General features: G+C 45.4%; 3 protein-coding genes across 3 annotated transcripts; 1 reads left to right on the top strand and 2 right to left on the bottom strand.

The window, feature by feature from the left end:
• The first annotated feature begins 38,963 nt into the window (after positions 1-38,963).
• On the top strand, positions 38,964-40,980 carry LOC123120764 (GDSL esterase/lipase At2g04570). The gene is made up of 2 exons (XM_044540756.1): positions 38,964-40,143; positions 40,549-40,980. The coding sequence occupies exons 1-2, from the start codon at positions 39,261-39,263 to the stop codon at positions 40,740-40,742; spliced, it is 1,077 nt and encodes a 358-aa protein (XP_044396691.1). The 5' UTR covers positions 38,964-39,260; the 3' UTR covers positions 40,743-40,980.
• Positions 40,981-42,189: 1,209 nt separating this feature from the next.
• LOC123120765 (uncharacterized) lies at positions 42,190-44,153 on the bottom strand. Its single transcript, XM_044540757.1, has 2 exons — positions 43,676-44,153; positions 42,190-42,582 (listed from the first exon to the last, which is right to left on the bottom strand). The coding sequence occupies exons 1-2, from the start codon at positions 43,841-43,843 to the stop codon at positions 42,451-42,453; spliced, it is 300 nt and encodes a 99-aa protein (XP_044396692.1). The 5' UTR covers positions 43,844-44,153; the 3' UTR covers positions 42,190-42,450.
• Positions 44,154-46,394: 2,241 nt separating this feature from the next.
• On the bottom strand, positions 46,395-56,418 carry LOC123120767 (tropinone reductase-like 3). Its single transcript, XM_044540758.1, has 6 exons — positions 56,157-56,418; positions 55,954-56,070; positions 54,494-54,628; positions 54,278-54,403; positions 52,793-52,894; positions 46,395-46,862 (listed from the first exon to the last, which is right to left on the bottom strand). The coding sequence occupies exons 1-6, from the start codon at positions 56,286-56,288 to the stop codon at positions 46,713-46,715; spliced, it is 762 nt and encodes a 253-aa protein (XP_044396693.1). The 5' UTR covers positions 56,289-56,418; the 3' UTR covers positions 46,395-46,712.
• Positions 56,419-72,089: the final 15,671 nt, after the last annotated feature.

Consider the following 72,089-nt stretch of genomic DNA (forward strand, 5'->3'; position numbering starts at 1 on the left):
TGATTTTTAACAATTATTTTCGTGAACAGAAAGTTTCTGGAAATTTCTGGAAGAGCAAATAACTGTCATCCAAGAAGATCCTATAGGTTTAACTTGGCACAAACACTAATTAAAACACAAAAACACATCTAACCAGAGGCTAGAACAAATATTTATTCCTAAACAGAAGCAAAAACCAAAAAACTAAAAATAAAATTGGGTTGCCTCCCAATAAGCGCTATCGTTTAACGCCCCTAGCTAGGCATAAAAGCAAGGATAGATCTAGGTATTGTCATCTTTGGTAGGCAATTCTTCAATGAGGCATCTACCACCCTTAGGAATTTCTTTCTTTTTATTGATTATCAAACTTTTAGGCACGAGATCGAAAAGTTCATTTGCAATAAATGGTTCCTTAGTGATAGCAAAAAGATTGGGATGAATACTTATAGATTTGAGATCCGCAGTTTCCTTACTAGAGGATTCACCCTTATTTTTAGGAAAATACATAAGCTTGGCAATTTTAGTAGGAGGACTTGGAGTATTCTTAATGGAAGAAAAAGTGGTTCCCAAGTTGGTAATGATATCCTCAAGTTTATCGATCCTAGTGGAATCCTGATTTATTTTCTCATTAACTATGGGTTCCTTTTCTTTAATATTTTTCAAGGTGACTCATACTTTAGATCCATATTGAGTGATTCGGTTGTGGATCTTTTTATCCAAATTTTCAATTAACTCTACGGTAGCAACCTTATTTTCAATAATTTCAAGTCTTTACATTACATGCTCCAAAGTTAACATAGTTCCATTAACCAAAAGGTGCGGTGAGCCAAACAAATCTATCATAGCATTATAAGAATCAAAAGTATGGCTACTCAAGAAATTCCCTCCGGTAATGGTATCAAGGATATATCTATACCAAGGATTAGCGCCTACATAAAAATTGTGGAGAAGAACGGAAGTAGATGGCTTCCTGGCAGATCTATTTTGAGCATTGCAAATTCTATACCAAGCGTCTTTTAGATTTTCTCCCTCCCTTTGTTTAAAATTGAGAACTTCATTTTCGGGAGACAACGGAGAAGATAAAGGAGCCATGACGGCAAGGCAAGCAAACGGAAAAGAGGCAAACGGAAAAGAGAGGGAGAATAAAACGGCAAGGGTGAAGTGGGGGAGAGGAAAACGAGAGGCAAATGGCAAATAATGTAATGCGGGAGATAAGGGTTTGTGATGGGTACTTGGTATGTTGACTTTTGCGTAGACCTCCCCGGCAACGGCGCCAGAAATCCTTCTTGCTACCTCTTGAGCACTGCGTTGGTTTTCTCTTGAAGAGGAAAGGGTGATGCAGCAAAGTAGCGTAAGTATTTCCCTCGGTTTTTGAGAACCAAGGTATCAATCCAGTAGGAGGCTACGCGCGAGTCCCTCGCACCTACACAAAACAAATAAATACTCGCAACCAACGCGATAAGGGGTTGTCAATCCCTTCACGGTCACTTACGAGAGTGAGATCTGATAGATATGATAGGATAATATTTTTGGTATTTTTGTGATAAAGATGCAAAGTAAAATAAAAGCAAAGTAAAAGCAAAGAAAATAACTAAGTATTGGAAGATTAATATGATGAAGATAGACCCAGGGGCCATAGATTTCACTAGTGGCTTCTCTCAAGAGCATAAGTATTTTACGGTGGGTGAACGAATTACTGTTGAGCAATTGACAGAATTGAGCATAGTTATGAGAATATCTAGGTATGATCATGTATATAGGCATCACGTCCAAAACAACTAGACCGACTCCTGCCTGCATCTACTACTATTACTCCACTCATCGACCGCTATCCAGCATGCATCTAGAGTATTAAGTTCATAAGAACAGAGTAACGCCTTAAGCAAGATGACAAGATGTAGAGGGATAAATTCATGCAATATGATAAAAAAAACCATCTTGTTATCCTCGATGGCAACAATACAATACGTGCCTTGTTGCCCCTACTGTCACTGGGAAAGGACACCGCAAGATTGAACCCAAAGCTAAGAACTTCTCCCATTGCAAGAAAGATCAATCTAGTAGGCCAAACCAAACTGATAATTCGAAGAGACTTGCAAAGATAACCAATCATACATAAAAGAATTCAGAGAAGATTCAAATATTGTTCATAGATAATCTTGATCATAAACCCACAATTCATCGGTCTCAACAAACACACCGCAAAAAGAAGATTACATCGAATAGATCTCCACGAGAGAGGGGGAGAACATTGTATTGAGATCCAAAAAGAGAGAAGAAGCCATCTAGCTACTAACTATGGACCCGAAGGTCTGAAGTAAACTACTCACACTTCATCGGAGAGGCTATGGTGTTGATGTAGAAGCCCTCTGTGATGGATGCCCTCTCCGGCGGAGCTCCGGAACAGGCCCCAAGATGGGATCTCGTGGGTACAGAAGGTTGCGGCGGTGGAATTAGGTTTTTGGCTCCGTATCTGATCGTTTGGGGGTATGTAGGTATATATAGGAGGAAGGAGTACGTCGGTGGAGCAACAGGGGCCCCATGAGGGTGGAGGGTGCGCCCTGGGGGGTAGGCGTGCCCCCCTACCTCCTGGCCTCCTCCTTTGTTTCTTGACGTAGGGTCCAAGTCTCCTGGATCATAATCTTCCTCAAAATCACGTTCCCGAAGGTTTCATTCCGTTTGGACTCCGTTTGATATTCCTTTTATGCGAAACTCTGAAATAGGCAAAAAACGGCAATTCTGGGCTGGGCCTCCGGTTAATAGGTTAGTCCCAAAAATAATATAAAAGTGAATAATAAAGCCCAATAATGTCCAAAATAGTAGATAAAATAGCATGGAGCAATCAAAAATTATAGATACGTTGGAGACGTATCAGGTTCTTCTCCAAATTCCGAGTACTTGTCGAGTAGTGTCCGGCTTCCCATAAATGTTGCACTCCTTGGCTTCTGCGCCTAATAATGGCTATCTTCCATGTGTCGAGCGAATGCGAGAAGTCGGGGCATTTTTACACTTGCCACCCTAACCATGTGAGTAAATCGTCTATTTGAAGAGCCGGGGATCCTCAGATCCAGATCACACCATCCTCCCACAGCGAGTATCCATCGGAGCGCGCCCGGAAAAATCCATTCCATCATGGCCGGGCATCGCAGCTCCTCCTCTCGCTCCCGTAGCCCTAAGCCAGGCAATTGGAAGAAGTGTTCCATCCCCCACAGCCAATTAGTAGAGTTACAGACCCAGGGGTTTCTCCCTCCTGCGTATATGGTCCCCGTCCGAGCCGGACTGACCACTTACAATGGCGGGGAGCAGGCAGAGAGCTTTCCCAACCCATCTATGGGGGAGCGGGTATGCCTTGTCCCTTACTTATTAAGGAGGCTTGGATTTCCAATCCATCCGTTCCTCCGCGGGCTCCTGGAGTTCTATGGCCTCCAGCTGCATAATTTTACTCCCGCCTCCATATTACACATCGCCGGCTACGTCGCCCTTTGCGAGCTATTTTTGGGCTGCGAAGCTCATTTTGAGCTATGGCAGAGGCTATTCTGCCTCGTGCCCCGTACACAGGAGGGGTCAATATATCAAGTGGGCGGAGCCGAAATATGGCGCATCGCCGGGACCGGATATCTGTCCGGTACCCCAAGAAGACATCCGAAGACTGGCCTTCGGAGTGGTTTTATATGGAGGAAGACCCTCTTCCGGACCCTATTTGGGTGGGCCTTCTTGAGTTCGATAATGCCCCTTTGAAGAAACGCCGCAGCTGGCGCCCTCGAAGCCCCCAGGAGGAAGATAACACGGAGGTCCTGTACCTGATGGGCCGGATAAAAACGCTGGCCAAATCAGGATTGACAATAATCGAGGTTATGTCAATATGTATAATGCGGGGGGTGCATCCACTTCAATATCGGGGACAACCTATGTGGCACTTTAATGGATAAGACGATGCTACCCGCTGCGGTCGTAAAGGTCTGGACTCTGTTGCTGTTCTAGCGAAAATACTGTCCGATTTATATAAAGGAGAGGAGGAGGAGTTCATCCGCATTAAGCCACGGGATGGATTCTCAATGTACAACCCCCCAAACTGGGTGAGCTGCTACTTTTTACTCCAGACCTTCCCGCATTCTTCGTCATAAGTATTTACCTTGCTATTTCATAGCAGGAACTGCGAAAAGCTGTGAGGGAGGTCCACAGCCCGTCTCCACAACCAGAGGACCCTGATCGGGCCCTCGACCCCGGACTCGAAGAAGATCTGGACACATTTGTGGAGCTCATCGACAGGACATTCTATCAATTGAGCTGCCATCATAGCCGATTGTCCCGGACTGCTCCCTGCATCGCACGTAAGTAAAATCAGAGTCCCAACTTCCAAGAAGGATCCCCTTTTTTGCACTTCACCTACCGCACACATATGGTGTCTTACTGGGAAGGCCCTCAGGACGCCATGCCGAACCCGTAGTGACTCACCAACAAGGGGCACCGAAACCGGGTAGGCTTAAAAGGAAGGCGGTCAGGACAGAGATGCCGGAGCAGAGGTATGAAAAAATACCCTGCTCTGTGGTTGTCGTCTTTAAAATATAATAACGTCCATGGTTCCTGGCAGAAAAAACGCTCGCCGGACCGTATCCGGAGAGCCTGCCGGTCATGCCTCCACCAGCCGGGCTCCAGAGCCGGACTCAGATACAAATGATAACATGGGGACAATGCTGGATGTTCCTCCTACAGAGGATGCGGATAGGCTGTCCGCTACAAATCCCGAAGTGGAGAGTGCCATGAATCACAGGCGCCGTCGGGCCATACTCCGCGACCCTGGTTTCTCTGAAGAGGCATTCGATGCCTTCAACTCAGGAGACACGTACATCCGAGCTGCTCAAAATGGTCTTGCCAGAGCCACGGACCAGTACGTAAAAGATATACGGGTAAGAAAATCTGATAATTATGTATATCAGTAGCCCCTGAGACTTGAAACAGTTGGCACAACTGATTTAAGGATCATTATTTGCATAGGTTCTTACAGAGAAGAATACACAGTTGTCTCAAGAGCTGGAGGAGTGCAAAGCCCAGCTGCGGGTCGTAGTTGCTGCAATGAAGGAGTCCGAGAAGGCCCCATCTGGTAAAACTTGTTTCTATCGAAAAGAATGACATGTACCAGTTAGTATGCGGCATGTATGCAAATCTAACAATAGATTATGCAAATGATCCCGGAGTGAATCCGGAGGTCGTGCAAGGGGATGACCAACATGCTCAACGATAGTTAAAGGCTGGCCAGCGCGTGCTTAAGCAGGTTCAGCGGGAGAAAAAGGATCTCCAAGATGCCAATACCCGGCTGAGTGTTGAACAGAAAGATGTTCGGGCCCAGCTTGCTGACTCCGTAAAGGAGAATAAGAGGCTTAGACGTGGCATTTTTAGTAAGTGCTTGAACGAACTTTTATAGAGTTCGTCGAAGAAACCGGCTAACAGAGTTATATCTGTAGGTGTAACGACCCGAACCTGATAAGATTCGATGTCTCTGTGCTTATAGTGCTAGTCCCTGGATCGACTCGCTAGCACACATAGTACACATGAATATCAAATAACAAGTGCATCATTTACTATAACGTATGATCTAGAATTGATAATGTATTACAAACTGAGTAGCACATAGCTAACTTTATTCAATAATAACAGCGGAAAGATAGCATAATAAACGATGAATCCCATCAATGCCCACAGGCGAAAATGCTGAGTGAAGACTCGCGACCCTACTTTATCTCACTGATCACCTGAATATCCTGCAACATGATAAGTTGCAGCCACAAAGGGTCAATACATTGAATGTATTGGCAAATTACACATAATGATAAAACAAACCTACATCTACCTGCAAAGTATGACAAATAAAACACTCAAGTTGGTTTCGCGTAAAACTACCTTCACCTACCTCCACGACATAGGCAAGGTGCAAACAACACACATGATAAACATCTTGAAGATCTCAAGTGCGCTCAGTCCTGGCGCATTCTCTAGGGACAATAGAGCGCTCAGCCAGTGACGCATTCACGTGAGAAAAAGCCCCGACAACTCAAGTGCGCTCAGTCATGGCGCATTCTCTAGGGACAATAGAGCGCTCAGCCATTGACGCATTCACCTGAGAAAAAGTCCCGAGCCTACAGCTATAAAGACTCACCACTTCCATGCACCACTCGGCACATACCCACGTCTACCATAGCAAGTTGATCACACCAACACATAATACAATCAATACCAAAACATGACAACATGGCCAGGCCAAACATATATCATAGCATAAAACCACACTTGCATAGCAGGATATAGGATAAGCAAAATCAAAGTGCAAACTTGCCTTGAACGGTGTTGAAGTACTCTAACGCTTAATTCTGATCCGCTTCACACTCCGAACAATCTATACGATTAACGAAGGCACCGATAAATAAACCATACTCACATAAATCATAATAAAGCCAACAACAAATAATTCAAATAAAAACTTAATTAACAGAACATATCCGTAGGTATATATTATGTACATGCCAGTAGGATCACAATGCAAAAAGAATCAACTGATTTGGATCAACGGTTTAAAAGATATGGCCTCTGAAAGTTTGAATTCAAATTTGAACTGTTCAAAAATGTGAAATTTTGGTCCTGCAATATTCTCCTGGTCACTAAGAGTACACAGGAAAAAGAATCGGTGAATTTTGAGTTATGGATCTCAAGATAAATCTAAATGAAGATTTGATATGGAATCTGCAAAGAAAAATATGCCATAAAAGCATTCTGGGAAGAACTGCCGCGACTGCTGTGGACGTCGCCACGTGGTGCGTTTCTATTGGCTTGGATGTGTTCGCAACGAGGTCTAAATGGTAGATGGCCACTAATTAGTGCTTGTCGGTTTAACAAATAAAAACACAGCCTGGATCTAATCTGTGCGGTCCATCCTAGATCGAACAGACGCGGGGAAACTCACCGGAAAACAGAGGAAGTGGGCGCCGGACTTGGAGCAGAAGACGTGCGGCGGCTCGGAGTTCAACGCCGGCGACGGCTATGAAGGTTCTCCGGCGAAGAAGGGGTGGCTTACGGGTGCACACTGCGTCGGGGGTGATCTTGGCGACGTCGGTGGTGACTGGGAGACCCTCGGGTGGCGATGACGAGTGGCTGGAGTCACGCTGGCGGCGAGAGCTTCGGGCCAAGGTTGGCTTGCTCAATCGTGAGCGTTCCTGCGCGAACTAGGAGTCAGGGAGATGGAGGAAACCAAGTCAAAGAGAACAGAGTGGAAGGGAGGTTCATGGACCCTCTGTAGCCAGCGGAAACGACGACGGCGGAGGTCAGCAGCGGTGGAACTCCGGCGAGATCCAGCGGTGAGTTCTAGGGCACGGGAGGACTCCGTTTTTGCGAAAAACGTTAGAGGAGGATTCGAGCAGAATTTATAGGGGTCGGGTGTGGTAGAAAAATCAACAGCAGATGTGAATCGACGAGGATTGGAGTCGGGATTGGTCTCCAGGAAGAACACGTATGGAGCAAGGTGATGGCAGATGGGCCCTGTCCATCATCGGAAGAGAGAAGTGGAAGAGGGGAAAAACATGATAGAGGGGGAAGATGCGGGATGGGCTGTGGTTGAGCGGGGAAATGGGCCGGCCTGCTTGCTGGGCTGCTGCTGCGTTGATGCTTAGCGCGCGCGGGGGCGAGGAAAAAGAAGTTCGGCTCCACAGTGCCCGATTTCTATTTTTTTAAACAACTATTACTACAGGAAGTAAAACATAGCTCAATAAAATCCTAATAAAAAATACCAGAACACATAGTAAAACATTATTACTATTATATAAAACAGTGAACATTTTTACAACACAAATTAAATTTTGGAAAATTATTTATGCAAAACAAGCACATAAAGAGCATTATAAGAACAACTATAAAATAATTTTGAGTTTCTACAGAGACAAAACAATTTATGTAGACTCCAGAGTATATTCTTAGCATTTCCAAATAAAATTAATAGGGGAGAAGTCATATTATCTCCACTCCAAATATATTGCCTTGAGTTGGAAAACACTTTAAATAATCAGAAAATTTAAATAAGCATAGAAATCATGATGAAAATAATGATCCTATTAACATTCCAAATTTTAAAAACTTGGGATGTTATAGTAGGTATGCTGACGGGTCGTCCCGCAGAGGAGATGCCCGGGTCTGCAGGTGATCTTCTGCCCGAGCTCTCACAACTGCACGAACAAGTTCGGCAGGTGATGCAGGGCATTGCCCAGGCCTTGTGGCCATCCGCCTCCCTGCCAGGAGGCATGGGGGAGCTCGTAGAGATGCGCCAAGGATCACGGCGGCGCTTCCGATTCTGGAAGATATCTGCCTGCTGACAAGGTGCGAGGGAAGCCTGGGCCATGGTGAAGACTCGATATACCAAGGTTGACCCGAACCAAATGGCCGAAGTCGGACCTGTGGGGTCTGACAGGAAAGAGGTCCCCGTCAGTTTGGTGTATGACCAGGTGAAATTAGCCGCAAGGTATTCCCAACAGGATTGTAGGCTAGACAGCCTGTTGGATGGTATAGAAGCAGAATTTAGTCAGTCTAAGTGACTTTGTACTTCAATTGACATATATTGTCCCTAGCCGTATTGTAAATCATTTGTCATGGCGGACCTTTTCGTTTCGACCTCCGGACCTGTCGGGGATATATCCCGCGGTATGACCCGGCCGGAATTGGCGACTCACTGGTGACCCACCCGGAGCTTGGCGATTCACAGATAACCTGCCCGATCTTGGCGACTCATTAGTAACCCGGCGGGCGGGTCAGATGGACAACAAGGCTCAAAGCCCAGAAGGCCGGCTCATGTTATGATGGGCCGGATTAAGAGGAAAGGGATGACGAATATTTCCTTTACAAGGAAACAAGACCCGGATTTGTAATTAACTTGTAAGAAAAGATAGACTAGTCCTAGTCCTACTAGGACTCCACATGTAACCCGCCCCTCTAACTTATATAAGGAGGGGCAGGGCACCCCAAAGAGGGACAAGCAACAAGAAACAATCTCTAAGGCTAGACACAAAGAGCCGGCTTACCGGCGACTCTCTCATGAGCATAATGAGACCTAGCCTCAAACAGCATGTAGGGCTATTACCGGATGATGTTTCCCGGGGCCCGAAGCTGTCTAAACCCTTGTCTTGTGCGTTGAACCGCCCTGCGTCTCTCATCCCAATCAACCCCTCTCAAGCTACCACATAGATGCGCTGGCCTCGCGACTAAGTCCTGACACTAAGGACATCTGCCGTGACAATTCCACGATAGTTGGCACCCACCGTGGGGCCTGCGCACAGTGGTGATGAGTTCTTGGAGGGATCTCTACTAGGGCTCGAGAACTTTGCAATTTTCGGGATGGAGAAAGACTCAAAAGAATCGGCATCGCTGTAATCTGTCCATGTTTTACAATCAGTTATGACCTACCGGATCAATTAAGAATCTACGACAACCCTAAATCTCTTCAATGGAGATCGAAGAAAGAGTTTGTTTGTGCCACCCCGGATGGTCTCAGCAGTCTTGGTTCAATATGTGTTGACCATCAAAAGCGTGTTAGCAATCTACAGGTGATTCTACCCGCATGCATTTACCAGAGAAAGTAGCCAATGGGGAGACAAACATGTGACCTGGAGCTGCTGACCTCGTCGCGCAAGTCGAAAAGCAGGTGTTTTGATTAGTTGTTACGGTTTCGGTCTGATCTAATTTGCGCAAGTCGAAGGGAGGGAGAACGTGGATTGGTCAAACTGACCACGACCCGGAGGTCTTGGTCGCACGCAGTCGGATTCGGTCGCGGCCGTGCTAAATCGCCCGCCTTCAAACCTACGCCTCGACAGGCCTCGTTCCACGCGCTATCTCAGGTCGCCATCATCTCTGCTTTGAAATCGCTACGTCAAGTCGCCTTTTGACCAGTGCGATTTACTCCCAAGGATAATTTATGGCAGTGCATGCCAAATCCATCAAGTTGTCACTGCTACTACATCTTAGGCGTGAGGGCAAAGGAATAAAGAAACAAGCATCATTGCATGTTACGAGTCCCTAGGCCTACCACTCCTCTGCTGCACCGTAAGCCGGCCTGGGCCTTGATATCGTCGATGCTGTACTTTAAACCGCTATTGCGCTGACTCACCTTGTGCTTCCGTCGACTCTGCACCGAGCGGTCTGCTACCATCATCGACCCGCGGGTACCATCGCAGTCCGGGAATAGTACACCACTACAGGGTAAATTAGTGATGCCAATTCAGAATTCACTACTAAAACAATTTCGTCCGTGGAGTGCTAGTACTTGCAACCATGACCCCACGTGAAAGTTCAATCGAAGGGAAAGTGAGGCCTGCTCACACATATCCTGGATGGGATTAATAGTATTCTTTTGACTTGGGCTCCACAATTGGGCCTCCGAGCCGCGACTGCTGGCTTCGGCCCTGCCGTATCCGCCGTTACACTTCTGAGCCTACCTGCGCAAAACCTGCCGCGGTCGTGCTGAGCTGCCAAGAGCCGTCACCCCCGTGGCCTCATCGCTCACCTCGTCCATGATACGCCTCCGCGCGCACTGCAGGACCTCGCTACGAGTCGCCTTGGCCGTCGAGTGGTCTCCGCTGTGGCAGAGTCGCCGTGGCCTCGCGCGCCGTTAAGCCGCCGCTGGAGAGCCGTCTCTGAGCCGCGGCCGCCTGGGTCGTCTGCAGCCAAAGCTGGCCACGACCCGTGGCTGGTCTGGGCCCCGCCTCCTGTCCGAGTCGCCGCATTGCCAGCCGTCTCCGCCTCCGAGTCGCCGCATTGCCAGCCGTCTCCGCCTCCGAGTCGCCACCTGACGCCATCTCTGGGTCGCCCTCGAGTGCCTTGTTTCCTCGTCGAGCGCCGCCATAGCACACCTCCAACGACCCGCCAGTGCGCCTCGCCCCTATACTGTGGCCTCGAGCCGCCCCGCGCCCGCGCAGGCTCTGCTCCGTGGCCGCCTCTTCTGCCCCGGGCTGCCTCTGGAGCGACCATCTCCGGCCCTGCAGGCTCTAGCCGCTCTTTCTGCCGGAGCAGGAGCCCTGCTTCCCCTGTGCTTGCTCTGGCTGGAAAGAAGGAAAAGAAGGAAAATTCAAGGGCGGTTTAAAAAAAAGAAGGGGTTAGCATGACCCGGAGGATCTCTCCTGAGCCCCTCGGTGCCCGGTTTAAGCCACCGCCTCTGTCGTTGTTGCTGCAGCTTTACGGCTGAAGGTTTTTCGACAATAAGATCAGGTGATATCCATCTAAGTCTATTTTGTCATATATTTTTTCATCAAAAAACAATTACTCTGGCCTGTAATATTTTTACGCAGGGCGACTATTAAAAGAAAAAGGGGTGGTGTTATACCACGGATGCACGTTCGGCTGTGTCCCGCGGCTTCACGGACAGGCGTGTCGCGGTCCGGTTTACATCAACGCGCCGGCCGACTCGCCCGTCCGCACCGCCTTACAGCGCCGCGGACGACTTGCCCGTCCGCCCTCGCGGCCGGTTCACGCGTCCGCACCGGCTTACAACGCGGAGGACAACTTGCTCGTCCGCACCGGCTCACAAACGCCGTGGCCGGTTTATCTGTCTGCTCCCGCAGCCGGTTCACCCGTGAACGATTCCAGTTTCACCTAGTGATCATCAACTTCATGGCGGGTTATTTTCGGCCTAAACACATCAGGTGATATCCATCTAAAATATATTTTTAGTACATATTATTTTTGTCAAAGGATAGTTTATCTTTGCCTTGGTCTGCAATATTGCTTATACAGGGCAATTATTTATGACAAAAAGTGATATTATACTGCGGAGATGGAGGCACGCCAACATCTTTTGGCACAGGTGGTCTTCGTTATTCAACGGACCCTCGCACCGGCTTACAACGCCGTGGCCGTCTCTCGCGACCGCGCCGGCTTACCACGCCGTGGCCGTCTCTCGCGACCACGCCAGCTTACAACAAGGAGGACAACTCACCCGTCCGCACCGGTTTACAACGCCACGGCCGACTCATCTGTCTGTGCCGCCTCTGATGTTACGATCGTCTTTACCGTCCGTCTCTCGCGGCCTGATCTACATCAACACACCAGGCCGCACTTGGCTGGATGAGTTGTTTATTGATTATGAGCAAGTCACTACTTGGGAAGCCCGGTTTTCTTCCAACAAACTGGAGGCAAATTATCATATATTATCAGCCGTCGTCTGCACTGGATGGTTCAATGGGCAGGTGCACGAGTCGCCGTCACTACAGTTTGGTTAAACTTCAAACAGCCAGTTGGAAGGAACCATTGGCCGAGTTGCTGACACGGCTCATACGGGATCATTTATAACCCGCCGCAGTCACCTTAACCTTCTGTGGATACACATCGTGTTATCAACACCAATGATATACAAGTTATGCCGGTTTATATCACGGTTAAATATGGAGAATCTCAAGCCAACTCCTCGAGTCATCTTGAGACTCGGGGGCTACAGTGACATGACTCGGGAACCCCGGGTCGTTGGAGGGAATGATAACCCGGTTCCGGAGGCTGCTACCATATTGATGAAACTTTAAAGGCCGTCAGAAAATTGCCGGGTCAAATAAAGATTCCGGTTTAAAATCCGGTTCAAGAGATATCTTTCTCCCGCAAAGTTTTGAAGCTCTCAAATCCGGTTCAATCGTCCGGGTCACGGTAAATTTGTATCTTATAAAGCTTTGAATCTCTTAATATCTGGTTTACAAATTTCCGGTTCAAAAAGAGGTTATCTCTCGCAAAGTTCGAGTTCTCAGTAAAAATTAAAGGGACCAAAGAGAGTCTGTTACAAAGCACAACTCAAATATAGGTACCCTGCTTTAATGACCATTGGGAGCTGATCGTATTTGAATTTAGCTTAACCCTTTTGGTGTGACCCTGATCGTATTCGAATCAGAGTCGTTAAATATTCTCATGATCACCAGGGGGCTTCCTGTTCAAACATAGGTCGTATTCGAACCAAAGAGAACATAGCTGTCGATACCCTTTTGATCGGCACACTGCCGAGCTCATTGGGGAGTTTCTTGGTCATATTTGAACCATAGCTCAACCCCCTTTGGGAACCGACGTGGATCGTATTCGAATCAGCGTCGTTAAACAACTCTCAAGGTCATTTGGGGGCTTCCTGTTCAAACATAGGTCGTATTCGAACCAAAGAGAACATAGCTGTCGGTACCCTCTTGATCGGCAACGCCAAAGCCACTGGGGGCTATATGATCGTATTCGAATCTTAGCTTAACCCCTTTGGGAGGTTTTCTGATCGTATTCGAATCAGAAGCCTCAAAATTTTGAAGTCTCTTTTTGCAAATAATTTTTGGATTTTATTTGAAGCTCTTTTTCATATCTGAAGTGTATATGAGTGGTTGCTATTTAACCCGGCTTGATTTTCGATGATAAATCGCCAGCTTATGACAATCATCATCTATGTGGAAGCATTGGCTTCTAAGGATCGGGTTATCACCCTTACTGCACAGGTCATGTAAACCGGCAGTACAAATTCAATATCACAGTGGTTATATGTGAGATATTATGACCCGCCCTGCGGTAAACCGCCAAGGGATCTTGTGATCTATTTGTGTGCAGGATAAGACTACATTTGGGTGGCTACCCGCCCTGGCTTTTAACGTTAAGTCACCAGGGCATATGTTGTTTGAACTCTGTGCAGGATTTACAGGGCTATAACTTACATAAATGATTAAGTTCAAGCCCATCATCAAAGATTGAAATTGGTGTCTCAAAAGGGTTATCAATTCTTGGTTTTCTCAAAGGCTATAAGCCGCCGGGTTGTAAAAATTCCGGCTTACAATGGAGGCGTAATAAATCGCCATCAGCCAAGAGCCGCCGGGTATTTAAACTCCGGATTTACTTGTCAACAGATAAAGTATTTGGAATCTTTAAATAGCCAAACTTGGCTGGATTTTCATTATGATTTGAATGATTGAGGTTTTCAAACCGGGTTAGTCAGATCTTTAATAGCCAACATGGCTGGATTTTTATTATGGTTATCAGAAACTAATATTATGATTGAGGTTTTCAAAGTCGCTTCAGTGCAATGGCTATTATTTTATCAATGGATATGATTTATTCTACAATGGAAGGAATAGTCCCGAGTCGCTGCAGGCTTACAACCCGGCACTTGGGGGCTACATTATTCAAATTGAGATTACATCAAATGTGCAAGTCCCATGTCACTGCCAGCATGCACCATGGCACTTGGGGGCTAATGCAAGATTACTTTTTATTGGCCTTGTTGAAGACCCGACTCATCATATTATGATAAACCGGCCCTTGGGGGCTACCAATTGCTGCTGTCAACAATTCAAGGTACATAAGTCTTAATCCATTATATTGAAGGATCCACTGTTTAGTTGGTAAAGCACAAAGCTCTTAACCTTGTGGACGTGGGTTCAAGCCCCATGGTGAGGGTTACATCATATGATTATTTTCAATGAAAAGTCCCAGCTCAGTATTATCTTACTAAGCCGGCCCTTGGGGGCTACACATTGTTGTTCAAATTGACATGATCATATTTATAAAGTCCCTGCTCATTATTGCATAATGACTCGGCCCTTGGGGGCTACACTGGTTGAAGTTTTTGAGAATCAGGCAATTACAAGTCCCAGGTTGCTGCAAGCATGACAACCCGGCACTTGGGGGCTACATAATATGGAATATTCAGTTTTTACTAGTGATTGGGATGAACAACATGGATTTCTTCAAAGTGGCAGTATTCATATTGAAGCAAGTCTTAAGCCATCGCTTTGTTCTGCTCAAGACTTGGGGGCTACAGGTATTATATTATTATCAAAGAAATATCTTCAATTTCTCTGTTTTGAGCAAAACCAGATTGATCCGGTGTCACCAATCATTATGACCCTGTGTCTGTAAACCGGCGTCATTAACAATCATAAACCGGCGTCGGCGACAATTATGACTTGGCATCATCTATTTATAACCCGGCAATTTTGGTACTCATAAACCGGCAAGTTTTATATCTTTAAGCCGGATGAATATAAGTTGAATATTTGAAGACCAATATTTTTGTCAAGTCAGAGCATTGAAAGCCGATTCAAGTGGATTGTTTCTTACAATATTTCTCTACAAGAGACCAATGCCAGCAAATTGACTCTGAAGCTGGCCTATTGACCCGGATTTCTCAAAAGAAGTATCTAGATTTTTTGCATTCACAAAGTTTGAACATATCTACTAAAGGAGATTTTCTAGGAGTTCATGGGCATGTATCAAGAAAGAAATGACAAGGATTTAAGGATGATCAGGTGCCGGCTTACAAATTTAACCCGGAGCACAACCTATCAAGTTTGTTCTTGTGTTTATTTTACAGGATCAGTTTAACATGGATAAATCCAAATTAAACTGGGGGCTAATGTCGGGGATATATCCCGCGGTATGACCCGGCCGGAATTGGCGACTCACTGGTGACCCGCCCGGAGCTTGGCGATTCACAGATAACCTGCCCGATCTTGGCGACTCATTAGTAACCCGGCGGGCGGGTCAGATGGACAACAAGGCTCAAAGCCCAGAAGGCCGGCTCATGTTATGATGGGCCGTATTAAGAGGAAAGGGATGACGAATATTTCCTTTACAAGGAAACAAGACCCGGATTTGTAATTAACTTGTAAGAAAAGATAGACTAGTCCTAGTCCTACTAGGACTCCACATGTAACCCGCCCCTCTAACTTATATAAGGAGGGGCAGGGCACCCCAAAGAGGGACAAGCAACAAGAAACAATCTCTAAGGCTAGACACAAAGAGCCGGCTTACCGGCGACTCTCTCATGAGCATAATGAGACCTAGCCTCAAACAGCATGTAGGGCTATTACCGGATGATGTTTCCCGGGGCCCGAAGCTGTCTAAACCCTTGTCTTGTGCGTTGAACCGCCCTGCGTCTCTCATCCCAATCAACCCCTCTCAAGCTACCACATAGATGCGCTGGCCTCGCGACTAAGTCCTGACACTAAGGACATCTGCCGTGACAATTCCATGACAGGACCCGACAGTCCGGAGTGCATCCGAATACCCGCTCAGTTATGTAAAAACCGGGGTACGCGTGGAAACCAGGCGTAGGGGTCATAAGTGCTTGAACAGACAAGTACCCAACTAGCTATGTTATATTACATGGATAGTAAGAAACATCTTCCAGGGAGAATAGTTTCGTTAAGGGTTCCTTTCCCTGGGTACGCATGCATTAATGTGCATGTCTGAACTGCGAAAAGAGACGCAGGATATAAACATCTAGGGGCATGTATTACAATAAGTAAAAGTCATCTTTTGTTCACCGACCGAATATTCCCTTAAGAACGCTAGCTTTCGGCTTCACCCAGTCTGAGGTACACATCCGGCTGACCCGGCAGTAACAATCGCAGAGGTGCTCCCCTTAAGCCCTAGCCGAATTAACGGGAGCGTAGGGCATAAACACAAGAGCCAGGCAACCCAGCTTGGCCAAAACTTAAGTCATATCGATGCATATAATGGCGAAGAAAAGGTACATGTGAAAAAGTAACACATGTGCGGGGGGCATAGAGCCCGGAACATAGTTATATGAATCTTCTGTATAAGAAGCCCCCAGGTGTAATGAGCACGCCTAGCGCGTCAAGATTGTGTAGTGAAGACATATTTTAACCTTGTAAGGACGTAAAGGAAAAGGGAGAAAAGAAAGAAAGAAAAGACAGATAATGGATATATATAAATAAAAAATTGACGGAGGTAAGGAGACGAACAGAGAGTCCGGCACTAGGCGTAAAACCTTCGGAGTCTGGCCGTGTTCCATGGGTTTGGCTCGAGTCGATTGTCCGATGCATCTCGCAGACGGCCCACGAGGGTGGAGGGCACGCCCAGGGGGGTGGGCGCGCCCAGGGGGTGGGCGCACCCCCCTGCCTCGTGCCTTCCTTGTTTCTTTCTTGACATTGAAAATTTGGGATGTTACAGAGTGGCGGTCGGGGATGAGCGATGGTCTTTTCCTACCAATATATCCCTCTAGGGGCATGCGTAGTAGTACTTTGCTTCGAGGGCTAATAAACTTTTGCAATAAGTATATGAGTTCTTTATGACTAATGTGAGTCCATGGATTATACGCACTCTCACCCTTCCACAATTTTCTAGCCTCTATGGTACCGTGCATTGCCCTTTCTCACCTTGAGAGTTGGTGCAAACTTCGTCGGTGCATCCAAACCCCGTGATATGATACACTCTATCACACATAAACCTCCTTATATCTTCCTCAAAACAGCCACCATATCGACCTGTCATGGCATTTCCATAGCCATTCCGAGATATATTGCCATGCAACTTTCCACCGTTTCGTTTATTATGACACGCTTCATCATTGTCATATTGCTTTGCATGATCATGTAGTTGACATTGTATTTGTGGCAAATCCACCATTCCTATTTTTTTATACATGTCACTCTTGATTCATTGCATATCCCGATACACCGCCGGGGCATTCACATAGAGTCATATTTTGTTCTAAGTGTTGAGTTGTAATTCTTGAGTTGTAAGTAATTAAAAGTGTGATGATCATCATTATTAGAGCATTGTCCCATGTGAGGAAAGGATGATGGAGACTATGATTCCCCCACAAGTCGGGATGAGATTCCGTACTAAAAAAAGAAGAAAAAAAGAGGCCAAAGAAAAAAAAGGCCCAAAAAAAGAGAGAGAAAAAGAGAGAAGGGACAATGTTACAATCCTTTTTCCACACTTGTGCTTCAAAGTAGCACCATGATCTTCATGATAGAGAGTCTCCTATGTTGTCACTTTCATATACTAGTGGGAATTTTTCATTATAGAACTTGGCTTGTATATTCCAATGATGGGCTTCCTCAAAATGCCCTAGGTCTTCGTGAGCAAGCAAGTTGGATGCACACCCACTTAGTTTCTTTTGTTGAGCTTTCATATATTTATAGCTCTAGTGCATCCGTTGCATGGCAATCCCTACTCCTCACATTGACATTAATTGATGGGCATCTCCATAGCCTATTGATTAGCCGCGTCAATGTGAGACTTTCTACCTTTTTGTCTTCTCACATAACCCCCATCATTATACTTTATTCCACCCATAGTGCTATATCCATGGCTTGCGCTCATGTATTGCGTAAGGGTTGAAAAGGCTGAAGCGTGTTAAAAAGTATGAACCAATTGCTCGGCTTGTCATCGGGGTTATGCATGATGAGAACGTTTTGTGTGACGAAACTGGAGCATGGCCTAACTATATGATTTTGTAGGGATGAGCTTTCTTTGGCTATGTTATTTTGATAAGACATAATTGCTTGGTTAGCACGTTTGAAGTATTATTGTTTGTATGTCAACATTAAACTTTTATCTTGAATCTTTTGGATCTAAATATTCATGCCACAATAAAAAGAATTACATTGAAAATTATGCTAAGTAGCATTCCACATCAAAAATTCTGTTTTTATCATTTACCTCCTCGAGGACGAGCATGAATTAAGCTTGGGGATGCTTGATACGTCTCCAACGTATCTATAATTTTTTATTGTTCCATGCTATTATATTATCTATTTTGGATGTTCAATGGGCTTTATTATACACTTTTATATTATTTTTGGGACTAACCTATTAACCGGAGGCCCAGCCCAAATTGCTTTTTTGCCTATTTCAGTGTTTCGAAGGAAAGGAATATCAAACGGAGTCCAAACGGAATGAAACCTTTGGGAATGTGATTTTCGGAACAAACGTGATCCAGAGGACTTGGAGTGGACGTCAAGCAATCAACGAGGAGGCCACGAGGCAGGGAGACGCGCCTGCCCCCTGGGCGCGCCCCCACCCTCGTGGGCCCCTTGTAGCTCTCCTGGCCGACCTCTTTCGCCTATATATACGCATATACCCTGGAAACATCAGAACAGGAGCCGAAACCCTATTTCCACCGCCGCAACTCTCTGTACCCGTGAGATCCCATCTTGGGGCCTTTTCCGGCGCTCCGCCGGAGGGGGCATTGATCACGGAGGGCTTCTACATCAACACCATAGCCTCTCCGATGATGTGTGAGTAGTTTACCTCAGACCTTCGGGTCCATAGTTTCTTTTGCAGTGTGTTTGTCGAGATCCGATGAATTGTGGGTTTATGATCAACATTATCTATCAACAATATTTGAATCTCCTCTGAATTCTTTTATGTATGATTTGTTATCTTTGCAAGTCTCTTCGAATTATCAGTTTGGTTTGGCCTACTAGATTGATCTTTCTTGCAATGGGAGAAGTGCTTAGCTTTGGGTTCATCTTACGGTGCTCGATCCCAGTGACAGAAGGATAAAAAGATGGGGTTTATATCATATTGCTTGAGTTTATCCCTCTACATCATGTCATCTTGCTTAAAGCGTTACTCTGTTCTTATGAACTTAATACTCTAGATGCATGCTGGATAGCGGTCGATGTGTGGAGTAATAGTAGTAGATGCAGGCAGGAGTCGGTCTACTTGTCACGGACGTGATGCCTATACACATGATCATACCTAGATATTCTCATAACTATGCTCAATTCTATCAATTGCTCGACAGTAATTTGTTCACCCACCGTAATACTCATGCTCTTGAGAGAAGCCACTAGTGAAACCTATGGCCCCCGGGTCTATTCTCTATCATATTAATCTACTATTATTTCTATTACCGTTTGTTTTGCTTTCTTTACTTTTAGTCTTTATCATAAAAATACCAAAAATATTATCTTATCATCTCTATCAGATCTCACTTTTGCAAGTGGCCGTGAAGGGATTGACAACCCCTTTATCGCGTTGGTTGCAAGGTTCTTATTTGTTTGTGTAGGTACGTGGGACTTGAGCGTGGTCTCCTACTGGATTGATACCTTGGTTCTCAAAAACTGAGGGAAATACTTATGCTACTTTACTGCATCACCCTTTCGTCTTCAAGGGAAAACCAACGCAGTGCTCAAGAGGTAGCAAAGACTTCCTCAATTTCCTCAATCCTAATTCTTCAGTCACTTTGTCTTCAGCCTGCTTCTCCTATTTACACGCTACATGTACTCTGTGCTTGTTTTATTTCTTCATGATGATTGTGTTACTACCATGTTATGCTTGCACCTGAGTACTCATTCCGCTGCTAGTTGTTCGTCATTTAGGAAATTCCTCACTTTGAATTTCCTCAGTGGCGAATTTGTAAAAATCGCCTATTCACCCCCCCCCCCTCTTGTCGATATAACGCACTTTCAAACCTCTCCTTCCCTCTGTGAAGGGCCTATCTTTTATTATTTAAGTTTCACTTATATGCAAGAGTCAAAATATTATTCCCTTATTTCAATCTTGAATATTCTCCCCTTGGCAAGCATCATGGTTGGGAAAGATCCAGGCACATATATCCAGTTAAATATATGCGATCATCAGCCATTATTGTTGACATTTACCCCTGTGATAAGCAAGTTGGGTGGTGAAAAACTAAACCCCTATCTTCTTCTGTGTTTGATGGAAACAGAATGCTCTAAAATTATGCTTTGAGTGTCAGAAATCATGAAAGACTATATGATAACTGAGTATGTGAAATTTGCTAATCGACCTCTCTTACATAGACCCTTACATAGACCCTTCCAGAAAATATGATGAATTGTAATTGCTTGGATGACTGAAAGCATACTTTCTTAGTTTCAAAAGAGTTTATTGTTTATACTTTGTCTTGTTGGATAGATTAGTACTTGATCTTGAGAAGCTTATGATGCACAATTGTTGTTATAATAATGATCATAAGCATGATGCTGCCATGTTCGTGTATTCTTTTATCGACCTCTCTCTCTCTCTCTCTCTAAACTTGTGGTCATTTTTATTGAGTTTGGCTTTCGCTTGAGGGCAAGCGAGGTCTAAGCTTGGGGGAGTTGATATGTCCATTTTGCATCATGTTTTCCTATTGTTATTTTTATTGTTTTAAAGTTAAATTCCAATTTTTTATGTAATTCTAATGTCTTTTATCTCTTAAAATGCAAGATACACCAAGAGAGGGAGATTGCCGGCAGCTCGAATTATGGACCTGAAAAAGCTACAACGGAGATAGCTATTCTACGAAGCTCCAAATGACCTGAAAATTTACGGAGAATTATTATTTTGGAATATATAAAAAATACTGGAAGAAAGAAGTACCAGAGAAGGGCCTTGGTGGGGACACAAGGCAGGGGCACACAGAGGTCCCCCTGAAGCCCATCTTCTCCTTTATAAGCCATTCTCCCTAGAAAAAATTAGAGGAAGACTTTCAGGACGAGCCACCGTCCTCTCAAAGCGAAACCTAGCTAGGAGCACTTTTGCTCTCCCATGGAGCAATTCCACCGGGGAAACTTCCCTTCGGGAGGGGAAAATCAAAGCCATCATCATCAGCAATGTTCCTCTCAGCGTGGGAGGATTCATCTCCATCAACATCTTCACTAGCACCATCTCATCTCTAAACCCTAGTTCATCTCTTGTGTTCAATCTTTGTATCAAACCTCAGATTGGTACCTGGGGTGCTAGTTGTAACACCCCGCATGTAACTTTCCATATTTGTAACTTCGACTCTTGCCATTTTTGGCTATGTGTTATGATATTCTCTCCGTGGTCGGGTTTTGTCTTTCGTTTTGTATTTTCTTCATGTCATGCATTTCATATCATGTCATCATGTGCATTGCATTTGCATACGTGTTCGTCTCTTGCATCCGAGCATTTTCCCCGTTGTCCGTTTTGCAATCCGGCGCTCCTATCTCCTCCGGTGCACCCCTCTTGTTTTCTTTCATGAGCGGGTGTCAAACGTTCTCGGAATGGGCCGAGGCTTGTCAATTGGCCTTGGTATACCACCGGTAGACCACCGGTCAAGTTTCATTCCATTTGGAGGTCGTTTGGTACTCTAACGGTTAACCGGGCATCCGCAAAGTCCATTTGAGTGTGCAGAAAAAACCCCCTTAAAAACCAGCCCAAAACCCACCAAACTCTCTTCCATGCTGTAGGTCGTTCGATCACGATCGTGTGGGCGAAAACCGCACCTTATTTGGACTCTCCTAGCTCCCTCTACCTATATATACTCTTCCCCTCCCGAAAACGAATCGCAGACGAAACCCTAGGGAAATCCCCGTGCGCCGCCGGACACGTCCGCTCCGGCCGGACGAAGTCGCCGCCGCCGCCCGGCCAACCGCGTCGCGCCACCTGTCCCCGTCGGCTCTCCCACCGCCGAGGCCCGCCCGGCCCGGGGCCGGCCCCCGCGGCCCGACCGCCCGAGCCGTCGGCGCTCCCGCGCGCCTCCCCGGCCTCGCCGCCGCCGGCCGCCGTGCCACCGCCGCCCCTCGCCTACGGCCGTCGCCGGCGCTGCCCGCCGCAGCTCGCCGTGCCCCGCCGCCGCCGTGCGCCGCCACCGGCGCCCGCGCCGTCGTCTCTCCTCCGGCCGACGCCCGCGGCCTCCCTCTCCTCCTCCGTCGCCGGCGGGCAGGGCCCCGAGCCCGAGCTCCTTCGCCGATTCGATCTGGGTCAACGCCAAGGTTGACCCGAGACCCCCCCCCCAATTTGCTGTGTCTTTGATATTTTACAGAATATACCCCTGTTCAATTTTGCATAACTCACTGTGTATAGCTCCGTTTCGCGCGTGTAATATGTCAAATTGTTCGTCTCGTGATGCTCTACATTTTGTTCAATTGCACCATGTTCATTAGAGGTCATCTTGATGCCCAAATCTCTGTTTCAAGAGGGCTAGTTGCTGTTATCTGCTGGTTCTTAGCAGAACTTGGAGATTTGTCATTTTTGTATCATTTAATCTGTGCATCTTTTGGGCATGAGCTCTACATGTGTTTTGTTGTATGCCATGCCATATTTCCAAGAGTGTATGCCATGTATTTTTGTGATCTCTGTGGTGACTAGCACAAGCATGCAAACTAGGCCCCGTAATGTTTCTGATTTCAGGGACTTGGTAATTTCTCCAAGTCTTTGTGTGCTGTTATTTTGTGGCCATGTAAACTTGATGCTACAGAGAGATCCATGCATATTTTGGAGATGTTCATTAAGGATATTTTGTAGATATTGTTGTAATTGATCCATTCATGCCCTTGCTTGCAATTATGGAGTGCCATAGCATGACTCAATCTTGCTCTACTTTTGCTATAAAATATTTCTGGCAGATTCTTAACATGATATTCATTTTTGCCAAGCTTGTTGTAGTTGTTCCATATACGCTATGCTTTTGCTCTTGCCATGGATAGCTTCATAAACATTCCATCTTGCTGTAGGTATGCTTTTTTTGTCATGCGTTGCTTTTTGGTGAGTGCATCAAGCTCACCAACATGCCTTCATATTATTATTTCTGCCATGCTCTGTTTTCTGCTAAGTCTGGAACCTGATAACGAAATTTGCTATGTTTACATGCTTGCCATCATATCTTCTGGTCCTTTTTGGCTTATGGTCAGTAAGGGACTTTTGTCATATGCATTTAGTAGAACACTGCTATGTCTTGTTTTGCCATGTTAAGTTCCTGTAGAATGTTGATTTCGTGCTCTGAACATTGCTACCTGATGCTGTTTTCTGCCATGTCCAGTAATTTCACCAAGTCTGTGAACCTGTTATCTTTTGCACTTTTGCCATGCTTGTTTGAGCTTGTTATGTTGTGAACTAGCCGTAGCTCAGTGTTCATCTTTTTTCAAGCATCTCCTGTAGATTACTGCCATATGCTTTGTTGCTATGTTGAAGTGCTGTAGCATTGTCACTTACTGCATTTTAAGTGCTATCATGCTGTTAATCGCAGATTCGTGTCATTCTTGTTTTGTTTGCCATTTGCAAACCGTACATCCATTTCCGGTGATCTTTATATCGATTTCGACCGAAATCATCTCATCTTTCCAGTGGAATGCTTGGTTTGTCAAGTTACTGCCTTGTTCATCATTTTCCCTCCGGAGCACGCATATGCATCGCATATCATATCTTGCATATCATACCTGTTTTGCATCATGTTGCTTGTGCATTTCTCGTGATTGATTGTGGTTTCTTTGCTTTGTTCTTGTCTTGGGTAGAGCCGGGAGACGATTTCGTGAACGAGGAACCTGTTGAGTACGCTTACGAGGATCGAGCTTTCGACAACTCTGAGAACCTTGCAGGCAAGATGACCACCCCTCGAAATCACTTCTATCTTTGCTTTGCTAGTTGTTCGCTCTATTGGCATGCTGCGCTACCTATCACTTGCTATATCATGTCTCCCATTTTGCCATGTCAGCCTCTAACCATCCTTTCCTAGCAAATCGTTGTTTGGCTATGTTACCGCTTTTGCTCAGCCCCTCTTATAGCGTTGCTAGTTGCAGGAGAAGTTGAAGTTTGTTCCATGTCGGAACATGGATATGTTAGGATATCACAATATCTCTTATTTAATTAATGCATCTATATATTTGGTAAAGGGTGGAAGGCTCGGCCTTATGCCTGGTGTTTTGTTCCACTCTTGCCGCCCTAGTTTCTGTTATACCGGGATTATGTTCCTTGAGTTTGCGTTCCTTACGCGGTCGGGTGATTTATGGGACCCCCTTGACAGTTCGCCTTGAATAAAACTCCTCCAGCAAGACCCAACCTTGGTTTTACCATTTGCCACCTAGCCTTTTCCCCCGGGTTTTTGCGAGCCCGAGGGTCATCTTTATTTTAAACCCCCGGACCAGTGCTCCTTCGAGTGCTGGCCCAAACTGGGCGATGTCCGGCGCCCCCTGGGCAACCAGGGTCTATGCCAACCCGACGTCTTGCCCATCCGGTGTGCCCTGAGAACGAGATATGTGCAGCTCCTATCGGGATTTGTCGGCACATTCGGGTGGCTTTGCTGGTCTTGTTTTACCATTGTCGAAATGTCTTGTAAACCGGGATTCCGAGACTGATCGGGTCTTTCCGGGAGAAGGTTTATCCTTCGTTGACCGTGAGAGCTTATGATGGGCTAAGTTGGGAGACCCCTGCAGGGTATTATCTTTCGAAAGCCGTGCCCGCGGTTATGAGGCAGATGGGAATTTGTTAATGTCCGGTTGTAGAGAACTTGTCACTTGACCCATTTAAAATACATCAACCGTGTGTGTAGCCGTGATGGTCTCTTCTCGGCGGAGTCCGGGAAGTGAACACGGTTTGAGTTATGAATGACGTAAGTAGGAGTTCAGGATCACTTCTTGATCATTTCTAGATGACGACCGTTCCGTTGCTTCTCTTCTCGCTCTCTTTTGCGTATGTTAGCCACCATATATGCTTATTGCCGCTGCAGCTCCACCTCATTACACCATCCTTTCCTATAAGCTTAAATAGTCTTGATCTCGTGGGTGTGAGATTGCTGAGTCCTCGTGACTCACAGATTCTACCCAAACAGTTGCAGGTGCTGACGATGCCAGTGCAGATGATGGGATCGATCTCAAGTGGGAGTTCGATGAGGAACGTGGTCGTTACTATGTGTCTTTTCCTGATGATCAGTAGTGGAGCCCAGTTGGGACGATCGGGGATCTAGCATTTGGGGTTGTCTTATTTTCATTTGGATCTTGACCGTAGTCGGTCTATGTGTGTATTTTGGATGATGTATGAATTATATTTATGTATTGTGTGAAGTGGCGATTGTAAGCCAACTCTTTATCCCATTCTTGTTCATTACATGGGATTGTGTGAATATGACCCTTCTTGCGACAAAACCACTATGCGGTTATGCCTCTAAGTCGTTCCTCGACACGTGGGAGATATAGCCGCATCGTGGGCGTTACACTAGTAGTGTTGATTACATCTTGTAGTTGATGCTAGTTGGTTTACTTGGTGTAAGGTTATATGTTCAGATTGTTAATCACTTACTTATCTCCTTTGATCATGAACATAATCATGCTTTGTGAGTAGTTCTGTTTGTTCTCGTGGACATGGGAGAAGTCATGTTATAAGTAATTATGTGAAGTTGGTATTCATTCAATGTTTTGATGCTATGTTATGTTGTTCTTCCTCTAGTGGTGTCGTGTGAACGTCGGCTACATGACACTTCACCATGTTTGGTCCTAGGGGAAGGCATTGTGGGATTAGTTTGTAGATGATGGTTGCGGGAGTGATAGAAACCTAAACCTCAGTTTACGAGCCATTCTGTAAGGGGCTTATTTGGATCATTTTGTTTAATGCTATGGTTAGATTTATCTTAATTACTCTCTTGTATTTGTGGATACTTGCATGGAGAGGGTAATCATAAGTAGGTTGTTTGTTCAAGTAACAACAGCTCTTAGCACCGGTCCACCCACATAACAACTTATCAAAGCAATGAACGTGAATCAATGTAACATGTTAAAGTAACTAGATGAATTCCCATGTGTCCTCGAGAGCTCTTTAGTCGCTATAAGAAGTACTTCCGGCTTGTCCTTAGCAATAATAAGGACTGGACCACTTTGCTGCACCTTGCTACTTTGGTTACTTGCTACTGCTTGTTTTACTATCAAACTATCTGTTACAACTATCTTACAACACTTGCAGAGATTACCTTACTGAAAACCACTTATTGGTTCCTTCTACTCCTCGTTGGGTTCGGCACTCTTACTTATCGAAGGGACTGTGATTGACCCCCTATACTTGTGGGTCATCAGATATCCATGTATAGCATACAATATATCGTTGTGGTCGTCAGCACGGAATTATTAAGGACTATCCTCCCAACTTCCATTAGCAGCCCGCGCTGCCAAAGATGCAACTAGTTGATCAATGTGCTATTGCAGCTCCTCTTTTTTGAGATTATGTGGTGCAAGCGGCAATCCCAAGTACTTACATGGGAATGAAGTAATCGTGCATAGCAAGTTAGGCACCACACTGTCCACCATTGAAGGCGTGCGCCGGATGGGAATGATGGAGCTCTTTTGCATATTCACTTGTAATCCCGAGGCTTATCCAAAAATCTGAAACACCTCTTTGATCACGACTACCTCGCTCACAGGCGGCCGAGCAAAGTGTACCACATCATCGGCATAAAGGGATAGCCGGTGTCTCACCCCCACATTGGCCATTGCAGCCAACAGACTCTGTTGTTCAACCTTCCGGATCATTGCGCTGAGAACGTCCATCACTAGTATAAAAAGCATCGGGGAGATTGGATCTCCTTGCCTTAGACCTCTTGGATGCCAAATTTTCTCTCCCGGCCTTCCATTTATGAGAACTCGTGTTGACGCAGAAGTTAGTAGTGAGGCAATCCGGTACCTCCACCAGGGACCTAACCCATGATGGGCAAGCACCTCCAGAAGGAATGTCCATGCGAGAGATTCAAAGGCCTTCGCCACATCAAACTTGAGGAATAATGATGGCACCTTTTTCTGTGTAGAGTCTTGACTATCTGATGGACCAATGTGAAATTATCATATATAATTCTTTCGACTATGAATGCACTTTGGTTGTGACCCACCAATCCACATAATTTATTCGCCAGCTATACAAGAGGCTAATCGGGCGATAGTCGCCAATGTCCACCACTCCTTTATTTGGTAGTAAGATGATGAGCACCTCCTTTAGAAGCTCAAAGCTTTGATTGTCTTCATAGAAGAATTGTTGTATAGCCTCCACTGTTGGAAATATGCCCTAGAGGCAATAATAAATAGGTTATTATTATATTTCCTTGTTCATGATAATCGTTTATTATCCATGCTAGAATTGTATTGATAGGAAACTCAGATACATGTGTGGATACATAGACAACACCATGTCCCTAGTAAGCCTCTAGTTGACTAGCTCATTGATCAATAGATGGTTACGGTTTCCTGACCATGACATTGGATGTCGTTGATAACGGGATCACATCATTAGGAGAATGATGTGATGGACAAGACCCAATCCTAAGCCTAGCACAAAGATCGTGTAGTTCGTTTGCTCAGAGCTTTTCTAATGTCAAGTATCATTTCCTTAGACCATGAGATTGTGCAACTCCCGGATACCGTAGGAATGCTTTGGGTGTACCAAACATCACAACGTAACTGGGTGGCTATAAAGGTGCACTACAGGTATCTCCGAAAGTGTCTGTTGGGTTGGCACGAACCGAGACTGGGATTTGTCACTCCGTGTAAACGGAGAGGTATCTCTGGGCCCACTCGGTAGGACATCATCATAATGTGCACAATGTGACCAAGGAGTTGATCACGGGATGATGTGAGTTACGGAACGAGTAAAGAGACTTGCCGGTAACGAGATTGAACAAGGTATAGGAATACCGACGATCGAATCTCGGGCAAGTAACATACCGATAGACAAAGGGAATTGTATACGGGATTGATTGAATCCCCGACATCGTGGTTCATCCGATGAGATCATCGTGGAACATGTGGGAGCCAACATGGGTATCCAGATCCCGCTGTTGGTTATTGACCGGAGAACGTCTCGGTCATGTCTGCATGGTTCCCGAACCCGTAGGGTCTACACACTTAAGGTTCGATGACGCTAGGGTTATAGGGAAAAGATATACGTGGTTACCGAATGTTGTTCGGAGTCCCGGATGAGATCCCGGACGTCACGAGGAGTTCCGGAATGGTCCGGAGGTAAAGATTTATATATGGGAAGTCCTGTTTTGGTCACCGGAAAAGTTTCGGGTGATATCGGTAATGTACCGGGACCACCGGGAGGGTCCCGGGGGTCCACCAAGTGGGGCCACCAGCCCCAGGAGGCTGCGTGGGCCAAGTGTGGGAGGGGACCAGCCCCAGGTGGGCTGGTGCGCCCCCCCACCAAGGCCCAAGGCGCATGGGAGAGTGGGAGGGGGCAAACCCTAGGTCCAGATGGACCTTAAGGCCCACCCTAGTGGCGCCCCCCCCCCCTCTCCTCCCCTTGGCCGCACCCCTTGGATGGGATCTAGGGCTGGCCGCCCCCCCTTGGGGTGGGAACCCTAGAGGGGGCATAGCCCCATCCCCCCCTATATATAGTTGAGGTCTAGGGGCTGCCCAACACATAAGAACGTCTCTCTTTCGGCGCAGCCCTACCCCTCTCCCTCCTCCTCCTCTCCCGCGGTGCTTGGCGAAGCCCTGCGGGATTGCCACGCTCCTCCATCACCACCACGCCGTCGTGCTGCTGCTGGATGGAGACTTCCCCAACCTCTCCCTCTCTCCTTGCTGGATCAAGGCGTGGGAGACGTCACCGGGCTGCACGTGTGTTGAACGCGGAGGCACCGTTCTTCGGTGCTCAGATCGGAATCAACCGCGATCTGAATCGCTACGAGTACGACTCCCTCATCCGCGTTCTTGCAACGCTTCCGCATCGCGATCTACAAGGGTGTGTAGATGCACTCTCCTTCCCCTCGTTGCTAGATTACTCCATAGATTGATCTTGGTGATGCGTAGAAAATTTTGAATTTCTGCTACGTTCCCCAACAGTGGCATCATGAGCTAGGTCTATGCGTAGTTTCTATGCACGAGTAGAACACAAAGTAGTTGTGGGCGTCGATGTTTCCAATTCTTCTTGCCGCTACTAGTCTTATCTTGTTTCGGCGGCATTGTGGGATGAAGCGGCCCGGACCGACCTTACACGTACGCTTACGTGAGACAGGTTCCACCGACTGACATGCACTAGTTGCATAAGGTGGCTAGCGGGTGTCTGTCTCTCCCACTTTAGTCGGAACGGATTCGACGAAAAGGGTCCTTATGAAGGGCAAATAGAAATTGGCATATCACGTTGTGGTTTTACATAGGTAAGAAACGTTCTTGCTAGAAACCTACAAGCCACGTAAAAAACTTGCAACAACAATTAGAGGACGTCTAACTTGTTTTTGCAGCATGTGCTATGTGATGTGATATGGCCAGAAGATGTGATGAATGATATATGTGATGTATGAGATTGATCATATTCTTGTAATAGGAATCACGACTTGCAAGTCGATGAGTATGACAACCGGCAGGAGCCATAGGAGTTGTCTTTATTTTTGTATGACCTGCGTGTCATTGAATAACGCCATGTAAATTACTTTACTTTATTGCTAAGCGCGTTAGCCATAGAAGTAGAAGTAATCGTTGGCGTGACAACTTCATGAAGACACAATGATGGAGATCATGGTGTCATGCCGGTGACAAAGATGATCATGGTGCCCCGAAGATGGAGATCAAAGGAGCAAAATGATATTGGCCATATCATGTCACTATTTGATTGCATGTGATGTTTATCATGTATATGCATCTTATTTGCTTAGAACGACGGTAGTAAGTAAGATGATTCCTTATAATAATTTCAAGAAAGTGTTTCCCCTAACTGTGCACCGTTGCGAAGGTTCGTTGTTTCGAAGCACCACGTGATGATCGGGTGTGATAGATTCTAACGTTCGAATACAACGGGTGTTGACGAGCCTAGCATGTACAGACATGGCCTCGGAACACATGCAAAACACTTAGGTTGACTTGACGAGCCTAGCATGTACAGACATGGCCTCGGAACACAAGAGATCGAAAGATCGAACATGAGTCGTATAGTAGATACGATCAACATGGAGATGTTCACCGATGATGACTAGTCCGTCTCACGTGATGATCGGACACGGCCTAGTTTGACTCGGATCATGTATCACTTAGATGACTAGAGGGATGTCTATCTGAGTGGGAGTTCATAATCAGATGAACTTCATTATCATGAACATAGTCAAAAAGGTCTTTGCAAATTATGTCATAGCTTGCGCTTTAGTTCTACTATTTAAGATATGTTCCTAGAGAAAATTTAGTTGAAAGTTGGTAGTAGCAATTATGCGGACTGGGTCCGTGAACTGAGGATTGTCCTCATTGCTGCACAGAAGGCTTATGTCCTTGATGCACCGCTCGGTGTGCTGAACCTCAGCGTCGTCTGTAGATGTTGCGGAACATCTGACATACACGTTTTGATGACTACGTGATAGTTCAGTGCGTAATGCTAACGGTTTAGAATTGTGGCACCAAAGACGGTTTTTGAAACGTCGCACAACATATGAGATGTTCCGAAGACTGAAATTGGGATTTCGGACTAGTGCCCACGTCAAGAGGTATGAGACCTCTGATAAGTTTCTTAAGCCTGCAAACTAAGGGAGAAAAGCTCAATCGTTGAGCATGTGCTCAGATTGTCTGAGTACTACAATCACTTGAATCAAGTGGGAGTTAATCTCCCAGATGAGATAGTGATGGTTCTCTATAGTCACTGCCACCAAGCTAGTAGAGCTTCGTGATGAACTATAACATATCAGGGATAGATATGATGATCCTTGAGCTATTCGCGATGTTTGACACCGCGAAAGTAGAAATCAAGAAGGAGCATCAATTGTTGATGGTTAGTAAAACCACTAGTTTCTAGAAGGGCAAGGGCAAAAGGGATACTTCATGAAACAGCAAATCATTTGCTGCTCTAGTGAAGAATCCCAAGGTTGAACCCAAACCCGAGACTAAGTGCTTCTGTAATGAGGGGAACGGTCACTGAAGCGGTACTACCCTAGATACTTGGTAGATGAGAAGGCAGGCAAGGTCGACAGAAGTATATTGGATATACGTTATATGAATGTGTACTTTACTAGTACTCCTAGCAGCACCAGGGTATTAGATACCGGTTCGGTTGCTAAGTGTTAGTAACTCGAAATAAAAGCTGCGGAATAAACGGAGACTAGCTAAAGGTGAGATGACGATGTGTGTTGGAAGTGTTTCCAAGGTTGATGTGATCAAGCATCGCATGCTCCCTCTACCATCGAGATTGGTGTTTGCGTTGAGCATAAACATGATTGGATTATGTTTATCGCAATACGGTCATTCATTTAAGGAGAATAATGGTTACTCTTTTTATTTGAATAATATCTTCAATGGTCTTGCACCTAAAAATAAATGGTTCATTGAATCTCGATCGTAGTGATACACATGTTCATGCCAAAAGTAATGATAGTACCACATACTTGTGGCACTGCTATTTGAGTCATATTGTGATAAAATGCATGAAGAAGCTCCATGTAGATGGATCTTTGAACTCACTCGTTTTTGAAAAGATTGAGACATGCGAACCATGTCTATTGGTATATATGCATGAAGAAACTCCATGCAGATGGATTGTTTGGACTCACTTGATTTTGAATCACTTGAGACATGTAAATCATACCACATGGGCAAGATGACTGAAAGGCCTCATTTTCAGTAAGATGGAACAAGAGAGCAACTTATTGGAAGTAATACATTTTGATGTATGCAGTCCAATGAGTGCTGAGGCATGCAGTGGATATCGTTATGTTCTTACTTCACAGATGATTTGAGTAGATGCTGAGTGTATTTACTTGATGAAACACAAGTCTGAATTATTGAAAGGTTCAAGTAATTTCAGAGTGAAGTTGAAGATCGTCGTGACAAGAGGATAAAATGTCTGTGATATGATCATAGAGATGAGTATCTGAGTTACGAGTTTGGCACACAATTAAGACATTGTGGAAAGTGTTTCACAATTAATACCGCCTGGAACACCATAGTGTGATGGTGTGTCCGAACATCATAACTGCACCCTATTGGATATGGTGCATACCATGATGTCTCTTATCGAATTACCACTATCGTTTATGGGTTAGGCATTAGAGACAACCGCATTCACTTTAAAAGGGGCACCACGCAATTCCGTTGAGACGACACCGTTTAGAGAAACCTAAGTTGTCGTTTCTTAAAAGTTTGGGGCTGCGAAGCTTATGTGAAAAGGTTTCAGGCTGATAAGCTTGAACCCAAAGCGGATAAATACATCTTCATAGAATACCTAAAAACAGTTGGGTATACCTCCTATTTCAGATCTGGAAGCAAAAGTAATTGTTTCTAGAAACGAGTCCTGTCTCGAGGAAAAGTTTCTCTCGAAAGAATTGAGTGGGAGGATGGTGGAGACTTGATAAGGTTGTTGAACCGTCATTTCAACTAGTGTGTAGCAGGGCACAGGAAGTTGTTCCTATGGCACCTATACCAATTGAAGTGGAAGCTTATGATAGTGATCATGAAACTTCGGATCAAGTCACCACCAAACCTCGTAGGACGACGAGGATGCGTGCTACTTCAGAGTGGTACGTGATCCTGTCTGAGATATCATGATGTTGGATAATACTGAACCTACGAGCTATGGAGAAGCGATGGTGGGCCCATATTCCGACAAATGGTTAGAAGCCATGAAATCCGAGATAAATGGATCCTTGAGAAGAAGACGGACGTGGACGGTAATTTTACCGTCTATGAAGCTCGACTTGTGGCAAAGAGTATTTCCACAAGTTCAAGGAGTTGACTACGATGAGATTTTCTCATCCGTAGCGATGCTTAAAGTCCGTCGGAATCATGTTAGCATTAGATGCATTTATGAAATCTAGCAGATGGATGTCAAAACAAGTTTCCTTACCAGTTTTCGTAAGGAAAGGTTGTATGAGATACAATCAGAAAGGTTTTGTCGATCCTAAGGATGCTAAAAGGTATGCTAGCTCCAGCGATCCTTCCATGGACTAAGAGCAAGCATCTCGGAGTCAGAATATACGCTTTGATGGAGTGATCAAAGTTTTTGGGTTTATACAAAGTTTGTTAGAAACTTGTATTTACAATAAAGTGAGTGGGAGCGCTACAACATTTCTGATAAGTATATGTGAATGACATATTGTTGATCCGAAATGATGTAAAATTTCTGGAAAGCATAAAGGGTTGTTTGAAAGGAGTTTTTCAAAGGAAGACCTGGATAAAGCTGCTTACATATTGGGCATCAAGATCTATAGAGATAGATCAAGATGCCTGATGATACTTTCAAAGAACGCACACTTGGCATGATTTTGAAAGAGTTCAAAATAGATCAGCAAAGAAGGAGTTCTTGGCTGTGTTACAAGGTGTGAGTATTGAGTAAGACTCAAGACCTGACCACAGCAGAAGAGAGAGAAAGGACGAAGGTCGTCCCCTATGCTTCAGACGTAGGCTCTATAGTATGCTATGCTGTGTACCGCACATGGAGTGTGCCTTGCCATGAGTAGGTCAAGGGGTACAATAGTGATCCGGGAATGGATCACATGATAGCGGTCGAACTTATCCTTAGTATCTAGTGGACTAAGGAATTTTCTCGATTATGGAGGTGAAAAGGAGTTCGTCGTAAAGGGTTACGTCGATGCGAACTTTGACACTAATCCGGATGACTCTGAGTAGTAAACCGGAATCGTATAGTAGAGCAATTATTTGAAATGGCTCCAAATAGCGCGTGGTAGCATCCACAAGATGACATAGATATTCGTAAAGCACACACGGATCTGAAAGGTTCAGACCCGTTGACTAATAACCTCTCTCACAAGCATAACATGATCAAACCAGAACTCATTGAGTGTTAATCACATAATGATGTGAACTAGATTGTTGACTCTAGTAAACTCTTTGGATGTTGGTCACATGGTGATGTGACCTATGAGTGTTAATCACATAGTGATGTGGACTAGATTATTGACTCTAGTGCAAGTGGGAGACTGTTGGAAATATGCCCTAGAGGCAATAATAAATAGGTTATTATTATATTTCCTTGTTCATGATAATCGTTTATTATCCATGCTAGAATTGTATTGATAGGAAACTCAGATACATGTGTGGATACATAGACAACACCATGTCCCTAGTAAGCTCTAGTTGACTAGCTCGTTGATCAATAGATGGTTACGGTTTCCTGACCATGGACATTGGATGTCGTTGATAACGGGATCACATCATTAGGAGAATGATGTGATGGACAAGACCCAATCCTAAGCCTAGCACAAAGATCGTGTAGTTCGTTTGCTTAGAGCTTTTCTAATGTCAAGTATCATTTCCTTAGACCATGAGATTGTGCAACTCTTGGATACCGTAGGAATGCTTTGGGTGTACCAAACGTCACAACGTAACTGGGTGGCTATAAAGGTGCACTACAGGTATCTCCGAAAGTGTCTGTTGGGTTGGCACGAATCGAGACTGGGATTTGTCACTCTGTGTAAACGGAGAGGTATCTCTGGGCCCACTCGGTAGGACATCATCATAATGTGCACAATGTGACCAAGGAGTTGATCACGGGATGATGTGAGTTATGGAACGAGTAAAGAGACTTGCCAGTAACGAGATTGAACAAGGTATAGGAATACCGACGATCGAATCTCGGGCAAGTAACATACCGATAGACAAAGGGAATTGTATACGGGATTGATTGAATCCCCGACATCGTGGTTCATCCGATGAGATCATCGTGGAACATGTGGGAGCCAACATGGGTATCCAGATCCCGCTGTTGGTTATTGACCGGAGAACGTCTCGGTCATGTCTGCATGGTTCCCGAACCCGTAGGGTCTACACACTTAAGGTTCGATGACGCTAGGGTTATAGGGAAAAGATATACGTGGTTACCGAATGTTGTTCGGAGTCCCGGATGAGATCCCGGACGTCACGAGGAGTTCCGGAATGGTCCGGAGGTAAAGATTTATATATGGGAAGTCCTGTTTTGGTCACCGGAAAAGTTTCGGGTGATATCGGTAATGTACCGGGACCACCGGGAGGGTCCCGGGGGTCCACCAAGTGGGGCCACCAGCCCCAGGAGGCTGCGTGGGCCAAGTGTGGGAGGGGATCAGCCCCAGGTGGGCTGGTGCGCCCCCCCACCAAGGCCCAAGGCGCATGGGAGAGTGGGAGGGGGCAAACCCTAGGTCCAGATGGGCCTTAAGGCCCACCCTAGTGGCGCCCCCCCCCTCTCCTCCCCTTGGCCGCACCCCTTGGATGGGATCTAGGGCTGGCCGCCCCCCCTTGGGGTGGGAACCCTAGAGGGGGCGCAGCCCCATCCCCCCTATATATAGTTGAGGTCTAGGGGCTGCCCAACACATAAGAACGTCTCTCTTTCGGCGCAGCCCTACCCCTCTCCCTCCTCCTCCTCTCCCGCGGTGCTTGGCGAAGCCCTGCGGGATTGCCACGCTCCTCCATCACCACCACGCCGTCGTGCTGCTGCTGGATGGAGTCTTCCCCAACCTCTCCCTCTCTCCTTGCTGGATCAAGGCGTGTGAGACGTCACCGGGTTGCACGTGTGTTGAACGCGGAGGCACCGTTCTTCGGTGCTCAGATCGGAATCAACAGCGATCTGAATCGCTACGAGTACGACTCCCTCATCCGCGTTCTTGCAACGCTTCCACATCGCGATCTACAAGGGTATGTAGATGCACTCTCATTCCCCTCGTTGCTAGATTACTCCATAGATTGATCTTGGTGATGCGTAGAAAATTTTGAATTTCTGCTATATTCCCCAACATCCACTACATCCACCTTAATGATATCCCAGGACACTTCGTAAAACTGCACCGTGAACCCATCCGGGCCCGCGGCCCTATCCGCCAGCAAGGATTTTACAACCTCCCACACTTCGTCCTACATCACTGCCTCTTCTAGGTCCGAAATATCCTTTGTGGTTAGATCTAGCTCGGCAAAGTTGATCAAGTAATCCTTCTCCTCCACTATCCCGAGGATCTGCACGAAGTGGTCGTAGGCCATTTGTTCCATACCCTCCTAATCTGTGCAAAGAACCGTGCCCTTCGCGGCTTCAACATGATCTTGCGACGATGCCTCTTGGCCACGCATCCCCCTCATTCAGATTTTTTATGCACAATTTTTGACGGGCGATAGTGTGCTGCAATGATGCCAAGCCCAAGCACTTCAGCTTGAGATTAGCCCTGGACCATCTTTCCTGGGTGCTGAGATCTCTCTCATCTTGTCTCTAGTCTAGCCTCAGCATAATCTCGTTGTCCAACATAAGCTGCTCGCGAATGTTATCCACCAAAAAGGCACTCCATCGGTTGAGACCTTTAGCCACTGTAGCAAGCTTTTTTAAAGAACCACCATCTTCTCGATCCCAAACACGGGAGCAGTCCAAGCCCTCTCCACCTCTGCCATGAAACCCGGAAGTTTGGTCCAAAAACTTTGGAATTAGAACCGCCATTGAGCGAGGATGCAAACATTAGTGCTCAACACCACTGGACAATGGTCCGGCATGGGCGTAGCCTGAGCCACCAGCAAACTATGAGGATGCGCTTCCTCCCACTCGAGCGAGTGAAACCAACGATCCAACTTGACGAGCGTGGGGCTCTAACGCTCATTGTTCCACGTGAAACGCCGACCAATGAGAGGCACCTCAGAGAGCTCAAGGTTATTAACCAACTGCCTGAATCCATCATTGCAAGTCGGTTGATACGTACATTGTTTGTATTCTCCGCGTTCAAGGTGATGTTGAAATCTTCCCGCGATGCACCATGACCATACACAACTTGCCCGCGGGAGCCTAAGCTCTTGAAGAAAATCATGTCTCAATCTCTCATCCGTGGGGCCATACACCACAGAGAGCCACCAACTATCCCCATTCGACAACTCTAGCAATATGGACACAGAGAATGTATCCACCCCGGTTGCAAGGACCTTAACATCCCTCGCACGCCAGGCCACGATGATGCCCCCGGCCGTGCCCACCCCCGGCAATGCAATAAAGTCACCGTGCTCCAAACCGAGAATTCTCATCAAGAGTTGTGAGGTTACAATATCAAGCTTGGATTCCACCATAGCAACTACGGATGCAGCGGCTTCCCTAGTCACGTCATGGACCACTGCCCATCGCGCCGGGTTATTAACACCGCGCACATTCCACACTAAGAAGTGTGCGTTGATTTCTAACATAAGCCAAGCCCACGGGAACCACCGATACACGACTGTGGATTCACAGCCCCGCCTCCACCATGATGAGCTCCTCCGGCAATTGGATGCGAACAACACAGCAAGAGCAACGATCTGCTCCGGCGGCAGCAGGTCCTTGAACAAAGCCGCATATAGCTTGAGGCTGTCTTGTGAGGTCTCCTCCTCCGACACAATAAGACCCAGCTTCTCCATCAACAAACGTTGCGCTTACTTAACCGCACTTGTTGGCAGACCACGCGATTTTGCAGCCAGACTGCCACTCCTATCGCCATCGAGACATTGGGCTTGCCACGCTTCCTAATATGCAGCGGCAGCCCCGTGCCGACAGTTGCCCGATTTTTTTTTCAGCGAAGCCTTGGCTTGTCGTGTTCGTCTGAATTTCATATTTAAACCCAATTGGTGGCCTTAATTTTTCTTGCAGATAGAACAAGAACTCTTTTATTTTAGTCCATGGTGAGTGGATTTACAATCATGAATTATGCAAGTCAGCAGGCTATTAGGTGGTGTACCCACCCACATTCCAAGGCGATCCTCATAGGATGCCTGATTAGCACAAATCAAGATGTGACAGAGTCAAGTCTATTCTAAATAAAAGCAAGAAAACCTCTACTGAGCCCCTTGATCTCTGCTAAGATTGGGGATACTTTCCGATCCCGAGCGAAGGAAAGTGCCTCTTTCCACGTCTGCACGACTGGACTGGAATCCTCAGGCGTGTGGCTCCATCAAGGACTGCAATAGCTTCAGCGAGCAGACGCGACATGCTCCTCCCACGGGGATGTTGGCGCGTTAAATTCACCAACCTCGTCTCCGAATAGGACCGACGCCAGTCCCGCCTCGGCCTAGATCAATACTAATGGAAAAATGAAAATGCCTCTCCGCGCATTGGAGAGACACAAGGCACCGTGGGTTGACTCACCTGATGTGGTGATGAACTCTGGAAAGTCTGTTTTTTCAACCTGAAGAAACTATTTCATCCTGATTTCCTGAAGGTGCTACTCTCTTTTCACTAGGCACCCTATGCAGCAGGAGGAAGGGAATACTACTACGGATGTACAGCATACTGCTTTTTTTTTGTACAGCATACTACTCTCTCTTCCGAGTACGTGATTCTACGGTGTATCTCTACACTGTAACCACGGAATACACGGGAGTGAGTACTAGCACGTCAAAAGAATCGAGACCTTGGAAGTAGGAAGCAAATGAGAATGGGAGGCCATAAATATTGTAGTGGTACAGCAAGCAGGGGCAGCGGCGCCATTTTACTACATACATCAGCTGCTTCTGCTCGCGCGCGCTTTTCCATGAAGGCAAGGCACGCACAGAGGAACGAACGGGCGAGCGATTTAAATGCGGTCCGAATTAATTAAGCGCCTCACATGCAGCTGAACCTATCGAGCTCCTCAAGGCCTGAAAACGGCACATCGCTCTCGGGGGCGTTGCCTCATCGGGCGTGGCATCGCGCGCATACACCACGCTACCACGGTGCCACCATATATACATGCTGTCGCCGCCCGCGATACGATAGAGCAGCCAGTCAGTCAGGCTTAGGCGTCCATATATTCGGTACAGTAGGGTCATTCGGCGCCTTAATCTCGTGACGACGCAGACACCAACCTCCTGCACCAAACGCTCGCAACAAGAAAGAAAGATCGCTCGTTCGTTCCCAACGAGATTGATCGATCGGCCTGTCTAGTCTAGCTATCAATGTCGTCGCTCCACAGGTGCCTGCCGTGGCTGATCCTCCTCCTGGTGCTGCGCGGCGGCGGCGGCGGGGGGCCGGCGGTGGCGGCCGCCGGGAAGGTGCCGGCGATCATCGTGTTCGGCGACTCCTCGGTGGACACGGGCAACAACAACTTCATCCCGACCATCGCGCGGAGCAACTTCTGGCCCTACGGGCTCGACTTCGCGGACGGCCACCCCACGGGCCGCTTCTCCAACGGCCGCCTCGCCACCGACTTCATCTCCGAGGCCTTCGGCCTGCCGGCCTCCATCCCGGCCTACCTCGACACCACGCTCACCATCGACGACCTCGCCGCGGGCGTCTCCTTCGCGTCCGCCTCCACCGGCCTCGACAACGCCACCGCCGGCATCCTGTCCGTGATCACCATGGCGGAGCAGCTCGACTACTTCAAGGAGTACAAGCTGCGGCTTAAGCTGGCCAAGGGCGACGCGCGGGGCGAGGAGATCATCCGCGAGGCGCTCTACATCTGGAGCATCGGCACCAACGACTTCATCGAGAACTACTACAACCTGCCGGAGCGCCGGATGCAGTACACGGCGGCGGAGTACGAGGCGTACCTGCTGGGGCTCGCCGAGTCGTCCATCCGCGCCGTGCACGCGCTCGGCGGCAGGAAGATGGACTTCACGGGGCTCACGCCCATGGGCTGCCTCCCCGCCGAGCGCATGGGCAACCGCGGCGACCCGGGGCAGTGCAACGAGGAGTACAACGCCGTCGCCCGGAGCTTCAACGCCAAGCTGCAGCAGGCAGTCGTCCCCAAGCTCAACAAGGAGCTCCCCGGCCTGCACCTCGTCTACGCCGACACCTACGACGTCCTCGACGCCGTCGTCAGGAAGCCCTCCGACTACGGTACGTGCATAGTACGCGTGGCGTGGCCATGCATGCACAACCGATCAACTCTGGCATGCATGGCCGAGCTCGCTCGCTCGCTCTCTGCGTAGCCAGCACACAGGTGCACAGGAGTGAGTAGCTAGGATGCATTCACGCCCTTCGATCGTTTCGATTAATGGTGCACAGTGCACAGCACTGCACCACGGCAACGAGAAGCACGGCATGGGCGCCACATGCCTTGTCTCCTGTTGCATGCACAGTGCGTGGCATCATCATGCATTGAATTAACGTCCGTTCAGACTTTTGTTTCTCTCACTGTACACATTCTTAGACTCTTAGCAGCCCCTTTCACATTTCTGAGTGGTCATGTAGTAGTGACTTTATCTGTCCAAATTTATTTAATTTCTGATGATGATGTCGCAGGTTTTGAGAACGCAGATCGAGGGTGCTGCGGGACGGGGATGTTCGAGGCCGGCTACTTCTGCAGCCTGAGCACCTCGCTGCTATGCACGAACCCCGACAAGTACGTCTTCTTCGACGCCATCCATCCCACGGAGAGGATGTACAATATGCTTGCCGATAAAGTCATGAACACCACGCTTCATGTATTTCTCTGAATTTCAGTTCAGTTTTCTCGGTTGAGTAGACAATATATGGAGGGATGACTGTATATGTTGTGTGTGCGTGTTTATGTTCTATGAAAACGAGACATCATGTTACACTGATCCATGGCGATCGACCATGTGTACATGTGGTACGCAATGGACTGTAAATGAAACCTTTTGCCAGTTTTGTAATGTTATTATAGAAGACAGCTTTATAATATAAGATGATCCGAAGACGGAAAAAAAACAATAGTCGAGTCCATATAAATATCGTTGTGAGAGTTTTTGATGTGATGCTGCTGCTCACATCTGATGTACCAAACAATTCTCAGACTTTCTCTAAAAAAAACAATTCTCAGACTTCAGGCTGGCTTTGGAATATACTCCCTCCGTTCCTAAATACTCGCTCCCTCCGTTCGAAAAAGCTTAATGGAAGACAAGCTTTCTCGGACAGAGAAATATAATTTTTTTAAAAGATTTCGCTATGAACTACTCCATCCGTTCCAAAATAGATGACTCAACTTTGTACTAACTTTAATACAAAATTAGTACAAAGTTGAGTCATCTATTTTGAAACGGAGGAAGTACATACAAAGCCAAATGAGTAAATCTACACTCTAAAATATGTCTATATACATCACTATATAGTTCATAGTGGAATCTAAAGTCAATCATAGTGAGTTGAGATGATTGTTGCGTGTGATGGATATAGGAGCGTCGGCCTGGCTGCACCTGAGGACTGAGAGTCTAGTAGTATGTTCTTTCTGAGGAAAATTACAGTTTCTCCAACAACAAATCAAGGATACTTCGGGATTTTTTTCGCGATCTTCATGGTGATACTATGAGACTTACTCCTATCAAAACAATTCAGTTACTATTACATGCATTGCCCATGAAATCGTCTAGTTGAAGTACAAAAACTTGAACCTGCAAGGTGTTCTCTTTCTTTCTTTTGGCAGAATCTCTACTTCCAATAATGTTTTGTTCATACAAAAAATTCCACACACTATTTATTTAGAGAAACAAGGTGTTTCCTTTCTTTCTTTTGGCAGTTTGTACTCTTTTAAAAACCTCTACTTCCAACATGATTTGCTCATATCAACAATTTCGCACACTGCCTAGAGAAATTAGTAGTGCTATCATTATGGTCAATGAATTCTATTTATTCACACACAGAAATTGATTGCTAATAAATTTTATTTATGAACATAGGACTTGCATTTCTGCACAAGGATGTCACATTTTCTTCTACATCTAGCATAGCATCACCTGCTTAAGCGTACCATCACCCCATTCACTCTGGGTAGTAGCAAAGTTAAGGAGGCCCTGATCGTATCTTCTAATGAGACTTAATGAAGTACCCTAGTTGTTAGGGATGACAGCTCGACTGCTCACGTACAAAAGCAAAAGAAAGAGAAAGCTATCATCATCAAACTCCACAAAGCTTGCCGGGCAGATAGGAATACCTAACCAACAATTTCAGGCCTGCATTCAATAGCCGCCTTCCAAATTCAGTTTAAGTTCAATACACAATATGCCAAGAGAAAGACAGAAAGCAGCTATGTGGTACTACATGTTTTTTCTTCATCTGAACACAAGCTGAAGCTACTAAAAATTGGAAAAGAAAAAAAAAGACACGTACCGAAGGGGTTAGGAAGACTCATATATTGTCTACACATCAACCATGCATGGAAATTTCGTAAAAGACAGTTTATTATTCTTACGACTTGAAAACTTTTGGGAAATGTAGCTTGACAAGCATTGGGAGTTCCGAGAGCTCCACCTTAGACCTGCCCAACAGCACAGTTTTCAGCTTCTCATCACAGTTTACAATGTTCCTGTTGGTCGGGTCCTGCAAATCAGAGTAATTTAATGTAAACAACTTGTAGAAATCACATATCCATATGAAAATCTGACAGGGGTGAAACAGGCAAAGCAAACAGGTTTTCTGTTTCTTCTGGAAAAAAAATTGCGCGAACAAAGCTATGACCTTAAAATTTTAATTTATCCCTTGCCATTCACCAAGATTCAACCTGGTTTTATAGCTGAGAGAGCCATGAGATTTAATACTCACTCTGTCCAATACCAAAATTTATTTTATGATAATCTGAAGGTAATGATTTGGTATTCTAGATGTTGAGAAGTTTTTCTATAAAGTTGATCAAGTTTACAAGGTTTGACTTCAGAAAGTCTAATACGCACTATATTTTGGGACAGAGGGAGTATATATTACAGCATGACAGAAGAACTCCTTCAAGAATGCAGCAGTGCCGCATCTAGGCTTACAAACAAAGTGTCAAACTCAAGATGACTTTATTGGCGATTCTCTAGTGTAAACTGTTCAAAACAGGTACCTAAATGGAAGATGGAGCCACAACTACTTTCTGCAATGTAGCTCAAGTCCAACTGATGGCAATAATGGTGCCACCCAACTAACAGTATCACCGCATGGCCTGGATATATATGGAGAGAGATGATGTCTTCTTCTTCATGTTAGATATGAAGTCAACAAAAACAGAAGCGCCTGCTCAAACCTCAAAGAGAACAATGGACAGTCGGCCTTGAAAAGGATGTGCAGGCCTCTAGGGGAAGCAATACCCATAAAGTAGAAACAACGACAGATCCTCCAACACTGAGCTATAGCTCAGACTTAACACTGCAGGTGGTTCTGATCCAACTAAGCAGCGGCCATTAGCTGAGCTGGTCATATGAATGTCTTATTCGGCAAATTCCTATCCTAGCTGAGTAGGATCAAATGCGTGCAGTTCACCAGCAACAAGAGAATAACATCTAGCTTGCTGACTAAATGGAAACGGAATTTCAAGGGCGGGTACCAAATCTTCCGTGATAACAGGGACGCTCAACTAATTCCGAGTACTAAACCTAACGTGATTAACTTCCGAGGCGACCAAACAAGCAGGTGGGGCTGCCTAGGAAGGATGTACCTGGAGGTTGTTGTTCTTGATGTGTGACCAGACGCCAAGGAAGAAGGAGAGGTGGGACATCTGGGAACGGCCCCCCGCGAACTCCCGCAGCGCCGTGGGCAGGTTAACCAGGTCGACGAGAGCCGCCACCTTCTTAGGAGACTCCACCGCCGCCCGCCGCAGCACCATCTCCCTCTCTCCCCCTTACGTGGTTGGTGGTTCACTCGCTGGAAGGGGGAAACGAGAGAGAGGGAAGGTGGAGACGGCAGCTAGGAGGCGAAGGAGAGAGGTGGACGTACGGCGGGCAGCGAGGTGGCCGGGCAGAGGCGGCTGCGCCGCGCCGGAGAGCGGACGGAGGAGCGTGGCGGCGGCGAGGCGAGCAAATGAAGATGGGTACCTTCCCCCAGTGACGACGGCTGGATCGAGAGAGTTGCAACGATCAGACGGTCCTTGCTCCAAACTTTTTTTTTTTTGCTTTTGTTCCAAACTGTTAGCAAGACTTAGGTTTAGGGTTCGACCCGCCGAAATTTTGTGTGTCTATAAAGAGCTACTCACTCTTGGAAAAAGATTAACAACTCAATATAATGTAAATAGTGCGAAACATGATATGCAAATTACTACCAGGATGATTCTGGTCATTGTACCGGCTTTCCATTATCTTCTACAGTATACCACTAACAGGGTACGGGACCCAAATGACAATGTAGTCAGTTGAATAGGACCCGCATGACATAACCTTGCACCATTGTCATCCCCCCTCTCTCTTCTAAGCTTCGCTCTCCGAACTTTCTTCGGTCAGAGGCAGCACAACTGAGTGCAAGCTATAGTTCGGAAAGTCAGAGATTATACCAAATTGTTTTACTATATCTAAAATTAGAGGTTCTTTTGCATAGCAGTGGGTTGCTGCATTAGCACTCCCGCCTATAGAAACAAAGCTCGAAAGTTTTGAACCGTTTCCTACATCTCGCGAGAGATATGAAAGCCCATAGACTTTTCACCCATTATTGCTTTCCACATTTTCGTCGCCTCAGGCACTACATCTCAACATGCCAAAAGCTTCGGCACGAGAGGTTCGGTCATATTTTCATAGGCAACACATCTCGCCAGCATGAAATCACCATCGACCACCACTCTCGCCCTCTCCCGCGCATAGAATTTACTGCGTCATCGATGTTTAGATTGGTATACACCGAGCGAGATCAGATCAATTTGCACCCTCTCCATTACATGCGGGAGGATCTCTAGTGAGCGAACAATTTCCTCGATGAGTACCATAGAGTGTTGTAGTTGATGTATCTCCTCGTCATGGGTATAGTTGTTCAAGTTATGTCATATGACCCACATAATTGTTATGCATATAGTTGCATCCTTCTTCGGCATCAAGCTATCATCTAGAAATCTTCAGTCCGAGCATTTGGGTGTATCTTTGGGTTGCTCGATATTGAAATATATTGTTGCTGCCTCCCAAATTAGTTTTACATGATCACAAGGAGCTATATAAAGTTTCATCCTCATAACCACGATCACCATCCTTCGGATGTGTCTTCGGTGCAGCACCATAGCTGGGCAGCATATTGTTCACCATAGGCCACCAAAACACCCAGATTTTTGGAAACATCTAAAGCCTCCACAAAGCTTTCCACGTATGCTTTTTTCCTCGAGAATTATCAGTGGCAACGCCCTCACTACATCTCTTGTCAATGATTTATCGGTAGGCCGATTTCACCAAGAAAATACCTGAGCTCTCCCATGCCCATGCCCAAACATCCTCCCCAGCCAATCTTGGGTGTGGCATGGCCAATATAGCATCTGCATCGGGTGCGTAAAAAAACTGTCGAACGAGCTGACTATCCCATGCACCCGATGCTCGATCAATTAGGTCGCACACCAAGTGAATTGGATATGATGCCAACCACATAGGCAAGGCTTCAGTTGGGCACCCCGGCGCAAGGAAATGTCCGTCAGGATAGTATCTTTCTTTAAGAACCCTAACACATAGACTATGAGGATTCTCATGTAATCTCGAATCTTGCTTGGCAGGCATTGCGTTATTAAAGATTTGCAAGTCCCTAAAGCCTGACCCTCCTTTTGACTTAAGAGATAACCATTTTCTCCCAATTTTGCCAATGCATTCCTCTCTTGTCCAATCACTCAAACCACCAGCACTTCGACTCAGTCATAGTAATTTTCTTACACAAATCTTTTGTGAGTATGAAACAACTCAGAGAATAGGTCAGAAGTGCTTGAACGCTTGGACCACAGACGTGAGAACTTTAGCTGCACATGACATCAATTTTCACACCACCCTTGCACCTTCGCCGCGATCGCTCACTAATATGTTCAGATTGTTTTTCGGTGATATCTATCTCATAAATCATATATTTCATAAACTAATAATTACCACCTTGATTTACTTTGCAAATATGTTCTGCTGATTTGCAGGTTGAAGCAAGAAAAATATAGTTTTCTGAGAAAAAACACCAAATAGAAATTCTCAATAGTCAATATGTTGCCCGTTGTAACGAACTGTGCAAGCCCGAAACTTAACCCACTCCTACACTGCGCCTAGACTCAAACAATGCAGCAATAATAACTTAACAATGACAAAAAAATGAAGGCCAAATATTCCAAGTATGACTAATAGGCCGAAGCAAGAAAAACAAAAGTATAAAGACATACTGAAGACTCGTTCGAAATCTGGAAGGGTGCAAGTATGAATGAGGCAGGGAGACTAAGTACAGCAATTCAACCTGCAATGTTTCATTGGCTCAAAATAATCACTAAACCGCTGAAAAACTGAAACCCCAAATAAAATGCTGCGGCATACTCTGTCACTTCACCGCAATTCCTATACATGAACACAGGTTATACAAAAATACATGTTCGGACCACAGGACTATCATTCGTCCTTGCAAGATTGTATGGCGCCCCAACATCAAATTTATTACACTGCATCTTGTTTATATCTCAGCGCGCTTGAAATGTTGTATACTAGACCTACTAGTATCACTATATTTATTGATCATGACACTGTAGCTGATTGACCCTCAAAACGTATCTATAGTCTTGATTGTGTTCCTCCGGCAACAACAATTGTTTCAGCTGTAATGAAGGATGCATCGTCGGATGCCAGGAAAGCGGCGGCTGAAGCCATGTCTTCCACGCTACCCAATCTCTTAAGTATGCTCCTCTCGATAAGTTCATTTCTCTGTAGAATTATTTGGTTAGGTACATATACATGCATGGAAGAAAACATACATTCAATTTACTTGGTGGTACAGCTACAGCTATTCAGACAACAATATTGTTCTGAAATAGCTTGCATTCGTAAGAACCTGATTCATGACTGTAAGATCAGTGACATGTGTAAGATGACAAAAGCACTGGGATAACAGTGAACATCAAAGAAATTAAGAATCTAGAAGAACCTGGCCATTTAAAATCTAAGCAGTCTTAGAAAGAACTACCAAAGTACCAAGATGGACAATATCAAATTGATATTGCTAGATTTTTCATAAAATATAATATATATTTTTATATTGTATTTGTTTGAAACAGCATTTTTTTAAAGATCAACTTGTTACCGTACTAGAAAGACCAACTGAATGCAAGATGTGAGTGAGTACATAAAGTAAAATAAAAATAATGAATTTCTGGCAGATTGAAAGAAAAACAATGCATTAGCTAATTGAAATCGCCATATTAATAATCATATTGACTATGGCATATATAGTTACAATTGCCATCCATGAATATGTAACACATCTGATAACTAACTACCCATGATTGAGAAAGTACAAAGATCAATTTAATAACACTAATCTTTTGAAGTGGGAGATTGTGGTAAAAGTCTCACACTGGTCGAGGGTCCTTAAACTCTCAAGATAGCTTTTTGGTATGAGAAGACCCACTACAACCATACACTGTTTCTACTTTCTGCCCATTGGATTGGTTCTCCAACTTCCCGTGATGTGTCAATGACTCGATGGCAGACCATAATAAAGCCTGCTAATTATACGATGATAAGTGAGCAAGGAACGGGTCATTGCATCATAGCCGGTCCGAAGCCCAGGTAAAGGAGGGTCATGATCAAACCAATGTCAAAACTCAACCACCCTTACGGAGATGAAACCCAGAAGTACATTGTTGGGGCATAACCATCTTAGCAACGAGCCATATTGGAACCCAAGTGTGGTGTTCATGGGCAAGCCCCCCCCCCCCCCCTTTGATGCGCCGTATCTTGATTTTGATCTGGTGATAAGCGAGCATGGACCGGGTCGTCGCATACTTAGTGCCGTGCTACATCAACGCCAAGGGTCTTCGCATTTGACTCAACGAATGCGAAGGGTAAGGAAGCTAGCCGAGCCTAGTAGGACCTGCATAGGTAGCTAGAACATAGGGTCCCTGACTAGTAAGCTACGGGAGTTAGTTGATACAGCCGTGAGGAGAGGTATTGATATCCTGCGCGTTCAAGAAACCAAATGGAAGGGACAAAAGGCGAAGGAGGTGAAGGGTACCGGCTTCAAGCTGTGGTACATGGGGACAACTACAAACATAAATGGAGTAGGTATCTTTGATCAACAAGAGCTTCAAGTATGGAGTGGTAGATGCCAAGAGACAAGGGGACCGGATTATCCTGATCAAACTGGTTGTTGAGGACTTAGTGCTCAATGTTATCAACTCATATGCCCCACAAGTGGGCCACAATGAGAACACCAAGAGGGAGTTTAGGAAGGCATGAGGACATGGTTAGGAGTGTACCTATTGGCTAGAAGCTCTTCATCGGAGGAGACCTCAATGGCCATGTGGGTACATCTAACACAAGTTTTGAAGGAGTGCATGGGGGCCTTGGTTATGGCAGTAGGAATCAAGAAGGATAGGATGTCTTAAGCTTCGCTTTAGCCTACGACATGATCATAGCTAACACCCTCTTTCGAAAGAGAGAATCCCATCTAGTGACTTGTAGTGGTGGTCAACGCTCTAGCCAGATTGATTTCATCCTCTCGAGAAGAGAAATCAGGTGTGCTTTCCTAGATTGTAAGGTGATACCTGGAAAGAGTGTTGTTCCTCAACATAATCTTGTGGTGGTTGACTTTCCCTTTCAGATTCGTGTCCAGTGGGATAAGCGAGCCAAAGTCGCTAGAACGAAATGGTGGAAACTCAAGGCGGAGGCAATTCAAGCTTTCAAGGAGAGGGCCCTTCGGAGGAAGGAGCGATGCAAGCAATATGTGGATGAAGATAGCGACTTGCGTTCGTAAGGTAGCTTTAGAGGAGTTTGGGGTGGCCAGCGGAAGTAGAAGCGAAGCTAAAGATACCTGGTGGTGGAATGATAATGTCCAGAAGGCTATTAAGGACAAGAAAGATTGTTTTATACGCGTACACCTGGATAGGAGTGCGGACAACATAGAGAAGTACAAGGTGGCAAAGAAGACGTCATAGAGAAGTACAAGGCCAAGGGACATTCATAAGATGGCCAAGATCAAGAGAGGAAGACAAGGGGTATCAACCAAGTCAAATGCATACGGTGCAGATCGGCTTCTGGTGAAGAACTGAGGAGATCAAGCATAGATGGCAAGAGTACTTCGACAAGCTGTTCAATGGAGAGAATGAGAGATCTACCATTGAGTTGGACGACTCCTTTGATGATACCTGAAAGTGCATGTAGTCCCTAAGTGTGGTTTTGGTAATTAATGACAATCTCTATGGACTAATGCTTTCATGAAGATATATTTGAAGGAATATTTCATAGGTGGTGCCTTAAGGATATTGGATGGATTCAAGGATGATTGCCATAAAGATGAAGATATGCTCTAAGCTTTGGTATTGAATGACAATTCATATGGAGCATCAAGTGCATTGTATCCTCTTGAAGAATTGTTCCATAGTGACGCATGAAGCATATTGGGTTGATTTGGGAAGCGTTCCATCAAAAGGCTCACGTAGAGATCATCATGGTATCCCTCTCTGCTTACCTCATGCCCAGGGAAATCTCTCCAGACACATCATCCGCATGGGCCTCCTGACCTTCGTGCACACGAAGTCGAGTATTAAACTCTCTGGATGCCCCATGCGCATGGGGTCCCTGGCCCCATGCCCACAGCCAGGGCCAGGGCCTAGGGTTTGATTCTTGGGGTCTCATGTCCAGGGAGGTTACCAGTTGGTCTTTGGAGATATCTATTGAAGCCATCAAGATCGATCTCAATGTGTAACCAAATATGATCAAGGTGGAGTTCATTGGAGGATATCAAAGGTTGACATATTTGAGCTTATAAGGATCAAGGACTTTAGAGAATTATTTAAGGAAGAATTCAAGTTATGGTTATAAGACAAGAACATGTTGAGTTTGTGTGTTGGGTTTTGGTTGATCAAGTCTTGAAGCAAGCTACTAGAGTGAATAATTCATTGTGACTCTCAAGAGATTGTGATGGAGCATTTAGAAGAGCAAGTGATGACCAGTATGATGTTCATGGTGAAACTTGATATGGTCATGAAAGAGTCTTTGGTGATCTAGTCTTGAAGCAATGAAGCGAAATAAAAAGTTCATTGTGACTTTTAAAAACCAAGATGGAGCATGACTAAAGATGTTAGTTGACCAAGATGAAGCTAGAAGATTGAATACTAGATGGTCAATACACAAGCGCAACCAATGTACCGCATGGCATCTAGTGATCTAGTGGTATGGTAAGTAATTGTGAATTGCGCTTTGTGAACAATCACATGCTATATGTTTGTTATGTCTATGTGGGTTAGGTGTTTCTCATGGGCTTGTGTCAAAAGAAAGATTTCAAGTAGCCTATGTAAGGATGACATCAAGTGGTGATGGTCATTGAGAAGTGCAAGTGCAAGATGAGCGACATCAAGTGGTGATGGTCATTGGAAGGTGCAAGTGCAAGATGAGCATCTGGAGATTACATGCTTTGAAGCTTGCGGTCCACCTCGTGACAATGTACATGTGAAGATGTGCTCAAGTGAAGGCTTCCCTCACTGCAATCGGGGGAAGCAATTCAAGTATGTTCACCAAGTGATTGTGGTCAAGAAAAGGATTTCAACTTGAGGCAAGCATTAACGTCCTTATCAAGCTGAAGCAGAATGCGCAAGGCAAAGGTATAACTTAGCCAGGTTTCCCTAGTTTTACCGGTCTCATGGGGCTTGGCGGGAGACCGGATTATAGGTTTGATAGCCGTACTATCAAGAGGGACTTTCGGGCGAGTAGCTTGATCACGTCGTATGTAGAGGGCTCAAACCTTCGCATTTTTGCATCATTCTTTATTTCTAATCTTGGGTGGCTCTTTATCTGTAGACTTGGGCTTGTCCATAGCTTTAAAACAAGCCCAAGATCATCAAAATCAGAGTTCGTATGACTTATGCATGTTTAGGTTTCTGTTGTAGGCTGTTTCTGGGTAGGCCATGCGCACGGGGTCTCCCGTGCCCACGGGCTTGTACCATGCCCACGGGGCCCATGGGCACGGGGTGTCCAGAGAAGGTCTGTTTGAGCCAAACAGCTAGTTTTGGGGAGTTGGCTCTTTAAGGGCTCTTCTTCCCCACCGGTTTGGGTGCCATTCATACATGTTTTTACCACTCTTCTGAGCCACAAATCACCTCCCCCAAACCCCTATCTCCCCTCTATGTGAAGGGGGGTTCGTGGATGGCTCTTGGAGTCATTTGTTGATCTCCTCCATTGATTCCCCTCTATCTCCTACTTTCTTGAGTTGCATCTTGTGAGACTGAGAGAGTGAGTTGAGCATCTGTTGCTTGACCTAGCTTTGCATTTGTTGCATTGGTTTGAGCTCCCCCCATATGGTGTTCCAATTAAGATAGGACTACACCAAGGGTCAACTTTGAGCGCTTATCTTTTTGCTTTGGTTGATGAGGTCACAATATACAAGGAGATATCCCGTGGTGTATACTCTATACGGATGATGCGGTGCTAGTCGGCGATAGTCTGATGGGGGTTAATAAAAAGCAAAGAGCCACAGGAACAGACTTTGGAATCGAAAGGTTTTAGGATTAGTAGAACTAAAATTGAGTACATGAGATGCGGTTTTAGGCTTAGTAGAACTAAAACTGAGTACATGAGATGCGGTTTCAGTACTACTAGGCATGAGGAGGAGGTTAGCTTTGATGGGCAGGTGTACCTCAGAAGGCAACCTTTCGACATTGGGCCAATTGGGCAAGTGGTACCTCAGAAGGCAACCTTTCGACATTTGGAGCCAATGTTGTAGAGGGATGGTGATATCGATGAAGATATGAGCCATCGAATCAAAGCTGGATGGATAAAGTGGTGGCAAGCTTCTGGTGTCCTCTGTGACAAGAGGGTGCGAGAAAAGCTAAAAGGCAGGTTCTATAGGATAGCGATTCGACATGCGATATTGTATGGCACTGAATGTTGGCCAACTAAAAGGCAACATGTCCAGCAGTTCGGTGTAGCAGAGATGCACATGTTGAGATGGATGGATATGTGGCCACACAAGAAAGGATTGGGTCTGAAATGATGATATACGTGTTAGAGTTGGGGTAGCACCGATTGGAGATAAGCTTGTGCAACATCGTTTTAGATGATTTGGACGTGAAACCTACATCATGCTAATTATATTTCTGTATGAAATGAGTTGTGGTTTTTAAATCTCTTCCTCTTGTTCATTCTGTGTCTTAACTGTACCGTTTGTCTGAGTGCTCCCTTGCTTTCAGAGATTTGACAGAGGTCATTCCATGTGTAAAGTAAAAATAGTGCCTTCACGTTTTTCCACAGTAATGTTAGTCATAATGTTATCCCATATTGGCAATAGTTGCTGCACAATTTGAACATTTTTCAAAATATAAAGTTTATCTACTTTCTTGTTCGTAAAAAATAATTGCAGTATAGTTGGGAAACATAATAATTCATGAGAAAATCAGTGCATTTATATGTGCAGGTTTTTGCTTTCTATGTATAAGCTTGTGTCGGCAGGACAAGGCAGCAAATGTGTGGCTAGTAATGAATCTTATTCATCAAGAAACTTCCAAAATGTACAATTACCCTCTTGATTCACTTTTCCTTGTAAGTGATGTAGGGTCTTGCCTCTTTGTTATGAGTATGACCAAACAGATATACCAAAATATACAAGAAAAGGAGCATGATGGATATCAGAAATTACTCACAATGGTCTCATTAGTTGTGAGGAAACCAGCAAAACGTGTAGGAACAAACCCAGGAGCTATACAGTTAACACGGGTATTTGGGCCCATCTCAGTAGCAAGAGCCTGGACAAGGGTACATATATAGACAGAGTCAGTGGAGAAAATTCCTCTTCAGGTGCAAAACAATGTATATCCTGACAGTTTAAGGGGAAAAGCATATGTGCACTTATGGGTGACTGCATACGAACTTGAAAGTCACACTTATGCACCCTACAACAAATATCAAAAAAATGACGTGCAGCAGGCGAAGTGCACAGATATTATCTTATGTGCATGGGTGCAAAAAAACAGAAAATTGTGCTACTTACAGATTTTTTTTAAGATGCACCACTAGGCAATTTAAGATCATGTGCACACATGCATAAGTTGTCACATGTACATAAAATCCACAACCAACAATAAAATATGGCACGAAGTTACAAATATGAATACCCAGTGATGGGAATAAACCGCCTTGTAATACAACTTCAGCTGTCATGAAAGTTTACAATGTTCTGTTAGACCGCTATCTGGTACTCTAAACTGTAGACGTGCAACGACTGACCATATATGTGAATGCAAGATTCATCATGCTAATCTATTAAACTCTATCGAGCTTGCACATCAGTGCACATATTCGTAGACACTAAATTACAGTTAGGCGTTTGCCAGATGTGAATCACTGAATCTGATTAATTGTGCACTTAAAAGTATAGCTCAATTCATAAGCATGTCTGTAGTGTGTAAGGATTTGGAGGGAACCTAGAATCGAACTCGAAAACTTTCTCAAGGTGACAAGTGACAACATCCAATCGCTTATTTATAGCCACAAAATTCCAGTTCCTGGGCTTTCAAAGTGTAAATTTTATGAACTTGTTATTACAAGATAATTTTGCTTAATTTGTAGGAGCATCCCCCCACCCTGTCAGTGGTAGCTTTGCTTTCCGAAGACGAAGTGGCACCACATACAAGCAGCATGTCTCATGATGAGATAAATTTCATATAAAATTGTGGATTACCTATATATATGCTCTCCCCTGAAGCAAGTCCATCAATTAACTTGCCTAGGACAAATATATTCCTATATACAATATATTTATCAAGATAAATAGTCCTTCCATTTCGCTATATCTATCCATGAAAGCAAGAGTCATCGTCAAAACGTCTGTCCATTCAGCGAACCAAGAGCAGTTCTTACAACGCTTCTACTCTCCACCCCTGCTTAAATGCTTTGAAGAGGTTAGGTCATAGGTGGTTCCGGTATGGTCTTTCAATGGGTTATTAAGAAGTCATTTCTCAGTAAGTCGATGCTTCCATGGTCTATGCAAAAACGTCTTACATTAAGTTACAGAGGGAGTATATCGAAATGAAGTGAGTATTAACCACACTAACACACAATTCTTTACAATTTTGATATGAATCAATACGCGTGCACTAACACAACAATCACAAAGGATTAGCATATACCTTCGTGAGACCAAAAAGGGCAGTCTTTGTAACACCATACATCGTTAAAGCTGCATCAGGATTATAGCCAGCAATTGAAGAAATTAGTATCACAGATGATCCCTTCCTCAAATGTGGTGCGGCGTCCTAACATAAGGAAAATGGGAAGTGATTACTTGTGCAGACAGTTATTTATAGAACATGTAAATTAGGATTTAGAATGCAGCATTAATTCACCTGAAGTAGAAGAATAGAAGCTTTGACATTAATATCCCATAGCTTGTCAAGAACTGACTCTTTCATCTCTAGTATGCTATCCACAGAAGGATTTGCAGCGGCATTGGAGACAACAATATCAATATGTCCGAAATTCTGCAGTAACATAATTAATTTTTTGTCATGACCAGCCTGTACTGGGCAGGATCGCCCTGATGTTGATGCTAAGAAAGACATAAATAGCAAGGGCGAGAGATGGAAATGAGACTGCTTTATTTTGATCTTCAGACCCTGTGGGGTTGTGTCACAAGCTGGTGCTGTGATTCAGGTCGCTATCTGTAGATCCGTGTCACATGCTGGTAACGTGATTCAGGTCAATATCTGTGGGGATGTGTCAATTTATAAAGCCTTCTACTGTAATGGTATTGCATATCAAATGAGAGTACAAATATCCGCTCCCCAATTCTTATTTCTTCTTTCTTCTTCCCCAAACTAACTCTCTTATATCCTAAATCCATGTTCTATCCACCTAAAAAATTCCCCATTCTATCTCCAGGGACATTACAACTTGTTTACTACCACAATCATTTCAATACTACCTCGCTGCAATAATCATAAGTATACATGCAGATGCAGTAAAGTATTTCAGATATGAGCACAAACTATCAGCTCGTAATTGTGGTAAGATACAAAAAAACAATTCAGATGCACCCAAAATGAAATGCTAACCATGAACTCTTCCTACATCATTAGACGTAGAGAAAATAAGTAGGACTAATCAGCAACAAAAATAATGCAGCAATCGCCATAGTTGTGGATACACATGTACTGCTCTCCAAATGAGAGCTCTGGTTTCGAAAGAAAACAGTTTTATTCAGAATGGATACTGCTACAGCGCGACAGCCATATCGCGCAACACCCGCTGGTCCTTCCATGTTAACCACGTTTCCATCACAAAAGCAAACACATGGCCGCAACACACAATCAAACGGCCAGCAGCGTGTCACACTTCAAGCCTCCAAGCTGAACATTTGCGCCCTACTGGCCCTCTTTGTTTCAACTTCAGTTGGCTTCGAATCACCTGTGGATTTGCTTCACTGAAGTACACTTGGACGTGCTTCAGGCAATTACAGTGAAAACGGCCCGAATCCAGCTCCAGCTTCACTGGCAAGCTGATTCCAAATAGCTGTTTGTTTCAGCTTCTGATTTTTCATGGGAGAATCTGCTGCCTAAAGCTGAAACAAACAGGGTCGCAGAATAGCAGTTTCGCCCTCTCCTATTTTGTCTAAACAACTCACAGCTGTAACCAACACCTCGCCCGGGCCGAAATTCCACTGTAGAGTGCCGATCTATTTAAAATCGCATCTCCTAAGTAACGAATCTGACAACAATGTAACCCAAGAGCCCCAGCACTGTCGAACGGAATCTCCTCGCCCCACCACCGCCACCACCGAACTAAGAATAGGTAGCCTAAATCTCACCTTGACGGCCGTGTCGACGAGGTGCTTGCGCTGCTCGGCGTTGGAGACGTGGCAGACGGCCCCGACAACGGTGATCCCCTTTGCCCTGAGGCCCTCCACCGCCTCGTCCACGTTTTTCTGCGGCGCCAAGAAACCACTCATCAGAGAAAGCAAACCACGCGGCCGACGCAATCGAGAGCCCAGGAGGAGGGGCGTGGGTGGACCTGCTTGCGGGAGGAGATGACGACCGCGGCGCCCTCCAGGCCGAGGCGCTCGGCGATGGCGAGGCCGATGCCCTGCGTGGAAGCCGTCACGACGGCCACCTTCCCCTCCAGACGCCGGCACTTGACATCCATCGCCGGCCTCGCCGTGTTTCGTTTGCTACGCGCCGCTGTCTTTTCCCGATGGAAGCGTGCGTTTATGTGAGAGACGCGGCGATGGAAGCAAGGCAAGTAGAGCGGCGTGCCGGATATCCGCTTCGACCGGCGACCCTAGTGCGCTCGCTTATCTGGACACTGGAGCGTGGGCCCGGGCAAGAAGTAGCAAATTTTCTGTCGCCAACAATTTTCATGTGTGAGTCACGCTGACAGTGAGAAAAATAATAAAATACTACTCTCTGTCCCTAATTACTTGTCGCGAAAATAGATAAAAATGATTCTATTTAAATTTTAGAACTAAAATACATTTAGATACATACATTTTTTATTTCAGACGGAGTACATAGCAATCTAAGCTTTTTTTTGGTTCCAACTCATTGGTATTCAATAGTGTTTTAGGCATCTTCAAATCGGACCTCAAACCTCCAAAAAAAACGTCCGGATCAAGCTATTCGGATGCAATTTGTCATCCAACATCGTCCCGCATCGTTTCGTGGATCAGTTTGCTTGTTTGTTTCCCCGCAAACCGAAAGCAAACTAGGAAAGCTTTGCGGGAGTCCAGACTGCCGCCACGTAGGACTCCGACACCCCCGACTTACCCAAGACCCCTTCCGGACCCCGCGCTTTCATCCTTCCCTCCTTCTTGCATTCGCTTCCTCCCTCGTTGACATCGTCGCTCTACCACCCCGGTCGCCCCGTCAAACCCTTTCCGGACCTCCGCGGTCTCCACCGCCACACCCAGTCGCCATGTCGCTAGTCCTCCGCCGCACAGGTACCATCCGCCCCTACAGGGGTCACCACGTTCGACAAGTGTTTGGTGAAATGTTCGTGCTAATTTTTTTGTCCTTTTTTTAAGCAATGGATTCGAACATGGAGTACATATACGAGCACTTGAGTCGTCTGACAAGGAGGACTATGAGGATGAAACGGCGATGATGCAGGCGGTCCTTGTAGACACGGAGCGTGCAGAAGGCATGTTCTCAATTTCAATAGATCAAATCAAGGGCCATCGAGTGTAGAATCGGAGCAGTGCACGGGGCATTTGACGTTGATGGATGACTACTTCTCCTCTGATGCCCTATTCGCGGACAATTTTGGTCGATGCTTTTGGATGCGAAAAAATATCTTCGATCACCTATACAATGGTGTCTGATCCTACGATGACTATTTCATCTTGAAGAAGGATGCCATAGGAATGATTGCACTCTCTGGTTACCAGAAGTACATGGTTGCATTGTGGATGCTTGCATATAACATGGCCGCGAATTCGTAGGACGAGTACCTTCGGACGTCTGGGAGCACATGCGGAGTCGTCATGGTCAGATTTGCTACTGCGGTGGTCGAGATGTTTGTCCCTCGGTACTTGAGAGAACCAAATGTTGCAGACACCGAGAGGTTCTTGGCAATGTCCAAAGCACGAGGGTGGTCAGGTTTGCTCGGATCTCTTGATTGCATGCATCAGAGATGGAAGAACTATCCAAAAGCTCTACAAGGGAAATATCATGTTAACAAGCCCACCATCATTCTTGAAATAGTTGCGTCAGAGAACCTCTGAATTTGGTATGCTCGGATCTCACAATGACATTAATGTGCCGGTCTTCATTGTTTGTTAGGCTAACTTAAGGGCAAGCTCCTCTTTGCAACTATACTATCAATGAGCATCAGTACAACATGGGCTACTATCTTTTTGATGGTATCTATTCTCTATGGGCTACCTTCATCAAGACCATCTCTAAGCTAGTTGGTCAGAAAATATTTCACTTTACCCAAAGGCAAGAATGAGCTAGAAAAGATGTGGAGAGGGCATTCAGAGTGCTCGAGGCCCATTGCAATTGTTCGTAGACCTACTAAACAATGGGATCCAGAGACCAAGGAAATATGCCCTAGAGGCAATGATAAAATTGTTATTTATATTTCCTTATATCATGATAAATGTTTATTATTCATGCTAGAATTGTATTAACCGGAAACTTGATACATGTGTGGATACATAGACAAAACACAGTGTCCCTAGTAAGCCTCTACTAGACTAGCTCGTTAATCAAAGATGGTTAAGTTTCCTAACCATAGACATGTGTTGTCATTTGATGAACGGGATCACATCATTAGGAGAATGATGTGATGGACAAGACCCATCCGTTAGCTTAGCATAATGATCGTTAAGTTTTATTGCTATTGCTTTCTTCATGACTTATACATATTCCTTTGACTATGAGATTATGCAACTCCCGAATACGGAGGAATACCTTGTGTGCTATCAAAAGTCACAACGTAACTGGGTGATTATAAAGATACTCTACAGGTATCTCCGAAGGTGTTTGTTGGGTTGGCATATATCGAGATTAGAATTTGTCACTCCGAGTATCGGAGAGGTATCTCTGGGCCCTCTTGGTAATGCACATCATGATAAGCCTTGCGAGCAATGTGACTAATGAGTTAGTTGCGGGATGATGCATTACGGAACAAGTAAAGAGACTTGTCGGTAACGAGATTGAACTAGGTATGAAGATACCAACGATCAAATCTCGGGCAAGTAACATACCGATGACAAAGAGAATTACGTATGTTGTCATTACGGTTTGACCGATAAAGATCTTCGTAGAATATGTAGGAACCAATATGAGCATCCAGGTTCCGTTGTTGGTTATTGACTGGAGATGTGTCTCGGTCATGTCTACATAGTTCTCGAACCCGTAGGGTCCGCACGCTTAATGTTCGATGACGATTTGTATTATGAGTTATGTGATTTAGTGACCAAATGTTGTTCGGAGTCCCGGATGAGATCATGGACATGACGAGGAGTCTCGAAATGGTCGAGAGGTAAAGACTGATATATTTGATGATAGTATTCGGACACGGGAAGTGTTTCAGAATGTATCGGGTACATATCGGAGTAGCGGGGGGGGGGTTACCGGAACCCCTCGGGGGAAGATATGGGCCATATGGGCCATAGGAGGGAGGCAAGCCAGCCCACAAGGGGTGGCGAGTGAGGAGTACGAATTGGACAAGGGCAGGGGGCGGCGCCCCCCTTTCCTTCTCCTCCTCTCTCTCCTTCCCCCTTTCCCCCTCCGATAAAAGGAGGGGGTCGAATCCTACTAGGAGCCCAAGTGGGACTCCTCCCACTTGGGGCGCGCCTAGGGCCGGTCTCCTCCCCTCTCCCTCCTTTATATACGGGGTTGGGGGCGCCTCTAACACACATAAATTGTTCCAAGCCGTGTGCGGCGCCCCCCTCCACAGTTTACGCCTCCGATCATATTCACGTAGTGCTTAGGCGAAGCCCTGCGTGGATCAATTCACCATCACCGTCACCACGCTGTCGTGCTGACGGAACTCTCCCTCGACACTTTGCTGGATAAAGAGTTCGAGGGACGTCATCGAGCTGAACGTGTGCAGAACTCGGAGGTGCCGTACGTTCGGTGCTTGATCGGTTGAATCGAGAAGACGTTCAACTACATCAACCGCGTTAAGCTAACGCTTCCGCTTTCGGTCTACGAGGGTACATGGACACACTCTCCCCTCTCGTTGTTATGCATCTCCTAGATAGATCTTGCGTGAGCGTAGGGAGTTCTTAAGTAATATGATTAATTGAACTTAATTTATCATGAACTTAGTCCTGATAGTTTTTGCATATCTATGTTGTAGATCAATGGCCCGTGCTACCATTCCCTTGAGTTTTAATGCGTTCCTAGAGAAAGCTAAGTTGGAAGATAATGGTAGCAACTACACGGACTGGGTCCGTAACTTGAGGATTATCCTCATTGCTGCACAGAAGAATTATGTCCTTGATGCACCGCTAGGTGACAAGCCCCCTCCTGCTAATGTAGACGCTTTGAACGTCTGGCAGACGCGGTCTGATGACTACCCTACAGTTTAGTGTGCCATACTTTACGGCTTAGAATCGAGACTTCAAAGACATTTTGAACGTCATGGACCATATGAGATGTTCCAGGAGTTGAAGTTAATATTTCAAGCAAATGCCCGAGTTGAGAGATATGAAGTCTCCAACAAGTTCTATAGCTGCAAGATGGAGGAGAACAGTTCTGTCAGTGAACACATACTCAGAATGTCTGGGTACCATAACCACTTGACTCAGCTGGGAGTTAATCTTCGAGATTATAGTGTTATTGACAGAGTTGTTCAATCACTGCCACCAAGCTACGAAGGCTTCGTGATGAACTATAATATGCAAGGGATGGATAAGACAATTCTTGAGCTCTTGGCTATGCTCAAGGCTGCGGAGGTAGAAATCAAGAAAGAGCATCAAGTGTTGATGGTTAACAAGACCACTAGTTTCAAGAAAAAGGGCAAGGGAAAGAAGGGGAATTTCAAGAAGAATGGCAAGCAAGTTGTCACTCCCGGAAGAAGCCCAAGTCTAGACCTAAGCGTGAAACTGAGTGCTTCTACTGCAAAGGGACTGGTCATTGGAAGCGGAAGTGCCCCAAGTATTTGGCGGATAAGAAGGGTGGCAAAGTGAACAAATGTATATTTTATATACATGTTATTGATGTGTACCTTACTAATGCTCGTAGTAGCGTCTGGGTATTTGACACTGGTTCTGTTGCTCATATTTGCAACTCGAAACAGGGGCTACGGATTAAACGAAGATTGGCTAAGGATGAGGTGACGATGCGCGTCGAGAATGGTTCCAAGGTCGATGTGATCGCCGTCGGCACGCTTGAAGGAAAATATGCCCTAGAGGCAATAATAAAGTTGTTATTTATATTTCCTTATATCATGATAAATTTTTATTATTCATGCTAGAATTGTATTAACCGGAAACTTAGTACATGTGTGAATACATAGACAAAACAGAGTGTCCCTAGTCTCTACTTGACTAGCTCGTTAATCAAAGATGGTTAAGTTTCCTGACCATAGACATGTGTTGTCATTTGATCAACGGGATCACATCATTAGGAGAATGATGTGATGGACAAGACCCATCCGTTAGCTTAGCATAATGATCATTTAGTTTTATTGCTATTGCTTTCTTCATGACTTATACATATTCCTTTGACTATGAGATTATGCAACTCCCGAATACCGGAGGAACACTTTGTGTGCTACCAAACGTCACAACGTAACTGGGTGATTATAAAGATGCTCTACAGGTGTCTCCAAAGGTGTTTGTCGAGTTGGCATAGATCGAGATTAGGATTTTTCACTCCGTGTATCGGAGAGGTATCTCTGGGCCCTCTCGGTAATGCATCACTATAAGCCTTGAAAGCAATGTGACTAATGAGTTAGTTACGGGATGATGCATTACGGAACGAGTAAAGAGACTTGCCGGTAACGAGATTGAACTAGGTATGATGATACCGACGATCGAATCTCGGGCAAGTAACATACCGATGACAAAGGGAATGACGTATGTTGTTATGCGGTTTGACCGATAAAGATCTTCTTAGAATATGTAGGAGCCAATATGAGCATCCAGGCTCCGCTATTGGTTATTGACCGGAGATGTGTCTCGGTCATGTCTACATAGTTCTCGAACCCGTAGGGTCCGCACGCTTAACGTTCGATGACGATTTGTATTATGAGTTATGTGTTTTGGTGACCTAAGTTTGTTCGGAGTCCCGGATGAGATTACGGACATGACGAGGAGTCTCGAAATGGTCGAGAGGTAAAGATTGATATATTGGAAGGTTATATACGGACATCGGAATGGTTCCGATAAGGTTTGGGGATTTATCAAAGTACCAGGAGGCTACCGGAACCCCCCGGGAAAGTTAATGGGCCTATTGGGCCATAGTGGAGAGAGAGAGGCTGCCACAGGAGGTGGCGCCCCCCCAAGCCCAAACCAAATTGGACAAGGGGTGGGGGCGCGACCCCCCTTTCCTTCTCCCTCTTTCCCCTTTCCCCTCTCCGTTGGAAGGAAGGGGGCGAATCCTACTCCCCCCTTGGCGCGCCCCCCTTGGGCCGGCCACCTCCTCCTCCCCTCCTTTATATACGTGGGCAGGGGCACCCCAAAGGCACACCAAGATTTCTCTTAGCCGTATGTGGTGCCCCCTCCATAGTTTACTCCTCCGGTCATAGCGTCGTAGTGCTTAGGCGAAGCCCTATGCGGATCACATCACCGTCGCCACGCCGTCGTGCTGACGGAACTCTCCCTCGACCCTCCACTGGATCAAGAGCTCGAGGGACGTCATCGAGCTGAACGTGTGTTGAAGACAGAGGTGTCGTACGTTCGGTACTTGGATTAGTTGGATCGTGAAGACGTTCGACTCCATCAGCCACGTTAATATAACGCTTCCGCTTTCGGTCTACGAGGGTACGTGGACACACTCTCCCCGTCTCGTTGCTATGCATCTCCTAGATAGATCTTGCGTGATCGTAGGAAAAAAAATTCAAATTGCATGCTACGTTCCCTAACAGTGGCATCCGAGCCAGGTCTATGCGTAGATGATATGCACAAGTAGAACACAAAGAGTTGTGGGCGATAATAGTCTTACTGCTTACCACCAACGTCTTACTTTGATTCGGCGGTATTGTTGGATGAAGCGGCCCGGACCGACATTACATGACCGCGTTCATGAGACTGGTTCTACCGACGTGCTTCGCACACAGGTGGCTGGCAAGTGTCTATTTCTCCAACTTTAGTTGAATCGAGTTTGACTACGGCCGGTCCTTGTTGAAGGTTAAAGTAGCACACTTGAATCGTTGTGGTTTTGATGCGTAGGTAAGAACGGTTCTTGCTAGAAGCCCGTAGCAGCCACGTAAAAATTGCAACAACAAAGTAGAGGACGTCTAACTTGTTTTTGCAGGGCATGTTGTGATGTGATATGGTCAAGACGTGATGAGATATAAATTATTGTATGAGATGATCATTTTTGTAGAAGTTATCGGCAACTGGCAGTAGCCTTATGGTTGTCGCTTTATTGCATGAAATGCAATCGCCATGTAATTGCTTTACTTTATCACTAAGTGGTAGCGATAGTCGTGGTAGCGATAGTCGTGGAAGCAATAGTTGGCGAGACGACAATGACGCTAGGATGGAGATCAAGGTGTCAAGCTGGTGATGATGGAGATCATGATGTGACATCGTCTTCGGAGAAGAGGGTTGATACGTCTCCAACGTATCTATAATTTATGAAGTATTCATGCCATGTTTACAATAGTTTTATATGATTTTGGTATGATTTGATTAGAACTAACCCGGACTGACGCTGTTTTCAGCAGAACTACCGTGGTGTTGTTTTTGTGTAGAAATAGAAGTTCTCGGAATGCGATGAAAATCAATGGAGAATTTTTCTGGAAAATATAAAAAATACTGGAATGAAGAGTTACCGGAGGGGAGGCCCGTGGGCCACCCGAGGGTGGAGGGCGCGCCCCTGTGCCTCGTGGACTTCCCGTGGGGCCCCCTGACTTGTTCTCGACGCCAACCTCTCCTATGAATACCCAAACCTCCAGAAAATAACCTAGATCGGAAGTTTCGCCGCCTCAAGCCTCTGTAGCCACGAGAAATCAATCTAGGCCCTCTCTGGCACCTTGCCGGAGGGGGCCATCATCACCGGAGGCCATGGAGGAGGATCCCAGAGGGGCCATCATCTCCATGAAGGCCAAGATCCAGAGGGAGAACCTCTCCCCATCTAGGGGGAGGCCATGGAGGAGGAAGCACAAGGGGGCGAACCTCCCCTCCTCTCTCTCGGTGGCGCTGGAGTGCCATCGGGAGGGGAATCATCGCCGCGGTGATCGTCTTCATCAACATCACCATCCTCATCTCTTTTACGCGGTCCACTCTCCCGCACCCCGCTGTAATCCCTACTTGAACATGATGCTTTATGCCACATATTATGATCCAATGATGTGTTGCCATCCTATGATGTTTTGAGTAGATATCCTTTGTCTTTGGGTTGATTGATGATCTAGATTGGTATGAGTTGTATGTTTATTTTGGTGTTGTCCTATTGTGCCCTCCGGGTCGCGCAAGCGTGAGGGATTCCCGTTGTAGGGTGTTGCAATACGTTCATGATTCGCTTATAGTGGGTTGCTTGAGTGCCAGAAGCATAAACCCGAGTAAGGGGGTTGTTGCGTATGGGATAAAGGGGACTTGATATGTTAATGCTATGGTTGGGTTTTACCTTAATGATCTTTAGTAGTTGCGGATGCTTGCTAGAGTTCCAATCATAAGTGCATATGATCCAAGAAGAGAAAGTATGTTAGCTTATGCCTCTCCCTCATATGAAATTGCAATGACGACTACCGGTCTTGTTAACAATTGCCTAGGACAATTCCGCACACCGATCCATCATTATTCCACACTCGCTATTTATAATACTTAAGTAATATATTCTGACTTTATGATAATAGCACCTACTTTTATATTTTAGCTCTCCGATACCATGCAAAGTTATCCTCTTCATACCCACAACGTAGTTTTATTTCTCGTTTCTAGTTGGAAGCAAACGTTCGGTGTACATAGAGTCGTATCAGTGGCAGATGGGACTTGAGAGAATATTGAGCTTGCCTTTAGCTCCTTGTGGGTTCGACACTCCATATTATCACTTCCACCTTTGGGAATTGCTACGACGATTCCCTGCACTTGGGGATTATCAAGCTCTTTTCTGGCGCCGTTGCCGGGGAGCAATAGCGTGGGGTTGATATTCTCGTGTGTGCTTGTTTGCTTTCTTCACTAAGTAGATTTTGTTTTTTCTTTTTGTTTCTGTTTAGTTCTGGGTGAAACATACAATTTTTTTTAAAGAATGAAAATACAAAAAAAATACTTGCCTATCATGCCTAAAAGGTTTTTCAATAAGAGAAGTGATTGGAAGGTTATGCATTGGAGAAGTGAGGGTCGACCTTGAACACTCGTGTTCATGCTCATGGAAACAATGTAAAAAAATTCATGGAAGTTTCTCTGAAAATAATTATCCCCTTGTATATATCCATTGTATTATTAAAATAATGTGCCCAACTTTGGTTTTAGGATGATTAGATTGCTTGTTTCCTTTGTGCAGTACAAAAACAGAAACTTTGGCTGTAGCGCGTGAATTTACATTTTTTACTGGAAAGTCAAATGGGTCTAAAACTTTTTGCACATTACTTCTGTACAATTTTTTAAATTGTTCAATTTTTTTGGAATTTTTGGAGTTACAGAAGTATACTAAACTTCCAGATTACTACAAATTGTCCTGTTTTTGACAGATTCTGTTTTCTATGTGTTGTTCGCTTATTTTGATAAATCTATGGGTAGTATCGGGGGGTATGAACCATGGTGAAGTTGGAATACAGTAGATATAGTTCTAATATGAAATTGGAATGAGTTTGCAACATTACCTAAAGGTAGTGATTTGCTTTATTATACTAACAGATCTCACAAAGTTTTTGTTAAAGTTTTGTGTGGATGAAGTGTTCGAAGATCGAGGAGCTATCAATATGAGAATAAAGAGAGGCAAGAGTTCAAGCTTGGGGATGCCCAAGGCACCCCAAGTAAATATTTTAAGGATACTCAAGCATCTAAGCTTGGGGATGCCCCGGTTGGCATCCCATCTTTCTTCTTCAATAATAATCGGTATATCTCGGTTTTTGTTTTGTTCACATGATTTGTGTCCTTTGTGTTTTTCTTTTTGTTTAAGAACCATGCTAGTATGAGATATCCCTTCATCGATTTATAGATGATTCATGTGCTTCACTTATATCTTTTGAGTATGACCTTATAGAATGCTCTTTGCGCTTCACATAAATCTTTTGAGTATAGTTTTATAGAATGCTTCGTGTGCTTCACTTATATTTTTTGAGCTTGGATATTGGTTAATCTATATTAATAGTAGAATGCTCCATGAACTTCACTTATATCTTTTGGAGTATGAATAATACTATCATCTAAAGCGGATTTGGAAGAGTGTAGACTTTAGTTAGTAATGATTCCACTCTTTCGAAAGAGGTTCCTGAAAGTGCTAGTTATCGACTAGAGGTGGGGTGAATAGGCGATTTTTATGAAAGTCTTCAAAACATGAGAGTTTCGAAGACAAACAATAGAAATGAACCTATTGATATGCAGCGGAAGGTAGACTACACTAAGCAAGCCATAGTCAAGTATTCAATGAAGTGAAAGCACAAAGACTAATAGCAGCTAGGTAGTAAAGATCAGGATGGAAGATAGTATGAAGCCAAACAACAATAGTAGTCACACAGTGAAGTCAAACAGGTAATGCAAACAGGCAATGACTTCACGAAGACAAACTGTAAGTAAAGAGAGGGAGAAGATAGAACCAGTCGCTTGGTGAGGACAAGGATTTGTTTGACCAGTTCCAGTTGCTGTGACAATTGTACGTCTGGTTAGGGAGGCTAAGATTTAACTCAGAAGACCGTGTCTTCACCTTATTCCCCTTGAGCTAAGGACACCCAGTCCTCGCCCAATCACTCTGGTAAGTCTTCAAGGTAGACTTCCAAACCTTCACAGACTTCGTTCACCGGCGATCCACAATGACTCTTGGATGCTCAGAACGCGACGCGTAACCGGCTGAAGGATTCACAGTCCTCAAGTGTAACAAGTCTTCAGGTCACGCGGACAGAAAGACTTCAGTGATGCCTAACACTCTTTGGCTCTGGGTGTTTGGGCTTTGTCCTCGCAAGGATTTCTCTCTCTCAAAAGCTTCGGAGGTGGGTTGCTCTCAAACGACAAAAGCCGTGCACTAACTCTGAGCAGCCACCAATTTATGGTGTAGGGGGTGGACTATTTATAGCCACTAAGCAACCCAACCTGATTTGTCGGAAATGACCCTGGGTCACTAAGGAACTGACACGTGTTCCAACGGTCAGATTTCAAACACACGCGGCCGCTTGACTTGGTCTACAAGTAAAGCTGACTCATCCAGCTCTGGATAAGATTTGCTCTCATTGTCTTCGCTCGAAGACATAGGATTTGGTTGAGCATCACTTTAGTCACTCTGACTTTGTTCACTGGGACCCCACTTAACAGTACGGTGGTTCCTATGACTCAACAAAGAAGAAAAGGAAACAACGAAACAACTAAGTCTTCGCGCTCCATAGTCTTCACGCGATGTCTTCTCATGTCATAGTCTTCAATGTGAATATCTTCACATACCACCTTTGTCTTCAATGTCTTCATACATTTTTAGGGGTCATCTCCGGTAGGTAAACCGAATCAATGAGGGACTACTACCTGTGTTATCCTGCTATTCTCACAAACGCATTAGTCCCTCAACCAGGTTTGTCGTCAATACTCCAAAACAACTAGGGGTGGCACTAGATGCACTTACAATCTCCCCCTTTTTGGTGATTGATGACAAACTGGTTGAAGTTTTCAACGGGGATAAAAGTATGTGAAATTGTAAAGGGTTAAGGTGTTGTCTTCATAAGTAGCAAAAGGCTCCCCCTGAAGATGTGCATATAAGTAATTTGCTTTTGGAATGCAAATGCACATGGTAGGTTGTACTTGTGGAGATCCTCTTCAACTTATGAAGGCAATTCATCATGCATGATTAGATATAACGAAGATAATGACATGCATAATGAAAAATGGACATCTGCAATATGACTTAGTGCGGGATTTATCATCGCACATGCGGAATTTATCATCGCATCACGGAATAGCAAACAAGTAGCAGATGACCATCAAGTTTAAGTGTTACAACTCAAGGAACCAAATGTATCAAAAGCGAGAGTTGTAAACACTTGGCAAAATATAAAGCAACCACCCATATGGACCCGTTTGAAGACTATCAACTCATATGCTTCTCCCCCTTTTGTCAGTAAGGACCAAAAAGGTTTGAAGACATAGAGCCTCTACTCGTTCCCATGAGGAGTAGGAGGAGAAGCAGTAGGGTCGTCGTTGAGGTTAGGTGGTGCAGAAGAACTTGGTGCAGTATCGATACGTGCCAAAGTTGGAGGTGGTGAAGTAGCATCATCTTGGTCATCAATGACTCTGGCATTCACTGTTGCAGCTGAGGAGGAATAGTCAGAGTCTTCAAGAGAGGGAGTCCGACGCAAGACAACATTCCTTGGAGGAGTGGAGTCAAACTTGAATCTTTCAGTGAAGCCATCGTCTTGAAGATCTGCTTCAGCACTGAGCAAAGTCAAACTCTTCCATGACCTCCGACAGGTTCCATGAGTGACAAATGCATTCTTGGTGGCAAGTTTGCGAATACAATTGACGTCCACCAAGAGGCTTTGCATATGACGCTTCAGCCAGTAGTGATGCTTATCCTGTTTATGATGCAGGGCGACGAGAAGCTCTCGGTCATTGAGAACACGAGATCGCTTCCAAGGCCTTTGCGCAATTGTGCTTTCACTGGCTTCAGTATGGGCACGGTGAGGTGCACGTGTATTGCCAGCCAAAGGATAAACACGAGTGACAGCTTGAACTCCTTCAATGGGCTGTGTGAAGCTTTGGTGATCAGCATTGTGAAGATAAATTGGCTCCTTGGAAGGCTCTGGGTAGATGGCTTCAATATACATATCAACCTCTGGCAAGAATATCAGATGCTTGCGAGCAGAGGGCTGATAGTTGACAGCTGAATGAAGCTTGATAAGGCGCATAACCCATGGAGCGTAGAACTTCAGACCAAAGAGGTCAGAGCCTAATGCAGCCAATTGCCTGCTAAAGAAGTCTTGAGCATTGAAGCTGATGCCATTGAAGATATAAAAGACCAATGTCTTCATCGCTCCTTCAAGATTCGCTACAGAAGATTGTCCCTTGATGGGCCATAGAGTTCGCCTTATGATATGATAGATCGTTCGGGGCAGATACTCTAGGTCTTCAACAAAGAATTCTATTGGGTATTCAGCGTCGCGTGGCAGAGGCTTCATCATGCTCAGCATTTGGCTCATGTTGGGCTCTGGCTTCTGAAAGATGTTCTCCAATGCATTGCGGTGAAGCTGACAACCAGGCTCGAAGAGTTCACCTGGAGTGGGCAGGCCAGTTGGCTCAATGATATCAAGAGCTCTGGCTTCGTGATGGACATTTCCTGTCATCCACTCAAGGATCCATGTCTTTGGATCCCTGTTGTAGCCACGAATGTGGAGGGTAGCATAAAATTGTAGCAGAAGCTCTTCATTCCAATGCTCTTTATCAGTCACAAAGTTCAGAAGACCAGCATCACGGAAGCAGTCAAGGGCTTCTTCTAAGCAGGGCAGACCAGCAATGGCTTCATAGTCGAGTCGCATATGTGGAAAGATGCGCCCTTGATCATAGTGAACACAGGAATAGTAGCTACGCTGATGATAGCTCCATAACCGATCAGATGAAATTCTTGGCTTGGAGTAGGGGTTCTTGGCACTATCAAAGAAAGTGTTGTGCGCAATGAAGCCATTTGCATTGAAGGACCCTGGTGAAGTTGCAGTACCTGGAAACCTTGGCAGTCTTGGCTTAGGCTTCTGGACCTGAGGCCTGTGCTCGACATGATAGTCAAATTGTGGACCAGCAGTAGGTGGAGGAACCAGAATGGGCCATCTGACTATAACCAGCTGACCACGATCAAATGCTTGCTCGATGGTGTGTGGCCTTGGAGGAGGTACAGGAGCAGTGGCAGTGGCATTGACTTCAGGCTGCAGATTTGCATCAGGTGCAACATTGGCTTCAAGTGCATGAACTTCTGGCACCACATTAGCTTTAGGCGCTGAAAGTGCTAGTTATCGACTAGAGGGGGGGTGAGGCGATTTTTATGTAAGTCTTCAAAACATGGGAGTTTCGAAGACAAACGATAGAAATGAACCTATAAACATGCAGCGGAAGGTAGACTACACTAAGCAAGCCATAGTCAAGTATTCAATGAAGTGAAAGCACGAAGACTAATAGCAGCTAGGTAGTAAAGATCAGGATGGAAGATAGTATGAAGCCAAACAATGATAGTAGTCACACAGTGAAGTCAAACATGTAGTGCAAGCAGGCAATGACTTCACGAAGATAAACTGTATGTAAAGAGAGGGAGCGGATAGAACCAGTCACTTGGTGAGGACAAAGGATTTGTTGGACCAGCTCCAGTTGCTGTGACAATTGTACGTCTGGTTAGGGAGGCTGAGATTTAACTCAGAAGACCGTGTCTTCACCTTATTCCCCTTGAGCTAAGGACACCCAGTCCTCGCCCAATCACTCTGGTAAGTCTTCAAGGTAGACTTCCAAACCTTCACAGACTTCGTTCACCGGCGATCCACAATGACTCTTGGATGCTCAGAACACGACACCTAACCGGCTAGATGATTCACAGTCCTCAAGTGTAACAAGTCTTCAGGACACGCGGACAGAAAGACTTCAGTGATGCCTAACACTCTTTAGCTCTGGGTGTTTGGGCTTTGTCCTCGTAAGGATTTCTCTATCTCAAAAGCTTCGGAGGTGGGTTGCTCTCAAACGACAAAAGCCGTGCACTAACTCTGAGCAGCCACCAATTTATGGTGTAGGGGTGGGCTATTTATATCCACTAGGCAACCCGACCTGATTTGTCCGAAATGACCCTGGGTCACTAAGGAACTGACATGTGTTCCAACGGTCAGATTTCAAACACACGCGGCAGCTTGACTTGGGCTACAAGTAAAGCTGACTCATCCAACTCTAGATAAGGTTTGCTCTCATTGTCTTCGCTCGAAGACATAGGATTTGGTTGAGCAACACTTCAGTCACTATGACTTTGTTCACTTGGACCCCACTTAACAGTACGGTGGTTCCTATGACTCAACAAAGAAGAAAAGGAAAGAACGAAACAACTAAGTCTTCGCGCTCCATAGTCTTCACACGATGTCTTCTAATGTCATAGTCTTCAATGTGAATATCTTCACATACCACCATTGTCTTCAATGTCTTCATCATTTTAGGGGTCATCTCCGGTAGGTAAACTGAATCAATGAGGGACTACTACCTGTGTTATCCTGCAATTCTCACAAACACATTAGTCCCTCAACAAGGTTTGTCGTCAATACTCCAAAACCAACTAGGGGTGGCACTAGATGCACTTACAATCTCCCCCTTTTTGGTGATTGATGACAAACTGGTTGAAGTTTTCAACGGGGATAAAAATATGTGAAATTGTAAGGATTTAATGTATTGTCTTCATAAGTGGCGAAAGGCTCCCCCTGAAGATGTGCATATAAGTAATTTGCTTTTGGAATGCAAATGCACATGGCAGGTTGTACTTGTGGAAATCCTCTTCGACTTATGAAGACAATTCATCATGCATGATTTGATATAACAAAGATAATGACATGCATAATGAAAAATGGACGTCTGCAATATGACTTCGTGCGGGATTTAGCATCGCACATGCGGAATTTATCATCGCATCACAGAATAGAAAACAAGTAGTAGACAACCATCAATTTTTAGTATTACAACTCAGAGAACCAAAAGTATCAAAAGCGAGAGTTGTAAACACTTGGCAAAATATAAAGCAACCGCCCATATGGACCCGCTTGAAGACTATCAACTCATATGCTTCTCCCCCTTTTGTCAGTAAGGACCAAAAAGGTTTTAAGACATAGAGCCTCTACTCGTTCCCAGAAGGAGTAGGAGAAGCTGCAGGGTCGTCGTTGGCATTTGGCGGTGCAGAAGAACTTGGTGCAGTATCGATACGCGCTGAAGTTGGAGGTGGTGAAGTAGCATCATCTTGGTCATCTATGACTCTGGCATTTACCGTTGCAGCCGAGGAGGAATAGTCAGAGTCTTCAAGAGAGGGAGTCCGACGCAAGACAACATTCCTTGGAGGAGTGGAGTCAAACTTGAATCTTTCAGTGAAGCCATCATCTTGAAGATCTGCTTCAGCACTCAGCAAAGTCAAACTCTTCCATGACCTCCGACAGGTTTCATGTGTGACAAAAGCATTCTTGGTG

Source organism: Triticum aestivum, chromosome 5D, assembly GCF_018294505.1.
Source record: "Triticum aestivum cultivar Chinese Spring chromosome 5D, IWGSC CS RefSeq v2.1, whole genome shotgun sequence".
NCBI classification, from domain to species: domain Eukaryota; kingdom Viridiplantae; phylum Streptophyta; class Magnoliopsida; order Poales; family Poaceae; genus Triticum; species Triticum aestivum.

What these genes read in the sequence shown, in the direction of transcription:
- LOC123120764 (XM_044540756.1), top strand. Translation starts at nt 39,261, where the DNA reads ATGTCGTCGCTCCACAGGTGCCTGCCGTGGCTGATCCTCCTCCTGGTG. An exon ending in CAGGAAGCCCTCCGACTACG is followed by an intron (nt 40,144 to 40,548) that starts GTACGTGCATAG and finishes ATGATGTCGCAG; the next exon opens with GTTTTGAGAACGCAGATCGA.
- LOC123120765 (XM_044540757.1), bottom strand. Translation starts at nt 43,843, where the DNA reads ATGGTGCTGCGGCGGGCGGCGGTGGAGTCTCCTAAGAAGGTGGCGGCT. An exon ending in TCAAGAACAACAACCTCCAG is followed by an intron (nt 42,583 to 43,675) that starts GTACATCCTTCC and finishes TCTGATTTGCAG; the next exon opens with GACCCGACCAACAGGAACAT.
- LOC123120767 (XM_044540758.1), bottom strand. Translation starts at nt 56,288, where the DNA reads ATGGATGTCAAGTGCCGGCGTCTGGAGGGGAAGGTGGCCGTCGTGACG. An exon ending in CTTCTATTCTTCTACTTCAG is followed by an intron (nt 54,404 to 54,493) that starts GTGAATTAATGC and finishes TCCTTATGTTAG; the next exon opens with GACGCCGCACCACATTTGAG. An exon ending in CCCTTTTTGGTCTCACGAAG is followed by an intron (nt 52,895 to 54,277) that starts GTATATGCTAAT and finishes ACCCTTGTCCAG; the next exon opens with GCTCTTGCTACTGAGATGGG.